A 72089-nucleotide genomic window follows, 5' to 3' on the forward strand; every position below is an offset into this window, starting at 1 on the left:
GTCTGACCTTGGACGTTAAAAAGCGTCGTTTGTAGAGGACCCCCTTAAAGATGCAACCAGTCGCAACACGTTAGTCGCTCACCGTGATTATTTATTTTATTTATTTTTTATATCTGCTTTTTCCTCACGTCGTGTGTACATCTTTTTGGAAATCAATTGATAACCATCATGCGTACCGTAATTCTTAGATTGTCCGGGTGTTTTTTGTTGCATGATATTCATGATAAATGATTTATCTCTAAAATAATTTACTGCTTTTTTCCGCCTGCACGGGAAATTTTCTCCTGCGTAAACGGTTCCTACTCTTGATGGTCAAATGGAGGTCCAATCGCAATCGGCCTCCAAGCCAACGATACTCAATTCTCAATTGGTCGATTGGTGGTCCAAGACTAAATCGCTGAATCTTTTGCAAACATCTAAAGACCTAGCAGAATGCTTCTCGACTGTGACCGAAATATCAAGAATCCGCTCGGACAAATGTAACCAATTGAAGGCAGGCAAACGATATTACTTGCGGCGAGCACTTTAGATGGGACTATATTGTGTACATACCCGCTCGAATGGTAGAGATTGAAGGTGTAGTCCACGATAATATGCGAGGATGTGCTGGAGTACGGGATTGGCTGTTTTAGAGAACACTTCAACCGGTGAAAATACTGAACTGTAACCATTTGCATTCAGTTAATAGTCGCGGGGTATGGTGCGAATACATGCCCCCAATCAAATTTTTACTGGGTTATTTTCGCTGGAACCACTAGACCGAACTACATCCTCTTGCACAAGGGATGTATGCCTGACTGTCTGTTTGCACCGCGTTTAATACTCTAATGGCATACAATCGCGCCACCCATTGTAGCAACAAGGTTTGCCGTGGACAATGCGACAAGGATCATTCGGATGATTCTTACAGTAAGAATACTGGAAAGGGTCCTTACTGTGCAGAGAGTCTGCATGATATCTCGACATGACCCGGAGGTCGGAGACCGACGTCTTCACTATATCATAGAATCTCTCCTCGCATCGCGACTATTTTTTCGAAGACTAAGGCCGATGGCATGCTTACGCAGTATGCGATGCGAAAGCGGTAAGCGAAGCGAAAGCGTTTGAGCTATTTTTATGGAGTTAAAGGTACTGTTATTTGGCGGGTTGGATAGAATCTAAATCGTGAATCGTGAAATGCATTTTATACCTTTCGAAAGAACAGCTCATAATGGATACAACGGTAATTACGAAAAATTACGGTAACATGAAATTATTGTTTTTACGATAAATTATATAAACGTCACAGTCTACGTAAGAAGGTGTGCAATCAAAACACTGCCTTGAAAATCGATTGGCGGAAAGGATAGGACTAGACAAGAGTCATTTGTTTTTGTGATCTCGAGCCTATAATGTTGCGTACATCAGTTAAGGTACATCAGCGGTCGGCAAAGGAGGGAAATATCAGCGAGTTTTCGCCTTAAATTCGCACAAGTCTGGCGCGTTCCGTAATAGGCACGGATGTAGATGAAGGCAATTACAAAATTTCACTTGCTGTATAAAATTCGAAAAAATATTTGTATCCTTCAGAAAACAAAAGTTATGTCTAGGGGAGAGGGGGTAACAGTGAAACACATTTTTTCTACGATTTAAATTTGATGATAATACATGATATTTGGGTAGCCAAAAGTGGTACATGGTACCGCTCTGTTATTAAGTAATACATATAGTTTTTCCAACTTGTTAAACTTACGGGAAATAACTTTTTGTGGGTAATAAACAGTCGGTGGTAAAATGTACCATTGTGCCCCATGGGTAGGAACTATGAAACACGACGTCGTCTTTAGTGAAATATTCTATTTGTAAATTCTGTTCTTTTGTTTTGACGAAGAATTATCCTAACGCTTCGAATTAAAATTGTATTGAGGCGAAAATCACTTGCTTATGAAAGAAATCACTATATCATCACGTAACATAGGACTATCATATATGCATATTAGCTGCAATCCTGAAAGTAGCGACAATTTTTACAAAACTTGTCCAAATTTACCAATTTTGCACTGCACCCATTCACATTTTGGGACAGACCACAAAAACAAGAAAATTCCACTGTTCCCCATACGTCATCGTTTCACAGTTACCCAATGAGTCTATTTACGAAAATTGTGAAATCACACAGAACCATGACAAGTTACCAAAAACTTTGTTCGCGGCAAATGTTGAGCATAAAATTTGCTATAAATAACAATGGACTAAATATTTATTCAAGGGATGGTAACTCATAAAGATGGAATAATGTTTTTCATTGCAAATTTACTCTGGCTATAACAAAACAAACAAATATTCATTAAATGAGATGCCGTTATCAGATCTATCTCAAAATACAGCAACACGTGTAAAGAATTAGAAATTGTGAAATATGAGGGAATGAGACGATTCTGACCATGCATTATTATTTTATTGCGAATGTTTCATAGTTCCTGCTGATCCACTGTTACCCTCTCTCCCCTACACAAGCTACGCAATTTTTTCTCAAGTCGAAGACTCCTGGAAGCTCTAAAGGATCTTGAGCTTCTCTTCGATTCCCTCTATTAAACATTCGACCAAATGTCTGATCAGCTTCATGTCATGTCCAGTAGACCGAATGTCCATTTGGCGTAATATTCATTCTACCGAACGACCTTCGGCCTAGTGACCTTTGACCAAATGCCCGAGAATCTTTCTGATGCTGTTTCTTTAGACTGCGAATATGCTTGGGAAATTCAGTAATAACATTTTTTTTAAATTAAAGGGACAGCTCATGCTTTAAAGAAGGAAAAATGCACAGACTCATTCAACTCGTGAATCATATGTTACAATAATTCGTAGTTTCCGCTGATGCTGCTAACAACTACGGGTCGCTATCTCACAAGCCTTACGTTTGGCAAAATATTACTGCTCTCAGATTCAAACTAGCTACTGATGTTTAAAATCTCGTGAAACTCCACGACCTATTTAGCCTAATGACAAATTCGGTTTAATGGCCAATTCGGCCTAATGACACAATCGACCAAATGGCTCATTCGATCTAATCACCCATTCGGCCTCTTGGGTTTCGGCCTCGTGACCCTTTCGACTGCATGGCATTCAGTCTAATACTGTTCGGCATAAGAGTATTCGACTGACGAACGGTACTGACGAGATGAATTCGAAACACAAAAAACAAAACTTAATTAAAATTAGGTCTTGTGCCCTTAACGCGCAAAACGGTTTAGTCCAATTTTCCCTTTTGGAATTTTTTTGCATATATATGTCTCAGTTAAAGGATTCCCTTCGGGCCCAAGGTAGACCACCCAACGTTTCAGTTTTGAACATCGTGATCTTCCCTATATGCCCATCATCTACTTTTTTTTAAAAACATGAATATTGAAAAAAAAATCTTGTCCTTAGTAGTTTCCCATACTGCATTTGAGGAGCCGACCCACACCAGAGCGCTACTACGTGATTGTATTCATCCTCACTATTGTTCTTGCATTGCGCTAATTGACCTAAATGTGAGAGCGACCTGAAGGTCTGACTCCTTTTCATAGATGCTCTAAGGATTCGTATGGACCCCTGGACCCGATTCATAATGTTTCGACAGTCACATGCTGTAGTAGTTGATCTTCCATTTGCCATAGATTTTCATGTTTGTGGTGTTCTTTCTCTGTCCTTGTTATTCGTCTTAGCTCCACTGTCCCTGATACGGTTGCTGCCACCCCGATGTTAGAAGTCCCAGTCAATACCTCCCAAGCTTATTCTTTTTTTACAAAAAAATTCTCATTTCAATTCCTCAATTAAATTGTTTATCGTTCGAAATTGCCAAAAAGTATGACTAGTCCTAACAGATATCTTTAAGTAACGCTCAATTATTCTATTTTTTGTATCAAACCGTATTCCTAGTTTTAAGATCGTGCAGCTCAAATATGTCACATACACGTTCACATACAAACGCTTGAGCCTTCGCGATCATTCACGCACAACGAGCGCCCGTGATCTTGCAAACATGATAAAGTGAACGTAAGTTTACAAGCGCGGTCTTAAACCTGACTGCATAAACGTGTTCCAGCGGTCATGAATCGGTTACGTCCTGAAGTCTATACCCCCAGTTCTACCAGCCTAGGCCCATGAATTCAGTGGGATCAATTAACTAATGCTCATGCCCACTAGACAATACTCTAGCGATATGCGTGATCTAACTCTCTTCCAGCATCTGAACCGCACATTAAAAATTATGCATCATATTCACAGTCGGCGCCATCATTCAAGAACACATGCGAATATGCAAATGGCCACACGGTTACAAAATTAAGTTTACACACGCGTTGTCATACACACGCTAGCGCACGCGACATACAAAATCCCACGCGATCGAACACGTTAACATACAAACGCTCAAGCCCCTCGCGATGATACGCGTGATTGTGAAGTACCTACGGCCGCACATCTCAGCCGTACACTGCATATCACATTCAGAATCACGGCCCACTGCAATTGGCCTTAAGGGGTAACACCACTGCCGGACACGAAAAAATAGACATATTTCAAGAATTTTTCTAGACACGATAAAGAGGTGAATGGAGGTCTTGTCAAATGGATTTGTAATACTAGTAATGAAGCCCAAAAAATAATTTTTTCAAGTAATTTTGTCACAAGATGGCCTTTTCCCGTAGACGCCTCTTTTTGGAAAGGATCCACGGCCGCAAACCTATCTCCCATCGTTTTTAACCTAGAGCTTAAAACTAAAGTTTTTTCAATTCCTTAAAATAATAGCAAGCAACGAACGTAGAATATTTGATTTTTTCGCGAAATGGCGCTCTTTTTAGTTAAAAAAAACACTAAAAATGTGATAAAAATCGACACAAAATTGATGGTTAAAAAATTAACCAGTAAAAAACATTACGTACGTCGCTAGAGAAATAAATATTGAATATACTGTAAAAATTTCAAAACGATCAAAAATCCTTGGCTCGAGTTACGTTTCCGGCCAACTCAAAAAATATGGTTTCGAGAAAAACGCGGTTAAAGTTTTCAATGCATTCGTGGTATACATAAGAGGCGTCCCGGCACAATTGAAAATTTAAACATTTAGCAGTTAGGATTGTTTTGTCGCCTGTGGTTCTTTGGTATATCATTTTCAAGACCCTAAAGCATATTTTAGACCAATAAAAAAATTCGATTTTGTTAAAAATTCTACGGTGGTGTAACCCCTTAAGCAGTGTTTTAGTGAATGTTGCCATACGTTAAAACATTAAATTACAACATGATGATGCGGTTTATGTTATCCTGGCCAGTCGTGACGAGCAGTAGCAGATCAGTGTGAAGCAGAGCGCATCGAAGGAATAAAACAGTAAAATGTACAAGTATTTTGGCCGCCCTGTAACAAAGGGTCAGTTGAGAAAATATACTAAACGTGCTCCGTCGCTGATGAAGACGTTAAGGTCTCGCATTACTAATTACAACAATTTAGTATATTTCTCAAACTCTCTTCCTCTCTCTCACTTTTGCCATAATTGAATCGCTTCGTTTGGACCAGTAAGCGTTGTAATTGTGGACGCCATCAATTTGGGGGCAATTAGCGCATCAGGTTTTGCAATTTGCAAACGATTCGACTCGCGGTAAAAGGTAAATTTCTCAGATTTTCTTCCAACAAATTATCAACAGTTTTCATTTGATTCATAAGGTTTATATTTTTTCATCTTAAGAGTGATTGTTCACTCGAGTTTGTTTTATATCTTTCGTTTTAGTACAGATCATCTTTATCATTGTCATCCTAGCGTAACTACGTGACAGTTCAATCGTTTTTCAGTAGCATAATTTTTCCACTTAATTAATGTTGTTTAGTACTTTGCTAGTGTGTTAAGTCATACTTTGCCTGCTGCTATACTCCCATCCAAGGACGGGACGAGGACGTTGTTCTGTATCAAAAAAAAATATTTATATGTACAATTCTCCGGCTGCAACAAGCTTCGATATTAATTCCCGATGCACACCGTCGTCTACCATTGGGTCTGACCCCGCTAAATGCGACTCCCCCCGTACAGCCATTCATCTCACAAAGCATGTTTTTCACAGGCCGCACAGCAGTAATCACGGTTAATTAAACTACACTTTTGCGCGGCTGGCTGCTCTTTTACACTATAGGAAACATTATTTAACATTTCATTTTTCAATTAATACTCTTTTCAGTACCATCTCCGTAGGTATTGGATGGGGGAGGGTGAGTAGTCGCTGCCGGCTAAAGTGGCCCAGAGCTTCTGGTTGCTGCTCCCCCGGCACAGAATTCAGATACATAACCTCAACCGAAAGAGAAGAAGAAGTTTTCGACTGACTGTCTGCGCTGGTGCGGTTCGGGAAGAGGCTAGCGAAGCAGAAAGAAATATTACTCTTGCCTCTATATATCTTTCTCCGTTTCTCACTGAACTCAATTCCGGCGGCGGCGTCGGCAGCGAAGGGTCAAATGGGTAAATCGGGCCTGAGGGACATATTTCGCAAGCTGAGGCCCAACCACCAATTTATTAACGTTTATTTACAACGGGTTTTGTTTTCCCTCGCCGCCAGAGTAGGCCATTTAATTAAATCAAATATTGCCTGTTCTCCTCACCCGCGCCAAGCCTGTCAATCGCTTTGTTATTGTTTGCGCGATGTCATCGCGTTAATTAAAGCTTTGCTTGTGCTGCCATCTTTAGCCTATTGTTGTCGAAATTTTCAAGCGGATTAGCTACATTTTGGGGTTGGGATTGATAAACGTGTTTGCTGCTTGACAAACTACGCGAAAACAGTAAAGATGCTTTTTCGTTCGATTTTCAACGGCCTACTACGGTATTTACAATTGATTCTTAACTAGGTTTAACGCTTCAGTATAGTTAGTCTCTCGATTTGTGTTGTTGTTTAATTATATTTTACATAGATTACAAGGTGCTTACATCGCGAGTGAGAAGGAAATCACATCTACATACAGAGTTCGACCTGGATTGACTTACGTTTTACAAAGGTTGATGAGACCGGAGGAGGAACGCCCTCGAATCGAATAAATTATCTATTTGATAAAACTTCAAAATAACATTAAAACAATAGGAAACACTGATATCACTCCTTTCCGCTCTCTAGTTTGCTCTCGTTCTCACACAGATTATCTATTGGATCACAACACAAATACTCGTTCGCTCTGTGCTCACTCAATCAAATCAAGTCTTATCGGCGGCAATCGTCTGCAGCAATCTGCCGTAGGTGGTGAGATTGATCAGGGTTTTGGTGGCCGCCTGCTGCTCGGCCGGCGTCTTCGGACACGACCCGATCACGGTGCTCAAGCTGTTGTCGGCGAAGGAGCTGACGACGGAGGCACCCGGTGCCCAATATTATTTATGCGGACTGCCACCGTTGTCGTCGTGGGCGATCTTCTTCTTCAGGATGTTCATATCGTTGACGCTCTCCAGGAACGTCTTCTGGGCGGACATGATCTTCACCGTTTCGACATCCTTCTTCAGCTCCTCCATGTCGCGCTTCAGCTTGGCCCGGCGGTTCTGGAACCAGGTGATAACCTGCGGAGTGAGAGAGAGACGGTGGGATCAGTTTTCTATTTGATAGCGAACGGCTCGATAATAAAGTGTAATCAAGAAGGTCACGGAAAGAAAAAGAATTGTCTTTCAGATATAATTATCTGGCTCTATGGAAATGAAAATTGACTTCCTATATCGATTTGATTAAATTTTGAAGTTTGTAGGTTTGGTTAACAGAGAAACAAAATTGGCAATAATTTTGCAGAAACTTCTAGCCGCGACTGAATATGTAAACAGAATATAGCACTGTTTAAGGAATAGAAGAATACCGACAACGCGGCAGCCCCGTGGAGGACGTGACCCAATTCTCAACCCTGCCATGTGTAAGCTAGTATAGAAGAAAAATTCAGTAAGTGTCTTACTTGGTAAGTTCAAATCTCGCGTAGTGACAATTGACTGCCAGTACGAGTGTGTGTGCGCGCGACAGGCGACACTACGAACACTGGTACTTGGTCAGTTCCTCCACGTCGCGCTTCTGCTTCGCCCGGCGGTTCTGGAACCAGGTGATGACCTGGAACGGGCAATGAAGAAAGGTGTTTTGGGTTTGAAATAATGTGCGGAGGGAAATTCATTTTGTTCATGTGAGCCGTGAAGCTTCAATAATTATTTTAAAAAACTTCTCTAACACAGACATCAAAATCATGTAGGATGCAGCGGTACGACGTATTGGGAAGTTTGCAGTTAGGTGTGTTGAGTAAGTAGCAAGAGAAGATTGATTAATTTGTGATTCGTTTCAGAGTAGCCGGAGGCCATTCTCCAGCACGGACATCAACACTGACAACACCATTTTTTTCAATGGAAGCCAAACATCGTAATTGTGTAATATAATTTGAAAGAAAATTCTGACAAGAAAAAACTTCCCGCTAGCTCAGAAATGAAATATAATTTGAAAGAAATGCAACGATAGTTACCTGCGCATTCGACAACCCCAGGGCAGCAGCAATTTCATCACGGTCCGAGGGGGAAAGGTATTTTTGGTACAGGAACCGCTTCTCCAGCTCGAAGATCTGGTGATTGGTGAAGGCTGTCCGCGATTTCCTTTTCTTCTTTGGTTGCGGCCGGTTGGCGAATAAGTTCAAATGCGATTGCTCTGTAAAGCAGAAAATGAAATTTGTTTTGGTTCATTTGTTGAATTATGTTGCTAAATCGCAATACAGTGGGATTTTTTTTCCGGGCTTTTGAACTTCAAGAAAATCACCGCTGCTAGCGGCGGCGGCGGCAGCGACTGACCATTGTCATAAAATCATAAAGTTTTATAGTGACTTAATTCTCTCATTTTAAAAGCCCAAATTGAACACAGAGACGCTCACTACTGTTTGCTGCAGCAAGCGGATTGGTAATGTGGCTACCGCACCCCGAGAAGCCATAAAACGGTCCGCCGCCGGAAAGCGTTGCCCGCCGACGGATAAATTAACACGAAATCATAATTTCCACTGATGAACATGTTTTTTTCCCGAAATCAGCAGCTGTTTTGATGTGCGTTGCTCTAAGTAGACTCTGTTTAGTTGTAGTTTGAAAGCAGCGTTTAAAATGCCAAAACTTTAGTTTCGAGACCGAGTGGTGATAAATTTTCATAAAATTAGACAATTTACGATCGAGCCGTAAATTTTGCTCATTTAATTTAATTTAATATTTTCGGGTCGTAAAGAAAAAGATTCCGCCGTTGGCGAACAACGGTGCAACTATACTTCATAATTGAAACCGCAGTTAAGAAAAATTTGCATTTTAATTCGTGTTGTCCATTTTTTCACGGTTCTGACAGCGACGGACAGCTAAAAAATTGGAACGATAAATGAACGGGCGCCATTGTTCGGGTTTGGAGCGGCCGCGACACCAGCGAATAAAATGTCATGTTCAGGTGTAATCTCATTAGTAACAATCGCGAAATTACCGGTCTCTTGCATCTGCTCCGCTTGTCACACTCGTTAGCACTATCATTAAACTGGCAGGCTGGGTGCGGCTTCTATCAAAAGCCTCGTCGGACCACTCCGGACGACACAGTCGCGACAAAGAAAACTAATTAACTCTCAACAAGCGGCTTGAAAGAAGCCCCCGACCAAGGAAATATTAAATTAAATGATAATATATTTGACTTTTCCTTCTCGGTAAGCCTCCGCTGCGCGCGGCATCCTTTTTTCGGCCTTAGAAGAAGTCATAAAATTATTAAAAATATAAATGAATTCTTCCCGAAACTGAAAGCGGCAACTTGCCGCCGTCACCAAGGGAAGAACCAATTGACAGATCAGAAGCGGCCGTTCGCCGCTGTACCACCACCTCGCCCTGTTTATGCAAATATACAATAAAATGTTTTCAGAGCCGTTTGCGAATTTTTCGTCTGTTTTTGGCCGACCGGCGGAAAGGATTTTTAATCTTTCCTCGGCGCAAATTGGCCGCAGTAGTGCGAGGCGGCTAATTAGCCCAGCAGTCGAAATCGTCACTTCTTGGAAGCAAACCGAACCGACCGAATGGATTCGGATAGAGTACCGACGACCGGCACCAGCGATTGCAGCGGGGGGATTAAATGACGCGAATAACTGCAGCCGCCTGCGATAGCAGCGAGCGCTTTGATCTGTCAAAATGCTTTGATGACAGGCCGGCCCTGGGTTGCCTGCCTGCCAGTCGGGGGTTCAGTTCTCGCCGGTGATGGCTGCACTGGACTCTCGAGATTTGGTTTGGCTTGTTTGTGTGTAATGCTCGATGATCCCTCTAATTAGCTTCTTGAATCGTCTGCCGCCTCGCGGTCGGTTTGATTTCTCGTTTCTGAGGCAGCCGCTTTTTATGAGTGTGATAATTAGTTTTGGAAACTATGGAATTATTAAAATTTTCAACTGGGTGGTGGTGCGGGAACAGTTAACCGAGACGAAGGATGAAACATGTGAAAGTCAGCGAGTATGTGACGATTTTCAAGGAGACAGACTATCAAAAAAGCCGTTTTATCCATCACAGCCATCATAATCGATATAACTGATCTACTATCTATTTCGCAATTGATTACTACAAGTTAAGAAATGAAATAGCATTTGAAAGAAGAAAAACACTGCCACCCCATTTCGTTCCCAGCATTTGAATCAAAACCAGTTGCTGTCAGTTTTAGTCTATTTAACCACTCCGAAATAGATTTCCAGCACCGTCGGTTCCACTTCGCCACCACGCGCAATTACCACTGTGTGTGTGCGTGTGCTAGTGAGTTTACTGAGCTGCCTCTGCAGCGGCAAAACAAAAACACCATAGATAGCACAACCACCAAGTGGATGGCTGTAATAAGCTGTGGGGGACGCCGACACTGCCTTTGATCTGGCCCGATCTCGTCCGCCGTGCGAGTGAGTGTGGATCCGTTGCATGCGCGCGTAGGGTGCGCGAGTATTGCCACGCCCCACGCGAGATGGCGCTTCGGCTTCGCCGATTTTCGTTTGTTCTTTTCCTTTCTATCGCCCGCTCTCGACGGTCGTCAGTAAAGGGTTAAACCAACACCTAACCAGTGGCGAAGCACGTTTCGTGATCGGATCCATTCTCGAGCTAGTGTGAGTGTGGGAGGCAAAATAATTGAGTGGAATTGAATCAGCAATAATTTTTGCATTTTCTGGTTTGTTACGCGCACCAGTTCGTCGAAGCGAATCGAATGATAGCTGTACCTAGTGTTATTTATAACGCCTCGGATCTGGACATGTAATTAGACAGCAGGCACGGGCGGTAATTAGTGTCACGTTGCGTAATTTATACTGAACAAAATGGGTGAGTGCTAGTCATTCATATCAGAATAAATAATTAACCAAACATCATTCCAGTCCTGCAGTTGCTGCAATGATTGATGAAGTTGGCTGGCTCATTAGTAGTGCTGTTCGTGCTGGCAAATAAGGTGTTTGTTTGTGAGAGAACCAACTCCGATTGATTACTAACCGCAAGCAAAATGCCGACACAAGTCGGATAGTCTCCTCGTCTGCTTCACTCGCCAAAGTGTCAGACAATGTAACTGATGTGACAGTTGACGGCTACCACCTAGCCAGACTGCCAATAAAGTGACGGAATCGATTCTCGGTATTGCCCCTTGTTCATTTCGTCGGTGGTATGTTGACTGTTTATTCCAACATATGTCCTGATCATTGCAAACGCCGACGGCGTTTTTTTCCGGTACCAAACCATTCTCGGACATAATTCCAGTAATTAATTAACACATTACGCAGCGATATGTTGCGAAGAAAGAAAATTCCACATGCTCGGATGAGCAAGGACGGTACACGCACTCATCTGCGAACGCGAAACACAATAATCAACACCGCAATTAAAACGGTGTATTCCGTCCCCGGCGGGGATACGAACAGAACAACCGAAACCGGTGTCCAAAAATGAATAATTATTTTTACGACGTATGAAAAATGCCATTTTAGTCATCACCCTCTTATTACTGTTATTGTCTTTATCGTGTCAAACGAAAACCATTTATTTGATCTGGAATAATGTACCGTGTTCAGGTGACGCCTGCTTCTTTTTATTCGATCGCAGCTAAACAGCTTCTTCGCACTGATGTCGATGGTTCCACTTTGACGGCTGGTGCTATAGTATCACCTCCGCGCCAGCTTTCGAAACGTCAGGTTGATCGATTTTAAAAATAACCCGGAAAGGAATTTACTTTTTTTCGTTCGTTCTTTTGGGCATTGGGCTAGCCGGATAGGTCGGGAAGGTACCGCGTACGGGTGTCGTGACTGGTTTGTTTAACGAGCTTCGGTTCTGTTTTGCAACAGTAGCAGCCGAAGCGGGTTAGTTTGCAAGAAGGTGGGTAATTTGCCGCAAATTTTCAATAATAATGGAAAAATAGCGACGACGAAAGTAGCGCTACATGAATGGGTTCAGCACGGAGAAAGACAGCTAAATGGGTATCACGCGAAACGGTGACGATTCTGACAGCTGGCGGGGGGGGGGACTTGAAGGTAGCGGTGTAGTGCCGATTGCGATTATAACAGGACCGAGAAAAGGAGTGGAATGAGCGTAGGATTATAGTAACTATAAATAAATTGTCCTACACGAATGGTTTAAGTTGAATGAAGTACAGTTGAGAGCCGATTTTGAGATTGCCGGAAGAGCTGGCGGAAAGTGCTTTAATAAATCAATATTTTCTTCTAGGATATCAAATGTGCAGTTAGAAGCTTTTCATCGTGGGCTGATTTAAGATTTTCGGTAACATGACAACCAAAATTCTAATATTCTTTTTGCTTCCAGGTAAGTCACGATGTTGAAGACGCGGACTGTTTGCTTTTAGAACATATCAACAATTTCGTAAAGGTGAGAATAACTTTGGTAATACTCTACTTTTTCATATGTCTTCTTCCATTTCTTTGCGTGTAACAACTTAGTGTCAGTGTAAAAGAATGCATTTTCGGCAACTGGGTGATAGCAACATCATATTTCATGAAACTGTGAGTATAGTCAATACCCTCATTAAAAATTATTTCGTAGTGTCAATATCACATCAGAGCAAAAATGCCATTTTTTTCTTGAAAAGACCTACATCTATCGTTTACATCTTTTTCAGCACATCATACCGCAAAGTCCGGTTGCAGTAAAAAAGAGGATCCCCACCAACCTTCTCAAGGCCCATTGAGCAAACGAACGACGTTGCCCACGGCTTTAATTCCTACACAAACGACCTGGTATGAATTAAGACAAAGATGTTTTCTCAATCTTTTCCAACGATGCAATTTCCGCTAAATTAAATGGTGATACGTAGGAGTTGTGAATCTAGGTGGAAAGTTAAACTACAACTTGATAAAGCTCGAGGAAAAAGTATTCCAAACGAAGTATCCAGAACAAAAGGACAGCCAGCTGCAGAAGTTATAGAGCAGGAATTAATCCGTAGTGAGGTAGTATCCTAGATGGGGAACATGCGAAGGTACAGTAGTGCGGCGATGACCAATCGTTGCTCTAGAATCATCACTGACGACTAGATCACAACATGAGCTCGCTGATGGCAAGCGATCATCGGAGTGAGTGCCAAGGTAGGATCTGCGTGAATCGAGAGATGATGCGGAACGACGAGCACGAGTTTCATAGGACGTGATCACAACCTTTGAACTCGTTCGGAGCTTCAACTAGAATCTTCGATCAAAGAACTCCTTCGCGATATCTACTACACGGTCTGTCACTAAACATTCAGGAATTCAATCGGTACCAGTGATTTGATTTTGGCATTTACACATGTGTGAACTATTTTGATTTATCGTCCAACTAGCAACAAGTTGATCTCTTTGAATCTCGAAGAGGGTTACGGCAAGGTGATGGTCTATCGTGCCTGCTGTTCACCGTTGCGTTAGAAGGCGTAATAAGGAGAGCGGGGATAGACACGAGTAGCACGATCTTCAGGAAGCTCGTCCAGCTTCTTGGCTGCGCCGATGACATGGACATAATGGCACGGAACTTTGAGGCGATGTCGGAAACTTACATCAAACTGAAAGCTGAAGCCAGCAGGATTGGACTTGCCATCAACGTTTCGAAGACAAAATGCATGAGAGGAAGATATTCTAGAGGCGGCAATGTGAACCTCCCATCCCGAGTTCGGATTGACGGTGAAGAAATCGAGATGATCGACGAATTCGTGTATTTGGGCTCACTGGTAACCGCCGACAATGATACCAGCAGAGAAATTCAGAGACGGATCTTGGCGGGAAATCGTACGAGGACGCTCCAGTCGAACAAAATTCGCCGCCGCTCGAAGTTGATTATCTACAAGACTGATCTACTGATTAGACTGGTGGTCCTCTACGGCGACGAGACCTGAACTATGCTCGTGGAGGACCAACGCGCCCTTGGAGTTTTCGAACGAAAAGTGTTGCGTACCATCTATGGTGGCGTGCAGATGGAAGACGGAACGTGGCACACGCGAATGAACCATGAGGCATCAGCTGCTGGAAGAACCATCCATCGCGCATACCGTATAAATAGGACGTTTACGGGAGGCTGGACACGTCGTAAGAATGTTGGACGACGACCCGGTGAAGCTGGTTCTTGAGGGCGACCCTACAGGAACAAAATAGAGATAGAGGAAAACCTGCGGAGCCTTCAAAGACTGCGAGGCTGCCGAAAAGCAGCAATGGACCGAGTGGAGTGGAGACGGCTTCTGCATACAGCAAGAGACAACAAGGCTTTAGCCTGAACGGTAAGGTAAGTAAGGCAGCAAGTTAGTGTTACTGACGAGTGGAACATGAAGCATTCAAATCCAACTTGCCTAACCTTTTGAAGTTCAGCTAGTGATTGCGCTTTTCAAAAGGTTTCTGCAGGCAGTGGATGGACCATGAATGATGGATGTTTGACTTTTCATTCAGAAGAGAACTTCCTGTCTACGCGAAAACTGGCGATAGGTAATGTTCGACAAAGAATCATCAGCTGTATGGGAAACTATTCAATTTTAGTATAGCACAAACTGTCTAATGAGTTTAATTTCGACTCCAGGTGGGCGATAATACGAGAAATTGCTTGAGGAAGCACAAAGGCCTATGAAATCCGAGTGAAGATTGCGGTACTGATGCTCATACCAATAACATACTCTTCTACTGTAAAAGAAGACAATCTACACGGGCGTCCTCTAGTTCGGTCACAGTACCCTCGTCATGGAGAGAAAATCAACGTTTCAGTACCATCGGCAACGTCCATCAGGAGCAGTCTGAACTCCCGTACGTCACGGCGCATCGAAGACGTTTGGAACATAGGCCCTTCTAGAAGATTTGTCGGAACTCTCGCTGATGGCGCAATAGACGCGGGTATTGCAAGAACGGAAACTATTCCACCAAGAATTTCGCGCTTTCGAAGTCGGAAACCTACAACTACATCCCCAAACGCTACTAGTTATTGAGAGGCTATTTTGTTATCGCTTACGTTTGCGAAGAAGTAAGTCCGTGATTTCTGCTCAATTTGGATCGTTCTACTCTGGGCAGTATAATGAAATGTCACGAAGTTAGCCCGAGGGAGCCCAAATCAGTCGAGACTAGGCTAGGATGAATGTTGTTACAGAGAGATGAAATACAGCCCGCTAATTCACAATGCTCAGCGCTGTCACCATCAAAATGTAGAGATAATATAGAACGAGGCTCTACACAAGACCATAAAGCAGTACATCAGCTATCCACAAACGATGAAAGGGCAAAAGAGCTATCTGAAGCATTGAGTAAATGAGAGGCTACCCTAACCCAAGGATATTTTCGGAAATTTACTACAGAGGAAGTGAATACATCTCACAACCGAATTTGATACTTTCCGATGCTTCCGGTAATGAATCTTAACCATATCCGCGTAAGTAATTTTCTACAGGATTTCACAAAATCGTACCCTTCAAAGCAACGGATCAGTTGACGCCCTCTATGTCTCCCAATTTGGTTCCGTCGTTGGCTCCGAAGACATCTGAAAAATGTATCTCCAAGCCCAGAAAAGAGTAAACAAGGTCAAGAGAGAACAGATATAACTCAGATGCTGCTCTCCAAGTACCTCTCACCTAGAAAACACCTAGACGACTTGGATATAATCTATCGATGGATGTCAGCAAATCTATGATTCTCGTTTCGAAAACTAGCTGACAAGGCTGAGATTTTTTTCCCGAATGTCTGATATCAAGACATCTCGCTGTTACAGGACCGCTACCTCACCAGATGATTACAGCGAAGTAGAAATGTACACATTCGTAGATGCGAGCGATTCGTGTCTATACTGAAATGAAGGTCTTCGCATTAGTCTTCTCAGACTAGATGTCATATAAGGGCTTCGTTCACAGTATAGTCATTACGTGGGAGTGTGTAGAAGCAAATTCTTCGAAACAAATATTTGTTAGAATGACAATGGGTTCCGGTGAGACTAGGTGTAGCAAACGTTGCTGGAAAGACACTCCTGAACTAAGTAACCCTAACCAATGGGTTGGGTTCGATATTCTCTTGAAATCAAAAGCAAAATTGCTATTAAAATTGCAGTTAGTTACACATAAATCCAACCAAGCCTACAACTTCATCTTAAGACTCTTGAACCGATCATTGCTAACAATAAGTGTAGTATGTGGTCTGTTCTTCTGCGGACAACATGCTATGTTATTATAGCCTTCAGAACAGTTCAATGAAGTCACAGTCGAGGGCCAATCCGATCAGTGTTTTCTTGTAGGACATCAATTTCGAAGGCGAGCGAAGCATTCCATTGTAAGCTGATTCAAGATTTTTCAGTAACACGGGAATCAATCGTCTAAAAGTATAGAAGTTGCGAGGTGGAGGACACAGACTAAACTGTTTGGTTTTGTAAAAACGACTTCGGTAACTTTTTTTTTCTTTTTAGTATGAGCGTATTTTCAACTGCTAGTACCGTTTAATGAAGTTGCAATGATAATTTAAAACCTGTGGCCCAATCAGTTGTTATGTACTGATGAGGAGAATCCGTAACATGAAAAATCCATATTTACGGTTAGTATAATTAACATTAAAAAAATATTTCGTAGTGTCAATATCACAATCAACAGAAAATATTTTCGGTTTAGTTTTCCTCAAAGACCTGTGTATCTAAATTTTTCATCTATTCCAGCACATCGACCACCGGTAATCGTAAAGTCCGACTACCACTGTACCAACCTTACCAGTCAAAAGTCATTATATTTGCATGCACGCAACCTGACTTCGTAGAGGCCCGTCGCAGTCACGGGACCACCATCATGCTTATGGCGGTGTATAGGCAAATTATAAAAAAAACACCACGTACATACGTGTATGGAAGGCGCGCAAGACAACAAAGCGAAATCTCGTTAGCCGTAATTATGAAGTGTAAATAAATAACTACATTCATACCCTGTTCCCCGCATCCTGCATCATCGATATTAAAAAAAACCACCCATGAAATGGTGCGAGCTTCAACAGGCCTACTGAAACCAACTAACTTCATCGATGGATTCCGTGTTCGGTAGTGATTTAGAATGGTCATTTTAGCCTTATCCTTACTGGGTGGTCATCCCACTGGTGGTGGTCGAAGAAATATATCTGCTTGACTCGATCCTTTTCTCCTGCTGTCATGTCATAATATTTTGTCAAACAACGCACAAAATTGTAATCGAACTCCTTCGCTGGTGTCCCATAGAACACGCTACAATTGCCAACCACCGTGATGGCAACGCATATGGCAACAATTTTCACATACAGAACCCAGGACACTTGAGATGCCATGCGGAAAGCCATTAACATAATTTGGGAAAAGAAAACGAGAGCAATAAATTATCAACCAACATCGACCCGACCGTGCCGGATTGTTTTGGGTCCGTGTGTCTTTTCAAACAGTCAGAGTAATCGAAGCGGCACTTTTACTGTGTTTGTTTTCCAAGCGAGATAGTCTTATCGTGAACTGAAGTGCTACTATTCGGTCTAATTGATTATGGCATTTCGAGTCGCAAATCGGGAGCAGATGGCGCCGTCAATCACCTGTCCGAATCTAGGATCCCCGTCATTCCATAAAGAAACTGCAGAATGACTGACAAGTTGCGACCTTTTCGGCGAGGCCCAATAATAGCAAAACGAATCGCCTGAACGGCGGCAAAATTTGGGATTGTTGTGCCCCTATTCTCAACAGCCACCACACGGCTCGTTGTCGGCAGACTTCAAAGCGTTTCGTTCATCCTTAAAATTGAAAGTTAATACATCCCACCGTTATAAGAGACCTGCTCGAAAACCGAAAGGCTGGTGCGTCATTATCATCGTATAATCATAATAACAATAATGAACGAGCAGCTCATCTATAAAAGCTTGATCATCATCATCATTTCCCCCAGGAGAGTAGCGAAGAGCTTCGAACGATCCACGCAAACTCGAGATCTGCAAACACCATGACAACCGTAGTGTCTGTGTGTATGTCAGAGACAGAGAAAGAGTGAGAGACAGCGGTAAAGAGCAACACTTTTGTTAAAAGTAAATGATTTTTAAATTAATAAACCTCTTTTTTCCCCTTTTTAGTGAGGCGAACCCGTGTAATAATGACGAACAAAAATGATTGTTATTTGTCGAAAAGTGCTGCAGCAGCGGTACACTGTCGAGAGAGAGAGGGAAAAAAAGAAAATTAATCACATTTTCCTGTATTTGCCGCCTGGCTTGGACTTGGACACGCACCGCCACCTGGAAAGTCTAACGGCGGCTACCCACCGCGTGTATTCTGCCAGTCAGTGACTCGCTCGTTCGTTCGTTCCTTCGTTCATTCGTCAGGCCAAACCCAAACCAAGTCAAGAGCATGGCACTTGAAGCCCCCGAAGCAGGATTGCATACCGATGAAAAACTAAGCCAATGTTTATGCGTTGGAAATATCATAATTACAGCTGCTTATCGGTGGTGTGGTATCTTAAACATAGCGGGCGTTACTTAAGCTGGGTGCGTCGGAGTGCGCTTGCAGTTTTTTTTTTGGAAAAGTTTTGTAATGCCCCTTTGTAAAAGAGATTCATGGTTGAGTGAGTGAGGTAAAGTCAGCTATCAAATAGACTGCTAAGTGGATACGTTCCAAAGGCGCCGCTTCTGTCGGAAATGATTTTCCTAAATTCGGAACCACAGCAGTTACGAGCTCGAAAAAAAATGCTCAAAATAAATAAACATATTTCACATACCAATTCAGTCGATAACGCTGCTGCCATCAGTCGGCAGTCAGTCAGATCAAGGAACTCGAGCCAAGAAGGTTAGATAAATCCTCGCTGAGCGGCAGGCGAACCACTTATGAGTAATTACCTCTTTCTCTGGCGAAGCCGGTTTCAACTTCGAGTGAACGATATTTTTTATTAATTTTATGGCTTTTAAACGATAGCAAATTGATGTTTAATACACCGCTTCAGTACGAAAGCTGGCATTTTCCGTTCGAAATGGTCCCATCCATTTACACAGAGCCTAGAAGCATCTCTGCGCGCGCCCGTTCGGAAAAGAACAGTGGAAAGATGAATTGTACCGGCCCGTGTTGTGTGATGACAGTGAGCGGAACGAAACCGCACCGGTCGAATTGAATAGCGCAGACGGCGTAGCAAAAGGAGCAAAACGCACCCGGCAACCCTGACATGGTCGAGTAAAGTGCGGGATACAAGCAGATGTGGGAAAAAGAAATGCAAATCGACATTTGCGTAGTTTTAGCAGTATGCGCGATTGTCGATTAAGTTGTCGGTTTTTCGACATGGTTGTCATTATCAGATATCAGATCGGATATTTACAGACCTGAAAATGTGTTACATAATAATTTTTGATGCAGACTTTGCTGATGATCCAGATACCAGGCTGTCTTAAGACCACTCGGTGCCCTTAGGCACTATTGAACGAAGTTGATAGTTCAACAAATTTCTGCATATTTCATGATGCGTTTAAGGCTAACGGGTGTTCAATAAAAAATGAGAATGATTTCAAATCCTTTCTGTAATTAAAGTAGAGAGGTTAATTTTTTTTCTCCAAGAGAATTACTCTCTGGACTCCCCAGAAATGGGTGGCATGTTTCTTTTCGCTCGGATGCTGTCAGTTCAATCGAAAATGGCGTCGAAACAGCACGTACTTCGCGAACGTGTTGTACGGTTTTACGAAACGAATGGTCATGTTGGAAAAAAAGTTTACGGTAGACCACTTTCGAGACGAAAAGTGCCCGTGAGTACAGTTTACCGGAGCGTGAAGCGGATGGCCGGTAGCGGCCCTCAGGCGAAGATAATGACCAAGAAGAAGAAGGAAGCGTTGATAAAGCTGTTCGACAACAAGTACGGAACGAGTTTGCGTGACGCCAGCCGAAAATATCACTGCTCCCATACATTGATTCACCGAACCCTCAAGATGGGAGGACATCTTCTGTCGGAGCCTCGATCCCCTGAGAACGCGGACTAGCAGTTAGCAATCGCGAAATCACAGTGCCGGTGGATAACGAAGAAATGAGGATTTTTTTAGCTCCCTCAGTTCCCTCGTGTACAAAAATAATTTGTGGGCCAAGGATACGAAGCAATTGACCACAAGGATCCGGAATCGTATCCGGACGTCAGTGCCATCCAGCGCTCTTGCAAGAGCATCACGACTAAGCTGCGTCGTACGGCTGACCAGGGCCGTTTCCTCAATATTCATTGACGATTTTTTGAAGAATAAACATATTCTTGATAAAAAAATACTGCATTCGTTGAAACAAAAATTTTAAGTTTACTACATGAAAAAATTCTCATAGAACACCCGTTATTTTCGTAAACAACGCGCTCGGCTATTTACAACTGCGTAAATATTGCAAAATCTATTATATATGTCAATACATGTCAATCTTCATTGATAGATGGCCGGACATTGCATGTTTAGATATCTACCGCTGAAGTATAAGTCTTTTGGTACATTAAATACGGACAAAATACAGGAACAATTCATAATTCTCTGTTGATTTTGTTGGTTCATACTATTATCGGATTTTCCACTCTTAATGCTATCCTCGAAAATATTGCACCACGCATAATAAATATATTTACTTCAAATACAGTTTAACGTTTATTGCTCATATTCTGTAAATTAGGTGATTTTTTGCAATAAATGTTTTTTTTTGTTGAAAAATGCAAACGTACAATAATTCCAAATCGGTCAGGATGCTTTTTGGTCCTGCAAGCAATATGCAGTTGCGGCAAATGAGGTCAGATTTATGTCACAACCGGGATTATGAACCAGGACAAAGAACTTACAACAAAGCGTGCCTTAACAAACGTCGACTAACTCTTATTTACAAGACAGTGGTTCTCCGGTCTTTTGGTGTGCATCAACTTGGTGCCGTTATGCAAAATAGGTCATCAAAATAAATTTGGGCGCAAAATTTATTTTGATGACTATTAAAATAAATTTTGTGCCTAAAGACTGCAGTACGCCGCGAACCTAGCTCTACAGTTCCAGTAGGATTACTCTCGAAAAAACTACCGCAATACGCCAAACTACCCGGAACTTCAGTAAATTAAAAGATACCGGACAATTATGAAGCAGCAGATAAAAAAATACGCTTGCTTGATTTTGCTAATAATTAAATTTAATGAAAGTAGAAAATAGCTGGAAGAGAAGATACTGACACTACTGTGCAAAAGTTTATGAGTACCATTCAAAAATGTTTTTAAATATTACATATTACAAACTGAATCTTTTTCTTAATTTGGATAACGAATTAATTTTTGGTCACGGTTTCTACGTAGTGCAATAATTTCGTGGACAACCTTTGGTTGTAAAACTACAACAAATCTAATATACTAGCAGTACATCAATACCACTCAGTTTGACGTGTTTTGCTTCGGATTGAGCTAACTGAAATCAGAAGTGAAGGATTCGTTTGGTTTTTCGTTTGACCATGCATTATACTAAGGCTGATATAACACTATGTCAATCTACGAAAACCAAGAAACAATATGCCAATAAAACTCAACTATTAAAATTATGCATTGGTTACGATTTCAACGCGAAGTTGTCTTTAGACGAATCAATTTTTATAGGTATATTTTTATATATATTTTTAAACCACGGGACTTACAAAAGAGGTATTGTTAACTTATTGAACGAGAGCAGTACCACGTTCCTGATGTGATGAAACTGGATATCATGTGACTTCAGAAAAGCCCAATTTTGTCTGTCAATAAACATTCCACTTCGCGAATAGAAGGCTTTAAAGTCTATCAATACTGTCGTGGTGAATCCTTTTCAGATGATTCAGAATCAGGAGCCGCACGTTTCTTTCTGCGGAATAAGAAATAACGGTTCTTTGGTTGGTCGAGTTTGTATCGCTGTACCCCATAGTTTATCTTTGCGTTTGACATTAATCTGGTTTAGCCGAAGCTAAAATTAGCAGCAGCAGCAGTTTTTATTGCGCCAGTAGTGAGGTCAGGATAATTTTATACGCCTATTCAGTATCTAGTCTGACCATAAAGTACGCTATCATGCTCGTATTTTTCCCGATTCCCGTTTTTGTTTGTGTTTATTTTTATTACTGGCCATACAAATCGGAAAAAGAAAGCTGAATTCGAGCTACCGTAGTTAGTGTTTCTTATGCAAAAAAAGTCCAAAAGATTCTATTGAACATAGTAGGGTTGTCTCTATAAAATGTTTTAATTCATTTTACCCCAATTCGTCCCAAATTTTCGGTTTTTAGTTTACTTTACTCAATATCTTGGAGGTATGCCAAATTCGGCTGATCAAAAGTAGTGTTTCTTATGCGAGAAACTCCAAGAAATCGTTTGTAGATAGAGATAAAGACCGCGCGAAACGTGTAAACCCGTTTTACCCCGATTCTTCCTAAAATTCAAAAGGGAACTCAAACATGGTAATATATTTTGGAATTTTGGCTTAATGTTGTTGATTAATATTGCTATTGTAAAACGGTCTAGAGGATCGATTGCAAATAGTCCAAATTTCCGCACGAAATGTGTGAACCCTTATTCTTTCTATAATTCAAATTTGAAGTTAAACTCGTTTTTTTTTTCATTTTGAGAGGCTTAATACGGCTGCACCAAAGTAGTAATTCTTATGCTAAAAAGTCCGAGGAATCAATTGAAGATAGCTAGAACGACAGCACAAAACGTGTGTACCTGTTTTACCCAAATTCTTCCCATAAATCAAGTTTGAAGTTAATCCTTGCTCAACGTATTAGAAAAAGGCTATGTAAAAAGTACAGGTAATCCATTGAATATAGTTAGAGCGACAACATTAAACGTGTGTATCCGTTTTACCCCAATTCTTTTGAATTCGTCACGTGTTACCCCAAGTCTTCTCATTACTCCAAGTGTAAGGTTCAATCTGGCTCCACACAAAAAATATGATTTAGTGAAATGATAAGTAAGGTATAACTCCACACTGGGAGGAATAAGGGTAAAACGGGCACATACGTATCATGCGGTCATTCTCACTATCTTCAATCGATTCCCCGAAAATTTTGACATAATAATTACTGCTTTTGATCATTCGCATTCAGCCTCTTTCCGAAAAAAACCAGCCAGGCTTAACTTCACACTTAAGTTATTGGAGGAATTGGGGTAAAATGTTTCGTGCGGTCATTGTAACTATCTTCAATCGATTTTCTAGTATATTTCACGTACAAAAATTACTTTTGATCAGCCACTTTCAGCCCTTTTTTTCTGAAATGTTGAGTAATGTATGACTCTACACTTGCAATGTGGGAAGATCGGGGTAAAATGGCTGCACGTGCTTCCTGCGATCATTTTAAATATGTTCAATCGATACTCTGGACTACTTCACTTAACTGCTTTTGATCGGCCGTTTTCAGCCTCTCTTACAATATTGGGTCTGGACAACTTCATGGCTTTATTATGGGAAGAATTGGAGTTAAACGGGTATACCCGTTTCGTACAGACATTCTAACTATATTTGATCGAATCCCTGGCATTTTTTATTTCAGAATTACTGCTTTTGATCAGCCTCTTTCTGAAATGTGGAACCATGTCTTGCTTTATATTTTAGTTACGGAAGGAATTGGGGTAAAACGGATACAGACGTTCCGTGTGGCCATTCTGACTACTTTCAAACGATAACCGGGACTTTTTAGATAAGAATTAACGCTATTGATCGGCCGCATTTAGATTTCTACCGAAATACACAGCCAGGATCAACTTCAAACTTAAGTGTTGCGAAGAACCGGGACAGAATGGACATACAGGTTTCACTAGATTTTTATAACTATACTCCATCACTTCTCTGAACTTTTTTACGTAAGAACTACTAATTCTGGTCAGCCGCATTCAACTCTCTTCCGAGTTGTATATTCAGTCTTCAATATAAATTAAAACAAAAAGGGGAATTGGGGAAAAACGAGCATGGTAGCGTACCGTGCGATCATTGTGAAAGCTAACAATAAATTTTTTTGATCTTTTTAAAAAAAAAGCAAAATTTTTGGGTAAACTTTATACAGCCTATTCAAGCCCGTTTTTACTACATTTTTTCCCACCGTGCATTGTTAGAGAAGATTGCACGAAGACCATTTGCCATCGAAGCAGAAACAGGGGACTTCCCTGACAGAACGACAACGTAGACCAACATCCCTATAGAGAAGCTAAACCACTCAAAATCCTTAAAAGCAACTCTCGGAAACATTAAAAAATCTCCGACGTACCAGCACTCATTTATTTCCCAGAAGAGCAACCACAAAATTCCAAACATTTCGAAACAAGATTACAATGAGCGATGTCGAAAGACATTCGGGCGCTCACATCAACACTAAAGAACAGAAAAATAAACCTAAACGAACAGATAACAACACTAGCTTATAACCCACATCCATCAACAGGTTCATCGAAGCATCTTGATCGCTCTGAAAAACAAAATCTTGTACGGTGCGCACCGTACATGCTCCGCCCGCCATCGTAGTTGAGTAATCGTTTAACACTCACTTAATCTGTCATCGGACACTCATTCGACCTAGTCGCATCTCCCTCCCTCACTCACGTTTCACGTTTCCCCGCCATTCAACGTTCGCTGGCAATCGTTTTTCGAATTACTGCGTGTAATTTCCCAAGAGAGTCACTTTACTGTTTACACGACCGAACTGTCAAACACTCAAAATGAAACATAAACTCGAAAACACCACGCTCGCATGTTGAATGGTCGGGAAGCTGTCGGACCTAACCCAACCGTCGATCGCCATCAAACCAAATAGCTTTTACGCTTCTCCTCTGTTCTGACGCTGCTGCGTGCGGAAGTAGTAGGCTGTGCGCTTACCTTTGAAAGCCGTCCGAATCCGGATTTGTGCTTTTTTCGACGTTTGTTTACCGGTGTTTAGCCGTTGTGCTCGCGGCTACCGTTTGTAGTGACTTATCCGCGCGAAATGTCTATTAAGCGGCGCACTGTTGTGTGTGTGTACATTTGCTGAGCTTATTTACATAACAATGCTAATGGTAAGTGCTCATAAATAAACATAATTACGGTTCGGGTTCTTTCTTCTCCTCAATCCATTCACAAAAGCCGATGCGAGAAGCAACAACGAAAAGAAGCAAACCTCAAACGGAACAAGTCGGAAGAAAGCGCAAAGGCGTTCAATTGTTGATTTCCGACCGAGTTTGAAGGAAATGCAAACTTTTCGGGCTTCGCAAATTGCTCTAATTTGCCCCGAAAAAAAAAACAGAACGACCCGAGTCGGCACGTCGTGGGCTTCAATTATCGTCATAAACGTCAACACGGGTAGGTTTTGCCTTATGTGCATCATCACATAAGAGCCGGCTCCAGGTGGGGTAGCTGACAAGATATACACTCCACATACACAGGAAGACCGCATTCCCATTCAATAGCCAGCCAACTGGCATAATTAGCGTGTTATTTAATTTGGAGAGAATCTACTCTGTCCAAGGTGTGCAGCACTTGGTGTTAGAATATAACCCGCGGTCGGCCCCCTTAATAATTATAGGCCGCCAGCGAGCCGCTATCGTATTAAATGGATTTATAACAATCTTTGCAACACCCGAAAAAAATGATGAAGAAGGAAACACCGAAACAGCGAGGTGCGAGAGCCCGGGAAGCGCCGCTCATATTTTACAACGCGGAGAGATTCGAAATTTTTAAAGAGGAATCATAAACGCATATCATTACACAATCCGTGGTGGGCTCTCACGCAGCAGCACTGTGGTCAATCTCGGTTCGCGAGGAAGATCAAAGAAGGCCGCGCGTTCCCTATTTCTCTCTCTCTCTCTCTCTCTCTCTCTCTCTCTCGTTCGAACACAGAATAGTTCCTCCAAGCGGACCCGGGAGTGATAATAATGATACTTTAGGTCAAGTTCCTCAGCTATTCCCGTTTGTTGTTCTTTTACTTAAAATCAATTCTATAACAAAAACGGGAAAGAGGCTCTTAGCTCTTGATCAGGGCTGCCAATTGTGTGTTGGTATGTGCGAAGAAAGAAATCAATTAACAAATCAATAATTGATGTTCATTCATGAGTGCAACGGTCATCGGCGGTCGGTGGAATCACGTGTGAGAAACAACAGCCTTCGGAACATATACCTTCGAGGATGGACGATCCGAGCCGATCGCGGTACGGATAACTGATTTCGATAAGATTAATATACGCACGGGCGCGGGGACGAGACGGGACGCGACGTGACGTGGTACGGCGGAGATTACAAGGTTATAAGCCGCGCACTCTTCCCTAATGAGAGGTTGATGTGTGCGGAGGTGGTGAGAAAAAAAAACACTCTCCTTTAGGTGCTGACCGCGCCGCCACAACCCGGTGGGTGCCGTTGGCGGGGAAAGAGGATTACGAACTGACAACTGCCAACGACTGCGCGGATGACAGGTGAGTGGTGTATCGTAATCTTGTTAAAGTGTGAATACCTGGTTGGGTCTCGCTCGTAAGATCTGTTTCTCTCTCTCTCTCTCTCTCTCTCTCTCTCTCTCTCTCTCTCTTTCTCGACACAGCGTGCGGTGACTGAAGTGAACTGTTGTGACTGGATACTGTCAGTCGGAGTGGACAGACAAACAAGGGAACGTTGTTTCGGGTATTGACTTGAACAGATTGAGAATGTTTGGAAAGTAGTTATGATATGAAGAGATGATCAAGAGCTTTGTGGCACTGCAGGAAAGTCAGCAGTAAGTGCTCTGAGTGGCATAACTCACCAATAGTCTCGAGTTGATATGTTTTAATTTTCCGAACGCGTCTCCGCTGTCAGACCATTCCAAACAATTAGCAAATTCGCAATAGCATCTCCTTAGTAAACTCATGATATTTCTATAATCAATATTTTGTTGTTTCAATTGAAGATGAATAGATTCTGAGTACTCGTTCGATTCCGAATCTTCCTAGGAAAAAAATAATTATGGAACATGTCAAACAACAAAGGCTGTAAATTACTTTCTTGTAGACGTTAACAATTCACGATTTGATAGCTACTGAGGAAAATTCGAAACGAGAAAAATCAGCCTCTAATTATGTTAAGCACTGGTGCGTCCAAGGAGAAGCAGCCCCTTTATTCCGGATGAAAGCTGTTTTGCTAAAAAATGCATTTTCCTACTTCAATATGATGATATTTTAGAAATTATCAACGAGGTGATCAGTTTTTTTTTTCCTTTATTTAACGAAGCAAAAGTTAATTAATTAAATTTAATGACGAAATCACTTTTTGAATTTGCAAAATATTGTTTCTATTAGGTTTGTGCTACCGGTATCGAAAAACCGGGCAATACCGACCCATTTTTGGTTCTGAAATACCGGTATTGGAAAAAAATAAGATGTGAATGCTTCAACTGGTCGTTGCGGAATCTACGGTAAGTTTGGGCAATGCAGCCACAAAAATATTGCGTCGATTGTTTGTTATCTTTGCCAACGTTCCGACCCCTGGTTTGAGTCTTCTTCAGGGCTCGACAAAATCAACAGAGTCACAGAACGTTTGGTGTACGGTTACCTGTCCTGAAAAAGACCCAACTCTTGGGTCGAAACGTTGGCGAAGATAACAAACAATCGACGCAATTCGTTTTTGACTGTACTGCCGAATCTTACCCTAGAAAAAACTAAGTACTGGTAGTTTCGGTACCATGCAAAATCATAAGCAAAAGAGGTTGCCCGCGGTTACTACTCCGTTATTGACCAGAACCAATTGAGATTGCAATATGTTCGTTAGAACAACATGCTTAGGAAGGACATGATGAGCCACATTGTGCAATCCATATTGATCCTTGCTTGCTGATCAATACCGACGCCGGCCACGTCCGAATGCAGATCTTCTGGGAAAAGAAGGAATGTTAATCCGATACATGTCGCTGCTAGAGACCGAGGAATCCTCTGCATCTCCACATGTATCACGGAAAGGGGAGAGTTGTTAGCAAGTGTGCGAATGGCGTTATCATGTAATAATTGCTCTGGGCAGCCGGCTGCCGAGAATTCGGGGAATTTATCATTTGCCGTAATACGATTGGACAAATAAACAACTTGAACTCCAGATAGCTGACTATGAGGAGCATTACTTATATTTTAATAAATCGGTAACGTCCATTTTGCTATCACGCGACGAATTTTTAGTGGTTTCTATCGTGTCGGTGCTGTGCGTGTTTGTGCGCGTCTCATTTTTTTTTGTAGCATGTACTATTCTTGTAGATAGTTCAAATTGCACATGTATAATGGTTTCTAGGTACTAGGTAGTAGGCATTTATTGATATTAATATATGATATTAAAATGTGAAATTATGTGAAAAACTGAGTTATTTCCGTAGCAATAGTATAACAGAATGCCGATTCTAAGCAAATAACAGAATGCCAATTCTAAGAAAATCATTTCTGCGCGCGATTTATTTATTGTTATGAGAACTACTGGTTATGCTAAGTGAACTAGTTGGCAGTACTACAGTTCTGAGTGAAGATATAGAATACAGTTAATTCAAACATTATTCGTTTTCATACAGAAGACAAACCAGAAAAGGAAAAGCAACAAAAAGTCTCGAATAGAAAAAAACAAGAGTGGAACCTGGGGCCACAACATGCAATATCAACCGTTTTCACGGCAGGGATAGGAAAGAATTTCTTTGCGCTGGTATGACTGCGGAAAAACGATAACAGGCCTTCGATCTATATCGCGAATGGTCAATTCTCAATCCTCATCCATAACTGAATTAATCACTCCACTCAGACAAGACCATGCGTCCTCCCCACGCACAATTAATGCCCCGTGGAATAATTGTCTAGTTGGTCAAACAAGCACCAAATAGTCATAGAAATTAGTCTGCTCAGTCCAAAGCAATGTCAGCGCGACAGTCATCTCCAGACGGATGCCGTCAAAACAACGAACATTTAAAATTACATACGATAAAATTTGTGCAACTTTGAAAATAATAAAATGAAGATTACAACACATTTGCAACACAATAAGAGTGGAAAAAACTGGTTCCATAACCAACTTTTAGGTTCGCCAAATTCTGAAAGAAGTCGATAAAATAACCCCTTGAAAACTATCAAAAAGTTGGTGTAGTTTGATGCGATTGAAAAAAATATCCTCGAAAAATGGGATGAACCTGATTAATGTGGGATACAGTGAATAATAAATACAGCAATGACCCGTTTTTATCAGACCCATGGTATATTGTAGGCTGATGAAATGGGGATTTTTTTTCATAAATAATGTTCTGATTGGTTTCCATTATTTGCTGTGTGCCGACAGAACTAGTTTGTGCCGTCACATCTGGTTTCGGTTTGCTGTTTATTATTTATCTGTAAAAGAACGTACACCGATTTAGTACTTAATTGTTTATAGTGACTGTGCACGAATCGCTTCGAAAGTTGAGGCGGACAATAGGGTATCCTGCAGCTTCGAATTCGCAGAAAGTAGATCCGCTAAATAGTAATTGAATCAAAAAGTGCACCAAAGCGTGAAATCGAAGAAGATGCCGCCTAATAAATAAAAGTCTGGGAAAATGTGAGGTACCGTTCCAAAGTAAGTGACATTAAACAAGCTTTGTTGATCAGAATACTGGCTAAGCATAGAAAATCTGATCAATAAAATCATGATTCTGAACGTTCAAAGGTTCTAAGCCATTTCTGAGCTATGATATTCTAGAAAGAGCACATGATTATCATATTAATGATCTGTCGATCTATTTTAACTTCACTCTCAACAGTGCGCAGTTCTTTCTTGAGCAATAACAAGGGCTTATAATTTGATTTCACCAGATCTAGTAATAAGTTATTGGTCGGGCTTGTCGTTTACTTATCACTCGAAACACTTTTAAGATCATCTGGCAAAAAGTTCTTTCAAATCCAAATCACCTCTATTTAGTGCGACATCTTTGTCACCGTCCTTATACCTACGAATAGACGCATGGGTTCGTCAATACTTAACATCAATCGCCACGGTGTAATTTCACATAGCAGGAATATGACAAATTATTCTTTGTCTTCGCACATTGTACAAGGAATCAAAAATCTGAAATCTATTGCTTTGCGTGTTTTTGGTATTCTTATCTAGTCGAGCTAAAGCAGACTGGACCACTGATTATAAAGATAGAGTTATGTCACGATACATGAGTCGTAGACAACGGCATGACAAAACTACCAGTTATAGTACTCATTTTAGGGAAAACGTCTAGACAATTATCAAGGACTTATTCAATTCCATCAAGGAGACAATTTTCAGGACCTGTGACCTGGTTGGTGGATTGTGGATTACGGTCCACATTGTTAGCATGGAAACACCAGTCCAAATTCGGTCACCACATTCTTTCGCAATGAGTAAAGCAACAATTATATTATCTGCTGCGGTTAAAAATTCTTACGCATTTTTTGCCATTTGCTATCGGTAGCACCCAGCCATACATCGAGAAAAGATAGGTGACCACATTTTTGCTTCAGTATCCTCTAACTCGACTTTTATTTTCTGTCTCTTCCTTCGTACTCTACAAAGTTTTCACTGCGCCGGGCTGTAAGACCCTGCAAAAATGAACTCTCCTTAAAAAAGACCTAGCTGAAGGTAAAATGAATTCGAACAAGATTCATCATCGGAAACACCGATGTCCTATTGAAAATCATACACAATAAGCCATATCCGATCAAAGATAAAACCGGACACAGAAATATTTAACCGCGACAGATATTTCAAAAGTTCGCCCAGATAAGCTTAGCGTTGTGATATCTAATGCTAGGAAATGACATTACTGGTGACAAGCATTTTGTAAAGGATTACCGCGTCTATATGCCCGCCCACAAGGTGGAAATGAACGGCGTGGTCACCGATTCGAGATTGTCGTAGATCTACTGAAACACAGGCTTTGCTGTTTCAAGAACCCCTTGCTCCGGTGAGCGTGGAATTTTAATGACAAAACCTCGATGTAGCAATTGCGCAGAGAATCTTTGGGATGACTCTTGCATTGGAAATGCTGACAAGCGTGCCGATGGTGGAGAGAGTCCACATAATATATTACCATATATTCCGCGTATAAAACTACCGAAAGAATCTGAAGCGTACTGTTGAAAGATGCTCTAAGCACTTGTTAACAAAAAACTGAAAAGAGTTACACCATTCATGATGACAACATATTATGCTTCCATAGCTCAGGAAGAGCGTGGTTCTGATATCCACTTATGGGGTATCTGTTACTGCACCTAAAAACTATAGGCAGATGAAATTCCTTACAATGGTTACAAAAATTCCCTTGGAAAACCTCCAAATATGACAACTCTAAGCAAACAACTTCTGATCTTAGAAGTTTGAGATCAAAAGAGGCGTTTCCAGCGCTTCCAGGAATGCCAAAAATCTCAACCTTTCAACCAGAGATTTGTATGAATGTGGAAATTAACGTATACCGACACACAAAACTCCCGGCAGTGGATTAGAGATTAATTTTCAACTGATATGGACCTCATATTGAGTTATCAAATTTTGCTCACCTTCCGAGTAAAAGAATTTTTGGGTGCAATGAGGCGCAAAAGGTATACATTAGACTGCCCAGAAAAATAATGAATTTTTGAAAACTCAATCGGCCCACCCCTGAGTCGATTCCTAGTCCCACCAGAAGTGTCTGCTTCAAATTTGAGCCAAATCGAACAAGTCTAGCTACCGGACCAACGTGCTTGAAGTTTGTATGGGATTTTTCGACAATTTACATGGAGAAAACCCTCTTGCTCACATTTTCGCCACTAGGTGGCACTGTATACACCAGATTATCACCAAAAGTGAAACTTAAGAAGATAATTCTATTGTCTACAACTTTGTTGAAGACTGCAAAGCGATTCGACTCCAATAGGAAAAGTTATTAAACTTTTAACGAAGTGATGTCTGAGTCTGTTTTGCATGGGGCCTAGCAGTGCATGATAGTGTATCAGTACTAGGTTTTAACAAACTAAACATTTTTGTGGATTAATGATTGGATTTAGCTGAATAGTATGTTCGGAAGAATTGCAGTACATAATACGAGTTATGTTTTGGTTAGAAAATTTTAGTTCAATCTCTCTTCGTTGAAAAGTTAGTGTTGGCGCCATCTATGCGGTCAGATGTGGAACTACAATTTTCTAACCAAAACATAACTCGTATTATGTACTACAATTCATCCGAACATACTATTCAGCTAAATCTAACCATTATTCCATAAAAATGTTTAGTTTGTTAGAACCTAGTACTGATACACTATCATGCACTGCTAGGCCCCATGCAAAACTGACTCAGACATCACTTCGTTAAAAGTTTAATAACTTTTCCTATTGGAGTCGGATCGCTTTGCAGTCTTCGACAAAGTTGTAGATAATAAAATTATCTTCTTAAGTTTCACTTTTGGTGATAATCTGATGTATACAGTGCCACCTAGCGGCGAAAATGTGAGCAAGTGGGTTTTCTCCATGTAAATTGTCGAAAAATCCCATACAAACTTCAAGCACGTTGGTCCGGTAGCTAGACTTGTTGGATTTGGCTCAAATTTGGAGCAGACACTCCTGGTGGGACTAGGAATCGACTCAGGGGTGGGCCGATGGGGGTCATTTTTTTCTGTCACTCTAATACATGTAAGCCACTGGATAGCTACTTCCAGGCCCCATTCGTTGATTCTCTGTACAATTTTGCTTGTTCAGGTTGAGTCACGGAGTAGCAACTACGAATTGGAAAGGAAGCAGCTAATTAAAATGCGAATTGAAATGTTTTCTTCTCTCGAAATAAATTTAATCTGAAAATTTTTAAATTTGTCAAATTGTCAAACCTGTCTAAATTAAAGTTACTCATTTCAAGACATTTTAAAGTTCGATCAGGAATACTTAAAAATACCTGACATCCCTGGTCAATAGTAGTAACAACTCGGAAGTTGCAAGCCGAACATTTTAAGACGTTAGAGCCTATTCAAAGCCCACCCAAAATACCGCAAAGCTAGTTCCTGTCCAAGACCCTCAATTCGGATCCAGAATTCAGAAGACCTACCGCACCGAACGAACGGGGTCCGGCAATTCTTTCTACTTTAACTCAATTACCGCTTGCCTACCCGCAATTAATTACGAAGCTGGCAATTTTAATCAATCCACTCAACGGGCACCTACCTAACGGGGTTTCACTGTAGCGCTAATTTTCCGCTCAATCGATCCCGTCCGTCCGACCGTGCGTGTGTGGTCTGGTCTCTACAGTGGAAAGATTTTCCAATCCATCGGCCGGCGATCTGTGTGCCCGGGAAGCTTTTGGCTTCGTTCTCGTCATGCTTGGGCAGCGTTCCAGCACTCCATTGGCCGCCATCTTGGCTGCTTGTATACCGGCCGTCATGACGGTGAAGAGCCGGTCTTATCGCAACCGCGGTATCTTACTTTCGTTAATTTTATTAATGGCATTTGTTTGTTTTTCTCCTCCCGTTCTTTTTTCTTTCATTTCGTTCGCCCAGCGTTCGACGCGGAATGATGGCTACCATCGGTCGCACTGTCACTGGTTTGTCGTCGCAGGTAAAAAAGAAGAAGCGCAAAGTAAACGAAAAATAGTCTCGTCTTCCGCTTGTTGTGCTGACGAATCGTCTTCGCCATTGTTAACCGGTTTCGGTCGGAGGGATTTAATTTCCTTTCCCAGTATGCTGTTGATGCTGGTAGTTTTCTCGATGACAGCGATAGGACCCCCCGGTTTGACAGTTATCACACCGCGCGAAAAGTGCGATATATTTTCATTTATCACCTACCACGAAAAGTCAATAAATTAATGGCCGTTCGATTATGGGCCAATTAATTTCGTGTCCCCAACGGCTTCGTTTCCTAATACCACCACCAGCAGTAATAGTAGGACAGTAATCGATCCCGATTTCCCTTCGGTTGCGCCATCAACCCGAATGGGAACCATAAATCAATGTTTCTACCTCCCCTTACCAAAACTCACTCAATTGTCAGTAAGTCGGGCGGAAAAGCTGTTTGACACTGTCTGGCTGTGTGTGTGTCTATATTGTCGCGTATTTGTTTCCATTTAATAAATCCCCAATGTAAACATGACACAGCGTGTAAGAGCACGGGAAAACAACTAGAAGCAATCAATTTCAAGCCTCACCGAGCATGGTTTGCTTCTGCCCCTCTTCGTCTGTTATGATTGGGACAGTGTCGGTGTGTGTGTATGTACGTTAGCTGCCATCCGGGAAAGCAGAAGCGCGCCCGCACCCGGGTGGTGATTTATGTCCGTGGTGATTATTCTTCATTCGCTCGCAGCTCGTTGACACTCGGTTGTTTCTGTTGCGGGGCCAATAAAATGTTGTAGCTGTAATTGTTTGCCGTTGGGTTTACGAACTGTGAAAACTGCGGTTGAATTCCCCGTGGAGCTGAACAAACTGTCACACTATTGCAGCTTCTTCTTCCGTAACAACCGCTGCAATAGTCCGCTTCACCTTGGTGGTGAATAGAAGGTTCATTCTTTATGAAGGATGATGATACTAGTAGAATTGTTGGGTAGCTAAAGGCTGCCGTATTTAAGCCGGCACTAATTAACCAATATTGACTAGGCTACCGATCGCGGTTCAGCACAACATGTTGGCCACATTCGGTACCCTTTGGCGGTGCGCACTCGTTTTCAATTACGGATCTGCGGATGTTCGAATGCGCGCGCGAAACCATTGAAGTAGTGCATAAATAACCGCCTGACCGGTTTTCCGAAATTGATGAATGAGCTTAAGCTCGTAAAAGACACACGAGAGCATGTTTATTAATAGCTGTGAGGCTTGAGTGTTTCAAGAAGAGCACAAGTTTTTGTTCTTTCGTTCGAACCGGCCGCGCTAATTTTACGTGACGTACCGTCGCTACCGACCGCGCGGGGAATCAGAGGCCACCTCCCGTCAGAGTCCGCGAACGGGATGGACAGAACCTTACTTGACCGCCGCGTCGTAAACGAGAAACAGACCCTGCTGACCGAGAATTACGATTTTAAGGAACGGCACCGTTTTTTTTCCTCGTGAAATCGTTTGGTTGCCGAGGCGGGAACGAAGTGATAAAATTCATGTTTATGATTGTTGTGGGTACAGGGTGCGGCTTCTTTTTGACGTCAGAATCACGAGGGTATATTGAAACTGAGCGAGTTAACTTCCCGGTCATCAACCACCTGGTTCGAATGGCGGTAGAAATATTAAGACAGTTAGGCATTTTAAAGTAGCATAATACATTATTTGCTTTGAGCACGAAAGTAGTAGGTATTCAATCGAGATAAATTAAAAACACACCCAAATTCACACTAGGATAAATGGTTATTGTTGGATAAAAGCTAAAAAATCATTTTTCACTCAAATTTGAAAATCGAAAGCCGCAAATTTTCAATAACAATGGGAAAGTGGAGACGAGGAAAGTAGCTGAATAAATGGGCTTAGCGGAGAAAGACAGCAAAATGGTTATCACGTGAAGTGTAAATAAATTGTCATGCACGAACAGTTTAAGGTAAATGAGGTACAGGGGTAAACCGATTATGTTGGTAGAATTGGTGGAAACCGGTGATCTGCCTCAATAGATCACTATTTTCATCTAGGACATCAATTGCAAAGTTGGAAGCATTCCATCATTGGCTAATTCACAATTTTCGACAGCATTATAACCCAAATTATGTTTTTTTTCTCTTTTTCCATCTAGGTAAATCACGAGTTTAAGAAGACGGATCAGACTGTTTGCTTTCGGGTCATATATTAACATTTCCATAAAGGTAGGAATAGCTTTGATATTTTTTCTCATGACATCTCTCATTTCTTCACGTGTAGCAGCTTAGTGTGAGTGTAAAAAAATGCACTTTCGATCGCTGGATGATGATGGATGCATTGTGAGTATAGTCTATTTCTATTAAAAATTATTCCGTAGTGTCAATATCACATCAAACCAAATATGATAATTTTTTTCTTGATATAATCTATATTTATATAAATTTTCTCTTCCAGAATAGCGACAAATCTGCAGTGAGCTTATATTTCTAATTTAATAAAACATGCTGTCCTGTTTGTGTTCTACATTGATGATTTTGCTCGGAACAGGGTGCGAAAGGCCCGTAGCATGCAGTTGACCGGCTTGACAACCGCCAAGGACACGTAGAAGCGCGCTGAAGTCCTGGTCTGCTTAAGAAACTAAGTGAGAATAAGTCAAAATAAAGGTGCCATTTCCATCTACACACTAAACTTTTCTTCGAATGTTCAACCAAAGCGGCGCAAAACAGATTTCGACAAGGACGCCAGAAGACTATACTAGGGCCCTGATTACTACTGCACTGTTAACTTTTAATTGTGCAGTTGTCTGCAAGCTAAATCGGACAACCTAGATTTACGTAAATCTGTTGCAAACCTGTTTGGTCTTCAAGTGTGACAAACCAATCTCGCGTGCAAGTTTTTTCAATAGATTAAGGGATTGCCATGCGTGGTGATACTTGCGGAGTGCGCAGTAGTATATAAGGTCTCTAGCAATAGCAAGTGTTGGATTAACATTCCTTCCCTCCCCTGTGGCGATTTACGTCCGCGCATGGTCGGCGCCCGTATTGGTCAATAAATAACTTGGGATTACCCGTACTTGTACAATGAAAAAAAGATTTTGCACTCCCAACCATTATCATCTATTGAAAATCTGTGCATTTCGGTTACAAAAATTCGCAACCAGGAGTGTTCTGGAGCTCAGGCTAATCTATTTATAACGCATATTAAATGAAATTGGATAAATCGGGTTGCTTTTAGTTCACCTGAAAAAAATTATATCAAACCTCAGCAGTGATGCCGCAAACCACTACAATCGCAAACCCGCACCTTTTGAGACCCAGCAGCCGACAACTTTCACACCCAACAGGTCCCCATTAGCGGTGCTGTGTAATGGAAAACGTAAACAAGCAGTCCAATTTCGCTGGACGGTCGGTCGGTCGGCCTTCAATCTCGTTCACTCTCGATATAATGAGAATCTCGTCCAGGCCGGTGTCGGTAGCAGTGCAAAATACCTATCCTATTTCAACACGTTGGCCGTCCCTACCGAGTCCCCGTTGTTCGGGGCAACCGAAACGCAGAAAACCAGAAGCGAAATCACGTACCAACAAGAATCATCATTATCGAAGAAGCTTCCCATAGCCGTTTTGCCGCCGACGCCACCGCCGTTACCACCACAATCTTTTAATCGAGATTAAATTTCCACCTCCGGACGCCGATGGAAAATTTGCGTTTTTGCAACCCTTCTGGGAAAAACTTACTGCCAGTGGCGGCGGCAACGACGGCATCAGTAGTAGCACACACAGCGAGGGGTAATAAATCAAAATCCAATTACCGAAAATATGATGCTTCTCAGCGAACTGGGCAAGGTCGAACGGAGTGATTTTTGATCAGGGCAAAAAGCTAACCACATGATTGCAAATTGGTGGCGTCTCACAGAAGTGAATGCGGTTTTCAGCGCGTGAGAAATGCAACCCGGAGAACGAACGCATAAATTTGCGATTGCTGCCAACCGGTGCGTCTGTAGACAGCCGCCGCAGCGGCTTAGCCCATAAGTTATAGACCGGTGCATAAATCTAACTCGACGAATTCCTCTAAGCGGTTCTCTCTGCCGTGCGGGCCAGGAACAAGCAAACACAAAGAGAACGGGAAAATAACACGTTATAGCCGATTTGATACACCCGATTTAGATTGATCCAACAATTATGGTATTGTCGGTTTCGGTCGGTTTGTTCCCGGTCTCACCTTCAGCGCTGACACTTGCTCAGCAACGCGTTTCGGCTTATTGATTCGCTTTCAACCAGGAGGTTCCCGGGATCGGAATACGGTCTGTGACGAATGCAGCGTCCGCATTCGATGCACTTTCTTCGTGCAGGCTACGAACATCAACTTGCACCTTGCCGTGGCGAATCGGGAACGCACCGGGCTATGCTGGGAGCACTGCTGTCAGTGCAAGTCACTCTTAAAGGCCAGCATACCTTCAAATTAGCATGTTACGCACGTCACCGCAGCCGACCGGTACCTTTCAAGCTGCTCGTTCTAATGAGTGCATCACTGACACTAATGTCGGGTCAGGCTTTTCTGCGGCCCTCCAGAGATTGTTTCAATTGTTTTCCGTTTGTGCAGCCAAAAGCGAGAACCGATACCCCGCTCGTGGAGTTAAAATTTGCAACGCTTCAACACAGCGATAGCCTGCTGTGCCGTGATCGGCAGCTGCTGGAGAGCAGCAAAAACATGGCGACGTGACGCTTTGAACCGGGCTAATTAGCCACAGCTAGGCTGCTAAGTGGATTCGTTTAGTGCTATTAACGATGCAAGATCATTAGATCATTGTCGTCGATACTAGCGGTATCTTGTCAAGCTGCGATCACATTTGCCGACAGCTTCCTCTCGAAGACAGGTCGTTTTTGAAATGAGTCACGAAATGACACTGTCATCTGTCAAAACATCAACACAGGTGCGGTATTTTTTTTACCGCGGCGACGACGACGACGACCGGATCGATTCTGCCTCGCATACAGCTTACGACACGGTAGGGCATAACCGGCTCGCGATATAATCAACCGGTACTAAAGTGGTTAAGTTAATCAATGAAAAATTGATGATCTGTCGGTAAGGCTCTTTGAAGTTCTCCCCGTTGCTCCTGCATTCCCGGTCTTCGTTTGCTAATAAGCCTTGATAGGGTTGTAAATCCCCCCTTCCCCCTCCATCGCACCACGTCGAATCGAGATCGGGTAAATTATGACGATATATAATACTTTTTCGTCTAACACCTCTCTTCATCGGCCGCCCGGTGGCGGCATCCGAAAAGAATCCAATTTTATCATTTTCAATATCCTCCGAGAACTGTTCGTTTCCAATTGCAAGTTTGCTGGCTGCACCGAGACCATTTGCGTCAGCGAAAATGAGCCCCTAATTGGTTTCAATTGAAAGGCGCGTTGCAATTTTCTCCGGTTTCACGCCTTAGCCAACGTTTGACGGCTGTAAATCGCCGCGCTTTGAGCGTAGCCACGTCAAACGACTTCGTTCCGAGCCACTTTTGTGCCGCTATGTAAACAAAGCAAGCTGCTACGTTGTTGCTTTGCGGCGGTCTTCGAATCGCAGTAGCTGGTTCTATTAACCGGGATGCTTCCGGTTGGATCCGGCGCGATTTTCATTCAGAAACCCCAAGCTGCAGCCTTTCATCATCATCACCTCCGGACGATTAATCATCATTCGCACAGAATCATCGTCGTCGAATTCATCTTGGATCATAGGCAGCGGTTCTTCAAAAAAAAACTAATTAGCGCTAGCAACAAATTAGATTTGAAAGCGCCTACTACGCGCGGAGAGCAGCCATGCCCACCGAACTCAAATGGGTTTATAATTTGCCCGCACAGTGGGACCACCCCGTAGTCGGACGACCGGGTTCGCAAGACACCCCACCTCTTCCCCACCCCATACGATCTCTCCTCGCTAGAGCAGTCTCCGGAAGCCGCCCTCCAAGTGCTTGCGTCCTCTTCAAATCGGAAATTAATTGATATCGGACGGGGCGAGAGGTGACCGAAAATATGCCAGATCACAACCGCACCCCGACTCCGGCTGGAACTCACTGTGTACCGTTTGGCCTCCCATGCGGCCGAAGAAACCGGTGCGATAGAGTTATTACACTCCTGCATTGATCTTCAACCCGAGCCGCGCCGCGCTGATGATGAAAAGGCAGAAAGAGAGGCTCACACTTCGAAACCTGCTCGGTACAGAAGACGAACTCGATTCGCCCTGCCACAAAACCAGTCAGTCTGAGAGTAAGCCGAAGAGGAACAAGAGAAGATGAAGCCCGGAATGAGGCTCGTTTTGCGTTATATGGTGTGGCGGTCTCTTTTGATCTGCTTCCAATTAGCTCAGCCGACACCTTAGGCTCGGGCGGCATTGGCCTTTGATCACCTCTTGGCTGAGCGCGAGTATAGAGAGGGCTCCACGAACACATACGCACGCCCGGTTTGGACCACACTCGGAGGCTGCTCATTTCTGGAGCCCATTCGAGACGCTTTTGCACCTCCGCTTTGTGCCTTCAATCATAATACACTCACTCTTTGCGATGCTGCCCGGTTTTCTTCCCGAAGCTTGTGACCGAGGTTTGGCTATAGGTGTAACCAGCAGCAACCACCGCCGCCGCGCAGGTCGATAATCATCAAACCGAGCCGAAATCCTTTTTTTCTGCGCTCGCGCTTTGCTTTCAAGGGCCTCCCCAGTGGAGCCTACTTCGAGCGGCTCTTTGTAATGCTATTATGACGTTTATTGTTGGTGTCTAATAGCTGAATGAGTTATTGGAAAAGGGGGGCTCTGCGGGTTGCCTAGACGATGCGGCCTTCTCTGATGAACGCTTGGTTTGTCTGGTCACACGGGGTTCAGGGGGGGTTCGGCGTTTGTCCACCTACCACCGAAAAAAAAACAGGCAACGAGTCCCATCTATGATGGAAGCGAATCGCGCTCTCTTCAGATCAGGTCGCGCAAGAAAAGAGGCGATGATTTAGATTTCAATGGAATTATCAATGGGCTAATAGCTATTAACAGGTTTCTCGTCTGGCTCCGCGTGCGGGGCCGCCCCTGTACAGGCTTCGTTAGATCGTTTCTTTATTCGATATCCCGATGGAAGTTTGGAAGTCTTTTGTGGTTCGATTTTTCTCTCGTCCGAGCTTAAATTAGTTAATGTGAATGTAAATTCGTTAATTGTGGTGCTAAAAGAGCGTTGAATTGGCGGCGGCCTTTTGAGGATTTTTTTTCTGGGAAGACGGTGTTCATGGTTGATACGGTTGACACAGGTGAGGAAGGTTTCAGCAGGGTAGTAAGCGATTTCCGCCGGAGATGGTTGCGACCCGGGTGAGGATCGTGTTTGACGAATTGCGTAACTGTAGATTTTTACTGGACGTTAAACGAGAGAGATCACGGAAAAATGCAGCAATTGGTTTCAATCACAGATGTACTCAGGGAGCAACCGATTGGAGAACTCATGAAAAAACATCGTAGGAAGCACGAGTGAGGTCGGATTTGGTCTTTGCCCAGAGTTTCCAAGCGGAGCCGAAGAATGTCCCTCGCATTAAAGGCGTTATCAGCAGTTATTAAGGGAGCGTATGGGTTATCAGAAAGAATCGACGAGTTCTTTTAAGAATTTCTGCATAAGAGTGTGGAGTCATTTTTGGCGGATTGCTTCGTTTGACATTGAGTGCAATTACTCTTCAATATATTAACTGATTGAAGGACAGAGTTGTTCAGGCGGCCAACGTCGTCCTTCATCAGAACATCGATAGTCGCATCCGCTTCGCTAACCACACCATTGATCTCCACATTGCGAGAAGGAATCTAGACACGATATTAAATCACAATGAATTTACTGCTAGCGATATCATTGGCTGATTTCCAGTCAATTAAAGCTACGCGCAGCTTATCTGACTGATTTTTTTGTAATCTCAATCATGGTCGAGTACCATTTTGTCAGTTCCTATGCAAAAATAACTGCCGAAAATATAGCATCTGCGAGATATTCAGAGAAAGCTGGTCGGTTCAGGGGAAGTATTTTTTTCTCTGATCTCAAATTTTCCTATCTCATATTCAATGGTGTCATATTCGTAGGTTGCGGAGGAAAGATTTAAAAAAATCAAAGCAGGAACCAAAAAAATTTAATAGTAATGAAATAATTGAAAAGATACTTATCCAAATACTCAGCGAGTAAGTATGAACTGCGTGGACTTTACAAGGTTTGACCGCGGTACAAACGTTATTCCGTTTCTCTGTTACCTGCTGCTTTTGTGTTAGCGAAACAACGGGTTGGGATTTTTGGTACCAATGCTTTACTACAAGTTACCTTTTGTCATAAGTACAAGATTTTTTCCGGCGAATTCCCACATGGATGAATGTACAAAAACATTCGATTTGCTGAGATATTATATTCACGAATCAGCTACAAATAGGTTTCGCACAACAAACTTTCTTGAATAAATAAAATTTTATTAAGTATTTTTGTTTATATAGTGAGTTGATTGTAAACAACGAAAATTGACTTTTGTGGATCTAATACAAATATATTTCGTAAATCATACGAAGTGAAATTCACAAAAAACTATAAGTCGTAATATATAAGCGTTATGCTCGTAAATATAGCGACTTTTTCGTGTATTTTATCAAACAAATAGTACGATTAACGAAATAGATTCGAATAACCTCATGAAATTTGTGTTGTGCGGCGATTTGTTTCTCTTGAAGAATCAAACTTTTCATCCGATCCTTGCTGGTTCGATGTTTGACAACATCGATTTTTTCCAGCACAGTGGGAACACTTTTCAGCATCTTCCCACTGCAATAATCAACCCCATTTCGAAGATTACGCCATCAATCTCTACTTTCCATGTGGGTACGCAGGCACGATACGATTCGTAAACAAACTTGCAGCAAACAATCTTATCTGTCTGTTCCGGGTTGCTCACAGCTACCACGAATAGTTTATTTAGCCGCCCTTGGTCGAGTAATGTTTAGTTAGATCACGTGATACACCGATGATGGTTAATTGAATGTTTTTAATCCCACAGTAGACCACCCAGGGGTCGGTTGAATTAGATGGATATAATTTGTATCGAAAGGAGGGCTTATTGGACTTAATTTTGCCAGCAAGTTGAGTTGAGAGGATGTCGGTCGTAGGAGATGTCTTCCCATCAATCGACATTATCAAGCGGAAAGTAGTGCAAGATCTAATACGACCATGACACATTCTACTTTTGTCGACTGGGGCTCGATCATTTTTGTGGATATCGAATAGTGAATCCCTGTTCTGGTATATTTGGTAGTTTTCAGCCAAGGAAGAGGATACTCTCTCTCTTCTCGTTATGTTGACAGATTCTGACTACCTCTCATCTCGTACAAAGTAAAAACAAAAAAAATCGCTGCGCTATAGCCATAAATGAAGAGGGCACGCGCTTTGTTCGTTATCCAATACATAAACAGTACTGTATCGTTGGCCCCGGCTACGCGGTGAAATAAGTCAGTCAAATGAAATAAAAGTACCCGTACTACGGATTAACACAATTTCAGTTAACTTGAAGAAAAATCATGTTAGTCCCAAAGTTCAGTACCACCTCACAACTAGTAAAATTGAGTTTTGAGCTTAATTTTGTGAAAGTGAGCTACTTTCAGCTAAACTATGTAAAAAATTGTGTTTTGAGTATGTTTAGAAGTTTAGCTTAAGCCGAAAACTTCATTGCGAAGAACAGCAACAAGCGCTTCTAAAGCAACCGCCAGTATCCGCAATAAGGAACCACATGCCGATGAAGACGGATTCACAACAGCGACCCGTAAGAACAAGGAACCTTTAAGAGCATCTGACCGTGAACAAGAAAGCACATACGTGAACGATAACGCGAGAGAAGACAGACTGCGGCGAATAATGCAACTAATGTTTCACCACCAAGGAGGAGGAGCCCACCACGCAGCAACAAGCTACGTCACCATGATTCGACGGACAAGCATATTTTTCATCCTAATCTATAATCTGTTGAAAAAAAAATTCGCCCATTAAGGGAGAACGCAATCGCGATTGACTTTATGCAGATCGTGACGAATGAAACTTTATTTAAAGTTACCTAAATAAAAACAAACAGACAAAAACGCAGATTCACCGTAGACCTACAGTGCGCGAGGCTGAACAGTTGATGAAGGTGGAAATGGAACTGCTTACAGAATTATCAAACATATAGCTACATCATAGGAGGCAAGTAGTAGTAATAACTTCTTAGCCGAGGCAGAAAGCTTCCTAGCGAAGAACAACATGCAAGACGACTCGTGTATATGGACAATGATCTTACGGAAATAAGCCTCCACGATTTGGCACCGCGCACTAGTACGAATGATATTAAAAGATTCGTGTCGAAATATGGAGATATAGAATCGGTTACAAATGATGCTTGGAGAAACTTTTTCCCTCACATTCTCTGCGGTATTTAGGTGGCTCGATTGCGGTTGAACCAACCTATGCCTTCTTACTTGACCTTCGAGGGAAAAGGGTTTAAAAAGACTATGCACATACCTTGGGCACACGCCCACATGCCAGTTCTGTAACCAGACGGTACACCACGGTAAGCCATGCGCCGAAACAACCAAGGAAAATTCATCTAATACAACTGATACTAGCAAACAACCTGCGATATGTGCTGATACGCCACCGACAGCAAGAAATAAAATAAAAACCCCTGACGATATTCCACGGTATCTCCACATTAATTGCTAACATACCTAGAGAAGTAATAAACAAAAAAGAAGCTGGTTATACCAGAGTCACTTGAAACAGAAAACATCTAACAGCGAAAATCAAAGCTCTAGTGACTACGACATAGACGCAAATACGAGCGATAGAGAAGGCAGACGGAATGATCATCCAGCACCATAAAGTGAAGCTGACCATTGCTCACTACTGAGAAAGAAATTTAACACAAGGAGTGGAAGCAGCGAGCCCAGTACAGACGAAAACAGTATCATTTGATTATTTTGTTTTTTTGTAAATTATGTGAATTAAATATTTGAAATGCATATTATTTCCCAAAAAAGGCGAAACGTGCCTGTATAGCACATCAATACTGTCCGTATTGATGTGCAATCTGTACCTACACGCAGCGGAATGATTTTTAATAAAAACCAATTATTTTTATTATTTATTAATTGCACTTTCAACGGAATTATTTTCCACACTAGAGGTGCACATTTGCAACCATATAGTGCACATATCTAGTTGTTTCATTCAGTACAACAGAAGTGATTAGCGTTCAAAAACTGCATCTGCTGATATTTTGAATTGGGTCTAAAGGTATTCGACATAAAAATCATTTTTATAGGGAAAATAATTTCGATCACTTTTTTCCCGCTTCGTAAGCACTGTTCAGTGCGGAGTTGAACAGTTTGTATTAGCGCCATCTTACCGGTGAGATTTGAAATTAACATTTTCCTATCAAAAGATGACACATCAAATTCTACAAATCTTTCGGATTCATCTAAAAAAATCCGAAACAGCAAACATTAGACCTAGCTTTAAGTTGGTTTGAGCTCCTTAGGGAGTATAAGCATATCGCCATATTGGCGTGTGCTAGCCATAAAAGTTTCTATTCCTTTTAGCCCTCATAAGTAAAAATCAGAACTCCTGTACCACCGGCACATCAGTCCCAACAGTTGTAATAATCTTACATGGAAGTTGCGTGTCATTTTTGGTTTTAGTGTCTAGTTAGCGGTCCAGTAGCTACTAATGAGGAGAATCCGAAACACAAAACATCAGGCTTAGCTTAAAGTTGGTTGGAGCAGTAATTGCATAAATTCAGGAGTTTACTTCAATTTAGCTCCCTAGGAAGTATAAGCACAAACGAATGAGTTTGTGAGAATCAACTACAGACAGACCACCAGGCGTAGTTCGTTCCTGTACAAAACTAATTCAGACATCGCTTCATTATAGGACATATATTTCCCTTGAAAAAGGACAACATCAAAAGACCGAAACGTCTGCCATTAAATAACTATCGTTTGGCTCCAGGAGGATGGGACAGTTTTCAAGTAATTAAACATTTCGTTCAAACTTTTCGTAACTTTTTCAACTGAAGCTGGATCGTTTTACAGTTTTCGATGCAACTTCAGGAATCTCATTTTTAATGACTATCGGATTTATACAGTGCCATCTAGCGGCGAAAATCTGCGCTAGTGAACTGTTGCAAAATCAAATTCAAATTTCAGCACGTTAGTTCTGAAGCTATAATTGTTCAATTTATTTTAAATTCGGAGCAGACACTCCTACTAGGGTTATGAATTTACTCGGGGGTGTGTCAAGGGGGGGCACTCGGCAAGATTCTTATAATTTAATCCCATAGAACGCCTTGAAATCGCATTGTAGAGACCCCAAACACTGTTCCAACGTTCGATGACTCACACACCACGATCCGCAGGCTCCCCGTCATCACGGGTACAAGCCACCGAACTGACTAAGCCGAGAGTGCTGCTGCTAATACGCCACGAACGAAGCCGGCAGCCGCGCTTCCAGTTGAGGATTATTAGTCAGAAATTATGATGATTTATTGCACCTCACCGTGGCAAGCCAATTAGGGCCACTGTGTTTCGTACGTTTGTCCGTCCGTCCACACTCTCTTGGGACGTTCGGCCGCCCTCTCGGTGGTGAGGCTGTACGGCTTAACTCTATGAATTTTTAGCACTCAAAGTAGCGGAATCATTGGGTACTTTTTATTGCCATACCAATAAGTGACAGTAGGAGGATTGTGTGCAAGATCGTTTATGACAGGTGATAATAAGTTTGACCTTGCCGTTGTTCTGCTGGTCCGGTTCAAGGGTGCATGTTCCTATCGGAATAGCCTTAGAGGGGATCACCTACGAGCGCGCTATATCGTTCAACCGAAACAGTAACAACAAGCAGGCAGGCAGGCAACAAACACCAGCAACAGCCGCTTCACGCCTGTCATATTTATCGCTTGTTTTCGGTGTGTGCACTTTTTTGTTTTCGAAACGACGGCGGCGGTTCGCAAAAAGCGCAAAAGATCAAAAGGATTCGGCTTGCCGAAATGGGGAAAAAAAGGGAACACACTTGGACTTGGTGTTAATATTCATGTAAGCTCAGGCTTGAGCCTCGGTTTGAAGTTTGACGCGTACCCAGGGTACGTGTAGGGCTCAGGGGGCGGAAAACGGCGAGTATGGAAACGATCTCGCCCGGTAATTACCTTATTAAAGCAGTCATATTTATGCACGCCATACAAACGAACTCAAAGGAAGCCGCACGGGGTGAAAGAGAGGTGATCAAACACGCTTCCTTTATCTCATATACGAGCTAATGTGGAACCCCTCGGTTTTCGCTGTTTTTGTTGTGCGTCTGCATCCGCTCTTTCGGGGACTCCGGCCAACAGGGGGTACAATTATGACTCTTGTTGTTCGTATGCAAAAACAAAAGGCAAATGAAGAGAAAGATATTTTATCACCTTATACTGTACTGCCACTAGCCGCCGCCGCTGCCAGTTTGTCGATTACAAGTGGAGAAATGTCACTCTTTGTTTACATGGTCAGAGTGCGTGCTAATTAAGACAGTTAAGCGGCAGCTGGATTTCCCCGGAATATAGACTTTGTGTTATAGGGTTGTCCCAAGCGAGGTTTACTCGACGAAACGATGTATGATTGAATCATTGTCAACAAAATGCTGTCGACGGGTGTCGAGCTGCTTCTGTTGATTTGAGACGGAGTGGTTATCTACTCTACCAAATCCAGAGTCACCAATTCTCTCAACGCAGTCCAACAAACATATTATTATTATTTTTCGTGGAATTCTGTTTTTATCGCACAGCTCCACCTCCAAAAGATCTTGACACCCGGTACGGAATTGACTCTAACTAGAACCTTGTTATGGCACCGCTAGACCACCAGTCGTGTCTCGAGATGGAAATCAGCGCACGTCGCCGCCGCCGTAGCAGAACGAACACGGCGGCATTTTGCGCACCCTGTGCCGCACATTTGTTCTCTGCAATGAGATCTTAATATCTGACAGGTTCAGGCTGCTCACGCATACAAAACACCACCCCGTCAGCTTAAATGAGTTAACGTTTTTAATTACCATTTCAGAACCAGAACCGCGGCGTGGTGGTGGCTGACGGGGGGGGGGGTCTTTCGTGTTTCTCCGACAAAAAGAAAAAGAAACACTATGATAATCATATCTCATTTGTAAATCACTAATCCAATTTAAATTCAGTCGGGCGCAGGCAAGCGTTCGTTATCGCGCTTAAAATTGCATGAGTGTACGCCATAAATTTTGCGCAAGAAGGAGGTTCCACCTTCTTCAGACTGACATGACTAGATAGATAGGCTAGAGATAGAAAGGGGGCGATAGAGAGAGAAATAGGTACCCGTACGTAACTAGCTAACAACAGCCGAGCTGCCAAACTTACCAGACACGCCATTTGGCCATCACCGTGGAGTACCCCGAACAGTGCACGTAGTAGGCTTTTAACGGATCGTATGGCATGTGTGTGTATGTGTGTGTGTGGTTTGCGCTACGATCAAAGTGACGTTATGGTTTGGTTGATTTGTAAGGTGTGTAACTTCATGTTGTAGAGGTGATTAGCGAAACGGCTCAGTGACCAGCGAGGTGTAATGAAATGGCAACAACAACAACGTGCAAGCTGTTGAGTTCACCAGATGACAATGTTTGAAGTTGTTGGAACGTTGGATAATGGGCATTAGCTATGGTTTATGGTTTTTTTTGTGTGCTCGAACAGTGTGGCAACATTAGTCAAATGGATGGATAGTGAGTGATTGTGGTCTCGAATTGACAGCTAGTAGGATTGGCTGGCAAGCGTGTTTCAAGAAGACATATACCTGATAAGGTTTGAGGAATCTTCAGGAGACCACAGTAAAACGGAGATGACATGATGAAACTTGAACAGGCTTGAGATTCTGGAGAAAACTACACTAGAAGTTATGGAATTTGCGTTTCGACTTCGTCTCATCGGAATCCGACACTAACTTAGTGATGGGACTAACCTAGCAACGGATTGAGGTTAGCTTCACAATCGAATCCTGCGATAATAAAACGGATTCCTTTGTTACGAACCGTTTTCGGGTAACTACCCAAACGCCACGTAAGAGGGTCAATGGAAACATTCAAAAAAGCTGAATACCACAGCAACTGCACCAATATACGAAGATGTGCTTAACTCGAACACGATGCGATAACACGATGACAAACTTAATTACTTGAAAAAAGGTGCAATACATACCGTCGAAACGTCGGAAGAAAAGTGAATATTTCGTTTGTTAAATATTTACAGTGCAAGCACCCCTGGAAAAATGGTTGTCATAGTAAATGTATTGGTGAATTGATTGTTCTTAATTTAGGTTTAAGTTTGTTTATTGGGGCTTTAACCTCCTTAATTCTTAATTCACATTTATCCGTTCTGCCTGGATATAGTTATAAAGACCGCACAGACGTCATTTTGTTGTGTAAAAATCACTAAGATTTTTTTATCCGGTTTTTTCACTGTTTTATATGGCATTTTACGCGGTTTTCGAAATTGACACGGATTTTGCATTTATTCTAAGTCCTTTTGAATGTACAGAACATAGAAGATTTTTGGAAAAGGCTAAAGACGGATCTAGAAGATTCCTTTTTGAACGTAATTCATCAATATTGATGTTTTCGTAGCAGAATTAACGAGTAGACGCCAGCTATCTATATCTGAGGCCATGTTGAAAACCAAAATGGCGCCTTCCGTTTTATTGTACTTTAAAAAAAAACCAATCACCATGGGCTTGACATAATATGGGCTTGATGATCTGATGCCAAATATCGATGTCTGACGCTATTTTGAAAATGTGTAACGCGTCAGGGTAACAATTTAGAAATATACCACTCTCTCTCTCTCTCTCTCTCTCTCTCTCTCTCTCTCTCTCTGGGTTTTAGCTAGTTTCTGTATAAATATCATAGGGATTAGTTAGGTTACCGCTCTCCTCTTGCTGTGAAATGAGTGTCGATTATGCTGCGCATCGGCAATGACAGCTATGCGGGGATGCGGTTGGTGTTTTTGTTTTGATCGAGTGCGGAAGGCGACCATCGAATACGAGCTTAGATATAGTGTCGGACCACGGTAGTAGAAAGACGCCGAGAATAAACAATCCTTTTTTTCGGGACAGTTTTCCGCCACAGTGACCGAGTCTGAAGTGCGCGTGAGAGACGGTCAATAAAGCCCGTCGAAAGTGCCGGCCCGTGGTCCGGTTAAAAGTGTGGTGCAGAATCGCCGTATTGGAACGCTGGGAGGACGCGGCCGTTGGGAATTCCGGCCGGTTGGAAGCGGTAAGAAACTGCAACCCATTCCCGCCACCAGCAGCATCATCTAAGTGTGCACGACAGAGGGAGTAGAAGAATATAAAAGTCGGTAAATTTATTTGTTTTCCCCTTTTATTATTGTTACGAAAATCCGGAATTCTGCAGAGGCACCTAGGCCGCCCTGACAAGAAGGGTCCGCCGGGCAAACAGAACCCGAGTAGTGGGCAAACCCCTACTTACAAATGAAGACGACGACTACTGGTTTATCGGAATTCTGTAAAATTCAATCAAAATTAGTATTTTTGGCACGTTCTTGACGAGTAGACGTAAAATATCGATGTCTGAGGCTATCTTGAAAACAAGATTGCAACTTACAGTTTAGTAAAATTTTCTATAACCACAACATTATTTTGGTGGTGAATTGAAGTCTGATGTCAATCCCGGAAGCCATTTTATAATCCAGGATGGCAACTTCTGGTTTAGCGAAAATCTCGTTAACCTTAATAATACAGTAAATACCTGCTTTTAACACCATTTCGTGCCCACTATACCGGAAGTCACCAACTTGGTTTTGAAAATGGCGTCAGGCGTCGCAGTTTGGTATCTACTTGTCTAGCCCGTTTTAAAACTACCCATATTGACTGACTGGCTTTAAGAGAATTTCGCTAAACCGGAATTCACCAACTTGATTTTCAAAATGGCGTCAGGCATCGATAATTGGAATCTACTCGTCCACCCTGTTCCAAAAATACGCATATTGTACGGGCAAACAGGTTTCTTCACGATCTGTCTTTGCATTCTAAAGGATTTAAAACAATTAATGTTCATTGCGAAATTCGCGCAAAAAACGTGTTCAAAAATTGTCGTTTGCATTCAACAAGACTTAGAATGTTTTTGGTAAAACCGTGTTAATTGCAAAATTTAAAATCATCACTTTTCTTAAAATCGGGAAATCTTTTGTATTCAATGTAACGCGGTTTTTTGCCTCAGTTTCCGAATTACCACGGTTTTGTTACACGGATTTCGCAATTGACGCGTTTTTTCCAGCTTATCTCCATGGCTTCTAAAATTAAACATGTTATGTAACAATTGGAAAGAAAAAACATTTAAAGGCTAAACATATCATTGCGTTGCGATTTTCTTAACTGCATCCGCGTAATATAATAAAAATATATTGTCAAAATGAACACGCAGCAATCTGACCTTCACAGTTGCATGACGTTGGATGGATTACACAGTACTTTGGCCGAGGGCAAGAGTTAGGAAGAAGTTGATCATATTCGCAATCCCAATTTTTTTATTTATACCATTTTTAACCATTTTTTTTTCTAAAGGACCTATTGAGTCAATTTGTCAACTGTTATTACGGCATTTAATTAGCAAGGGACTGGAAAGTGAAGTATATTTTTCAATATTAGGAGCCATACTCAAGGGAGAGCAAGGAGTTAAAGGGAGAAAGTTTAGAAAAGCGTGGAAAGGGTCATATGAGCAAGCTTTGAGTTTACCGGCGACTTAACCCTTTGTCTGCTACCGTAGGAGTCAGGATCGTTTGGCATTAGAAATTCGAATCACCTGAGTCTACGGCATGTCCGAACAAGCGTAAAGTAACTTGTTACTTCATGCTGTCGGAACCGACTAATCCCAACTCCTTTAAGGTTGTTTTCGTAAACGAACCGCCGTTTTTAATTTCTTGGAGATTTCAAGTTGTACGATTGTTGCATGTTAAATCTGCATTTCTTCGCATCGGTGTAGTTTACGTCAGTAAACATTGGCAATTATGTTTGCTTTAGAAGTATATCTACTTTTAATTCACACAATGCGAAGTACAATCGTGTCAATTTTCTCTGTGGTTCATTTTAATCATAGAGAACAAATATGTTTACAATACTGAATTCCGTCTGATCGAAACCTATTGGGCCATGGTGAAGTACGAGCTTCGGAAGACCGAAGGAGTGACGAATGAAATGATGAGGGATTAAAAAAACTGAGAAACATATCGGAAAAGACTTCAAACACTACTGGAAGAGATTATATAAACGCATCCTAATGTTCAACCTGGTATCTGGAAAACGTTTGATCGAAGCGAAAAGACAACAGCGTCCATAATCAACTCATTTACATTTTGACTAACCGAAAGAAAGAGATTTTTAATTCGCCATACAGTGAAGTTTGTTAAAAACATTTAAATTTCGAATCTATAAATATAGGCGGTACTAATTTAAAAGTCAATTAAATTTTTGAATTTAGTATGGAACTGAGTTCTAATATTAAAATTGTTTTCTTCAACAGCACACACATGCTCTGCCTGTGTTCAGTATGTTTTACTGTGAATTTCTCATAGTGCAAGAATGCTTTCAAAACAATGATGTGGAATTCTTCTGAGGGTTCAATATAAAGGATCCAAAATTTCGAAAAAAAAAACAAGAATATACGATGTTAAACGTCCAAACGGAAATATGTTATGTGTCTCTTGCGACACTAATATCAATAAGAATTACCAATCGAAAAACAACATCCAAAACCAAAAGCTGCTGTTTCTGGACTGTAGACAGAGACCGGTATGCTAAGAAGACAAAATTTGTTTGTCCGAATAGGCGTACCGTAAAAAAAAGATTTTCTAGAAACATTACCAATAGTTTCACGTAAGCCACATCCATATTAGATTCGTTGCTAACAAGGCGTCTACCATTCGATTTTGTAAACACATTTGGTAAGCTCATTTTTCAATCCTACCAGGGTTGCTACATAAAAATTAACTAGATAACATACAACGACTAGAGCATGAGTGTGGCTTACGCAATGATTTGGGCAACACATCCGTAGCTAGTTGTTGGAAAACGAGGGAACTTCTAACGCAGAACTGTACATCAAAACCGGCATTCGGAGAAGACAATTTATAGAGCTCTATTCAGACTAAATTGTTTACTGTTATAGATTTAATACCCTGCTAATCGGCACTGAACATACAGCATTTAGACAATAAAACGAATGCGGCTTTTCTGCGTATTGTGGAGTCAATTCCTAAACAATATCTTAGAACATTTTCCAAAAAAGTGGTTGAACGGTAAAAAGTAAAAAAAGCTGCTGCATTCGTCCCGACGTTTCGGCCACTGGGGTTGGTCTTTCCAAGGTAAACTAACGGGTTTTATTATATACAATTTTGTAATAGGCATCGTATTTTTAACTCACTCTATCTTACGTCGTTCTTCGTCAGAACATCCAACGTGTTCCAACGATGTGTGGATCTATATGATTTTTTTTCAAAAGCTTCGGCTCTAAGTAGATGGAATAATGGGGTGAAATTGTGAAGTTCAGAGAATTTTTAAATCTGGTTTCTAAACTTACTGTTGAGTAAAAACTGGTTGAAAATTTTGAGCCACTGTTCACTACACTACTCAGATGCACATATGTTGACCACTAGTGTGCAGATCAGATCTAAGATGGTAACAGGTAACTTTAGAATACTATAAGTACACTAAAAGACCTATAATCTTGACAAAATTTGAGAAATTATTAGGTGATTGATTTTGCGACGATTCGAGAATACTTGGATCAAAATGAATCGGACTAATCAACGGATTCTTTCCCCTTTCCCGAAAAGAAACGCGAAAATTGTGGAGGAATGTAATGCTAATTCAGCTTATCCCTTCACAGCGAGAGTGGCTAGTGTTATTGGATTCTTCGCGACTAGCTGTGCAATTGAATTGCACTACTAAACTCAGTTAACAAAACCGTTCACAAATGCGAAAACAGGCTAGATTTGCAGCCCATTGTGCACGAAAAAGAACCGTGGCGAGCCTTAGGTTTGTTCCAGTACCAGGAGAAACGGGAAGTGCTCGGGAGTATGGAACGTGAAAACTGTTACTGTATTCTCTTCTCTTTTTCTTCAGGTAACTGGAGTAAAAAGGAGACAGTTTTTTTGTTCCTGTTTGCTCCTGAGTAACTACAAGTAAGAAGGGTTTACTGGAACAAACCTAGTATGCTTCATCACAACATTGCACTGTACGGTGAAGGTGTGTGAAATTAGGTAATTCCAGTGTTAAATTTGAGAGGCAAGTACGAAGTTTTCGTTACGACGCAGGGTCAAAAATCATATTTAAATAGTTTCTTTTAGCACCATTAAGTATATGAAATACCATCATTATTTAAAAAGTACTCAACAAATTACCAGTAATTTAGGTACAGAAGATTGCATATTTCTCTTGAAGTCTACCTCCTGTTGAGGAAAAAACCCCCGGGTCAAAGTTTCATCAGTGCCAACCCTATGGCTCAGGATGTGCCGGTACTCGGGAAAACAATCACAGTTCTAAAAACCAAGTAGAGATTCAAAGTACAACAGAAGTCTGTACCCTTTGACGCACTTCGATGTGGTGTTGGCAAGAGATCATGTATCCGCATTGTCCTCGATGAGTACGAAATTCGTATAATCCGATTGCGTGACTTGACGGATAGCATTCGGAATTACAAAGGCACGATATTGCTCAATATATTGATATTAACGGTGCTATTTTTTTAATCAACAATAGTTCAATGTCACAATTTGTTGACCGGATACGGATGTTTCTGAAATCGATCTCTACAGTATAGAAGTGAAATCCACTTGGCTGTCATTCTCCCATTTTGGTATCGACAAACTATTACCTAGAAGAAGGAGACACAGAAAACAGTTGCTACTGATTGTGATTTGTTTCCTTTCAAGCAAAAGGCGAAGGCAGACAGATATTACATGTTTAACCATTTGTCACATATTCTACTGTAAAATTTTGATTTCATCATTGTTTTTATATCTTAAAATATCGTATTGTGATTTTCAAATCGCTTGTATTGTAAGTTTTGATTTTTATCGGTATTATCAGTCTGTTAACAATACGAAAATCGTATTTTAAGATTTGCTTGACGTTTCGGCGCAATTTGAAACCATTCTCAGGGGATTCTTTAAAAGTATTAAATGCTAACAAAGTCGTTAAAGCAAAACAAAACTTAAAAAAAAATCCCCTCAGCCGAGCTCTACACATAAAAATCATCTCTAGTGTTAATTGATTTTTGATTGGATTGGATACCCAATGGCACATCGTTGTCGGTGGTGCTAAAGGAACGGACATGGGACCACATTATACAACTAAGACTAAAAGACTTTTTCATGCAAGCTTATCTACAATAAAGCTTCCGTTTGGAGATGCGCAACGTCACCCTTGATATATTGGGAACATGCGGGAAAAAATACGAATTGTTATGCTTGAGTGTATCATTGTTGTGACGGTGATTTAAGTAACAGCAAATTTTAATTGCTGGCGTCGGATCAGTTACGTTGAAGATTTTTTCAGATTCTCGAAAAACATCAAAATGTTCAGCAATCAATTTATAATAACTCCATCCTAAGTTTATCCTTATTGCTGTTCGAAAGTAATGGAAAACAGTGTATTTGCTCGAGCACAGCTCCAATTCAACTGTTTTAACATTAGTGATTTCACCGTACTTGCATCGCCCTTCAAATACATTCAAAAGCCACTGCACGATTCGAACCCCATTAAAAATCAACCCAAAACTCACCTCCGTCCTCATTCGCCTCGTCAAAGTTCTTGTTGGTCATCTGGAACAGCGCATCCAGCGGGGTCCCGTTCGGCCCGGTCTTCTGGCCCGGCAGCTTCCCGCTTCCACCAACACCGCCACCATTGTTGTTATTGTTCGATCCGGAGGACGACGACTGCGAGGACTGATGGTGGTCGGAACTTCGACCGATCTCGGGCGAACAGCAGTCTCCGCTGGCCGCCGAACTGGACCGTTCCGAGCCACTTTCCGAAGGAATGATGTCCATGCTCATGTGCCTCAGCAGCTGGGCCTGTGCCCGGAAGTGCTCCTGCAGCTGCTGGTGATAGTCCAGCGCTAACCGGTGCTCGTAGTGCAGCAGGGCAGGTGGCAGGAACGGTCGTACCGGTATTGGACCCCGCAGGTGATCCCAGGGGCGCACGATTTTGGTCGCGGCCGCCTGAAGCGTACTGTGGTGGTGATGCAGGGCTAGTGCACTATCACGATTGCTGTTTTCCGTGTCCCGGCCGAGAATGTCCGCTATCGAGAAGGATTTGACGGTCGCGGCAGATGAGGCGGCGGATGTCGGCGGGCTTGGCCGTTCCCGTGGTGGACTCACCGGTTCATCCTTGGGCGGGCTTATGCTGCTGTGATGTTCCACTCCTCGCAATCGCTTCAATGGGCTGAAGTAGTCATCGCCTCGACTGTGGTGGGACTGCAACCGAAGATGGTGGTGATCCACTACAGGCGGTGGACTTGGCGATCCGACGGAGATCTCCGACACGGCCGGACTCGCTGGCGGGGGACTCCTGCACAACATTTTATCTAATCAACTCGAACTTGCTACTAAATCACAGATTCAGCGTTTCGTACGCCAGGTTTCGGTTTTTTTATTCACTTCTGTTTTAAGTACACACTTGTCACTAGTCAATGCGGAAAAGGGAACGTTTTCTTCAGTTTTCACCGTTCAGCACACTACACTGCTACTAATAATCCTTTGCCGGAAACGAGTTTGTTCCATCATTTCGGAATCAAACACACACGGGTTGTCTGCACTTGTGTCAAAAAAAACGCAACGCGATACGCACCGACAAACGCAAACGTCGTGACTGAAGTGCTCTGACACCTTCTCCCTCGAATGCAAACCCAGACGACGGCGGCGGCGGCAACTTCGGCTGTGTATGTATTCGAATCAATCAATCAATCAAGCCGCTAATGGCAAGTCAGCCACCTCTTCCTCACCTCGTCCATACACGCACTCACGACTCTGACTCTGTCCCGTTGTTGGCATCGATGGATCGTTCTGACTTGACTGTCAGGTCGTCGGCAGGTTCAAAACCGGGCTCAAATGCTATTTTCTCTTGTACCACGTCTGCAAGGCTGCGCTCGGAAAAACACGCACACGGCACACGAAGAGACGGCGGGCACTGACAAACTGACAGCGGCTCGAAAACTCTCCTACTCTCCAACCTTTCTGTTTGCGCTGGCTTCATGCATCGGCCTCGCGTGTGTGGATGTGAGTGCGAGTGTGAGTAAAGCATAGCAGAAATCACGTTAGCTTGGCCTAACTACTGTTGTGCATCGCAGTGGCGGAAGATGGGCGCAAAAGCGACCAGGCGAAATGGGGAGGAGCCAAAGCTGGTTTTCAGCCAATCCTCGCCTGGTTACTACTACTGACGGTGGTGGCGGCGGCGGCGGCTTCAAAGGGCACGGGCAAAAAATGTCGGCACTGTGTGTCAAGAGCTATGGAGAAGCCAGGGGCCACTAATACCACCAGAAGCCAACACGACGGTGGTGAGGCGGTGTGCGAGCGTTCCTGTTCGCTCGCTTCACCGAGAAGGCTAATTTGTTAGGTTAGTTAATTGACTTTTGAGCGCATATAGTTAGGCTAAGTGTAAAAGTATTTAGAGTTAAATGTATTATTTATTGCCGGCGGAGCCGTCGTTTCTTGTTTCTCCATTAACACATCTCGCTGCCGCAGCCGGGACCGGGGTGCTGTCAGCCCGCACTAGTCATATATATATTTTTTCGTCTTCCTTCTTCAAAGTAGTGTGCGTTTTTCCTGTAGACCTGTGGACCGTTCGCTCCTTCTTGAACCGATCCTGAGGGCGGCGCGGTTGGATGGTTGGTAGTGGCTTTGCCATTAATATAAATCAAGGTGGGTGTCACTCACTTTTAAAACACGAACACGAATTAGCAATGGTTGAGCGAGCCGTCGTCGGATGCTCGCTTTTTTTTGCTTTCCTCTAGCCGCTCCGTCGCACCCGACCGTTTGCCACGTTCAGATCCAGTGTATCAGCATATTGAAATTAAATTTAAAACCATCCCCGCGTACCTCAGCCCTCGGGTCGGAGCGTATGAAAAGGAATCCCGCGACGAGGAAGGTATTAATTAATTATCGTGTAATTTAGATCGATTGAACTGAAGCCGCGTCGAGCGTCTTAGCGCCTGGAGAAGACGAGTGTGCGGCGGCGGCATTTTTCAGTAAGTAACAGCATCTCTTTCGCATATCAATGGGGTATGTGACAGCAAAAACAAATATATTCGATTAGTAGGCTGGGACATTTCTATGCTTGGAAACACGGACGCAGTTCTCTATGCCAACCCGTGGGAGGTCTTCGAACGTTGAATTGGCGTGGTTCCGCGGGTAAATTTGCGTGCTGTGAGTTTGTTTCCAAATTGTTTTTTTTTTTCTTGTGCCGGCGGCTATTCCTCTCTGTGTTGCTAGTTGCTGCGAGCTTGGTTATCATGTGTTAACGGATGCAAATTGATGCGGGGAACCTTTGAAGCCGCAAAAAAAAAACACTATAATTAAGGGACTTAGCATAAAAATGGCCAAAATGCTTGTTTCAAGATGTACCGTCATCAGGGGTAACTTTACGTCAAGATTTTTTTGATTAGCACTGAAAACTTAAATTGATTCTGGCCCAAATTCGAAAGGGTTCCAGGATTTTTGGATGGTAGAGGAGTACTTTACGCCAATCAAAGACTGTCCCAGAAAGTACAGTGAGGATATCATGTTTTAAGGTAAACCAAAAAAGGGTAGAAAAGGTGCTGCTACCCCTCGTTTAAATCAACGTATACTGAAAGTGCCAACAAAAAAAAAGAAAAAAGGTTTCAGTGTGAGATGTGGATCAAAACGATGGGTGGGTAATGTCGGAGACAATACCCTACAGGCTGTTAATACGAGTGGCCGGTAAAAAGCATAGTGACTGTGAGCACCGTAGCAAAGAGCCATGGCTTTTTGGTGGTATCCAACGAGGAAAACAGATCGAAATAGCATCATGTGAAAAAATCTCCCAGACACAGGATTCGAACCTACAACCCTTGGGACTCCGGCCCAATCCACAAATCCTTATGCTATTTCTGGGATTTGAGTACGTCCCAGAAAGAACACATGATTATCGCATTGGCGACAGTGATCGTAGTGCCTGTTAAGCGAGATCGCACACAACAACAGGCGAGGAGCTAAAATTGGACACTACACGGTAATAAAAATCCGAGCTCGGGGGTCTAGCGCGGAAATTAAATAGATCAAATGTGTTGGGCGGCAGCTGCGGTTGTGTGTGATCTTGCTTTAGAAGCATGGTACGATCACTGTCGCCAATGTGATAATCATGTGTTCTTTCTGGGACGTCATCAAATCCCAGGGCTAGCATAAGGGTTTGTGCATTGGGCCGGAGTCTCAAAGGTTGCAGGTTCGAATCCTGTCTCTAATGGGATTTTTTTTCCATATGATTGCTTTCGCTTAGCTCACCATTTTTATCTGTTTTCCCCGTTGGATGCTACCAAAAAGTCTCAAATAATGGTTAAAGGGAAACTACCTTTAACCTGATGTTGATACAATCTTTCAGCGAAGCGTTAAAATTAATGCATTCCATTTAACAGTCTAGAATGTATTGTACTTCTCTCCGGTAATGTCTCTGACATTACCCACCCGCAGGCATTGCATTTATCGCTCATATGAGTAAATGCGCCCGGATAGTTTGCTAATGCGACAATAAAAACTCACATTTTCACATGAAAAGTTATTGGCACTCACACAACTTCTCCGGATAAATACAACGTGTTATTTCTCCGGATAAATAAAACAGCCGGAGAATGAGTTTATCGCGGTATCCTTTTTGCGTTTCCTGCTTTGCTGTCGTTATTCCAAAACACGATAAAACAAGTCTATCATACTTCTTTGCCGCTTTTCTTTGTAATTAAGTGTATTTTTTGAAGTTTTTATTGATTTACACGAAATTAAAATTTTATCACCTTCTCCGGTGAGAAGGAAAAAGTCAAATAAATTTTATCCGGAAAATCATTCTCACGCTATTTGTGGAGACAGAGAATTTTGCGACTCATCTCGGAAAAGTTGGACATCGGATAAGCTACTTCTCGCGTGAGTGAGAGAGAATTACAATCCCTGCCCACCCGTCATATTTTCCATGTGTATGCTACTTTTTTAAATTTATTTCTTTTGACTGATTTGATAGCGCTGGTAAGCGTCAATTTGTTTGTCAAAGAACATATTCTCCGAGGGGGGTTGTTTGTTGCAATTGGCGCCGGTTGTCAGCTATACAAACCATTTAATACGGTCAGGTCAGAGGCGGCCGCATTCTAATAATCGCCTTTCGTTTTCGCTATTGATATGCAGCCTCCGGACATCGGACAACGCTGACTAGCAACATTCGAATATAATCACAATTTTTTATGTTCAAGACTTGCGGCTTGATGCACGGAGCTGGCGGGAACCAATCACGAACGGACGGTCGGATGTTGTAAAATCGTTTATTTTCGTGTGTATATTATGTTCCACCTATCGGATATAAAAATAATAGTAAACGAAAAGATTTTCAAATTAAATTTTTGACTGGTTTGATAGCTGATAAAAGCTAATTTGTGGCATTAAAGAAAAATCTGTGAATGTGGTAACTCTGGTGCGAGCAAGTGCCAATACTTCCATAGCTTCTACTGCGTATTGTACCGTCAGAACATTATAATAAACATATTGCTCGTTTGGCATGCGAGCAACGAATGCTATAAAACAGACTAGCGTGACCTTTATATATTGCTCCCGGTATTCGATTACTTAGTCACTTAGGTGCTTCTTGTTGACGGCTCTGCTTGAAATATGTTCTGGTCGCGATGTCTCGTCGTTCATGATCACAACCACGTTGCGCTTCGCAGGGAAGATTTCCTTAAGCACTTTTAGCCGCTTTCACTTCCGACACGGTCAGTCTCGACTTCCGCTTCCTCATGACGATGTCCATGTTGACCAAATACTTGTTGACCATCAATATTTTACCACCTTGCCTTCCGTTTTCCGCTTCAGCACTTGCTGTGGCCGGAACTCGGAGTGCTATTAGTCGGTATCTTTAATGATGGAATAGTGGATAATTGTGGTTACAGCTTACTGTTGTAAACGCTCGGTCAAAAAGTTCTCAAATTCTCATTTGTAATGGATTTTACTGTTTTTTCGTAGGAATATTATAATTAAATATAATTCAATATATGATGGAAAAGCGTGAAAAGAACAGTAATTTCGATCAAACCTATGATGATCTTCTCAGACCAGAGGCTTACTCTCTGTACCACCACACCAAGTGTAGAATCAAACACATCTGGATTTGAATATCTTCTGGTTCAGTGTAGTGTCTCAAGTTGTTCCAGCGAACGCTGATTTCTACGATAATCAGCTTTCATATTGAGATCGGTCCCATATTCATTACATGGTGAAACTGGAACAGTTGCCCTGAAGATGCCCTGAAGACTGTCGAAGCGTTGGCTTTAGACGAAATATAGTCTGTCGTAAGAAATCCGTGACCAAAACACCATCTCTTCATATTAAAAACAAAGTGGTCCTCCTTCAATCGAATAAGTTCATATTTGACTATTTCATTCATTTTACCTGCATCTTGGGAATGACGAGTCGCTTTCTCAGATCGATTCGATTTGAATGCCAGTTCATATGGACATTCAATTCAAGCAGATTGTGTTTATTCGGAGGCTTCGCCGTCTTCGAGGAAAGAGGCAAGAGCACGACCTGACACTTAGTGATAAATTGCGATGGAAACAGTGTCCGAGTAATTTACCGTCAGTGGCCAGTACATTGAATTACCACTTGATGCGAAAAAATCACCCCATAGGCAGGTTTCGAACCAGCAACCCTTGGGTCTCCGGCCCAATGCACCAAACATTATACTGTCCCGGATCTGCCCGCAAAGAACAAAACACGCGTTGGAGTGAAACTGTTTATCGTCAACTGCGGTTGAACGTCATTAGAAAATGAAGGCTGATTTCAACATTTCGGATTATAGGATGGTGTAAAAACTGTCGCTGTACTCAGTAACAAATGTTACCGAGCAAGTAAACAACCCCTAACCGAAATCTCAAACAACAAACAGTGGCCACAATCCTGGTCCGCGAGGTGCTGATCGACGATGAAACCCATGCGAAAGCCTGAGACTTAAATACTGCTCGCGACAAGATTCTTAGCAGATCCAAGTTTATTTTCGCGGATAAATTCACGGAAGAAATTATGGTTTGGCAAGGGATCTGTTGTTGTGGCAATAAAATCGCCGTTTTTGTGTCGGAAAGACTGAAAATTTTAAAGTATGCTAAAATGGAGATCCTCAACAAACGGTTTTAAGCATCCATCAGTTCCATGATGGTTCAGTTGCGTTTTTGGTTAGATCGAGCCAGCTGCGATTGCTATACAGATGCGCCATAATGGAACAACGGCAATGCAGTTCAGTACAACCAGAAGAGCAGAATTTACCGCATTGTTTCCAGTTTCGTCAAATGGAGAAGTATTTGGCGAAACTGTAAATGAAGGGAGCAGTAGTAGTCAACAGTCACATTTGTTGGATGAATAATTGCTGAAATCAACTACTCGGATGTTCGACGCAGAACTGTCTTAGTAGAAAAACCTTCATATTACATTCAATTTTACTATCCAGCGAAAAAATTACACATCTACTTTTTGTTGTTCGACTGTGATGATTTCTGCTTAATGATTGGCTTTCTATATAAATAATGATTCTATTGTCTATATAAATCAAACGACTTGGTTTTGAATTATTCGACGTTTCGATCGTTTTTGGCGGCCGATATTTTCCTTGACAACAGGCCGCCAAAAAAAAAAAGTCGGATAATTCAAAAACAAGTCGTTTGATTTATATATACAAGACTTACACACCTATTGTTTCCGGGAAAATGCATAGGAAAAATTCGATTTTTTGAAGTTAAGACCCATATTCACCCTTTCTTACTATAAAAGTCGATTTTATTTTTTTTTCCCTTTTGTTTATTTGACCCAACTCAATGCGTTATCGTAACTGCCTTTTTTGATTTTTCAAATATGCAAAAATAATAAAAAGCTTTCAAAATACCTGTCCATCGGGTCATGCTGACGCAGCTTATTGCTGCGTGTTGAGGTTCTCTTCATTGGCGGTGAAACATTAGCTGCATTGACTGCCGCAACTTGGGGGTCATTCGGTTCGCCTTCTTTCGCGTTTTCGTTCTTTATCGATGGTGTTCGTTGTTGAATTAGTGTTATATACAGCGCGGTCCACGATCGTTGGTTTAAGAACCGATTGGGATTTGAAGCATTTCTGGAAATATTTGCATTACCCGAACCACTGTTATAAAAGTCCATGAACACCAAACTACCTATTAGTTTGGCTTTAATACAATCCATTTCCACCTCAATACCCCCCGTTAATTTCTATCGTGCGTAGATGTATACCGACGTGACGGACGCGGCAGCGGATCCAATTGCAACCGATGCCGACGACTCCAGACTCCGCTGCTAGGAACCACCTCATTACCATCGCCCATCTCAATTTCTTTGTTTATCCATGAAAAATAGGTCAAAATTAACACCTTAACTCGAAATAAATTAAGTCATTAGGCATGCTAAAAAAACACAGAATGGAAATGCGTATAGAGCTCTCGGAAAAGTTGTTCAATTAGGGGTACACTTTACGGTCGGTCTCAAATTGCTACCGAAATAGTACGCGCGGCTTGAAACAAGAGAGAGAGGCGCGCTGTTGGGAACACGGTAGCCCAGTAGCCTCTTAATTTGGACCGAGAACCGAGAAACATCAAACAAACAGCTACCGACTACAACTACTGCTGTTCTGATCTGATGCCTGGCGGAGCACTTTTTATTACCGTCGCTCCCTCTCCCTTTTCTATTCTGGTCTCTAATCCGAACTCGAAACAGGTACCACAGGTTGCGTCGGATGTTTGGAATTAGCGGCTTTCTTTGAACTTTCGGCGAAGGATCTATGACTTAAAACAACACTCGGATGGGAAAAATCGGAGGGCCGCACACATTGCCGCCGCACACCGGTCGATCGATCGGGCGTTTGTCGAAGCAATTTGCAGCTCATTGCTACCGTTGAGATTTTTTTTTGTTCGACTTTGGGTGTGCGCTGCTTTTGTTCGAAAATCCGATTAAAATCATGTTCCAGTGCAAAACTAACGCGCTGTTCGCTGAATCGTCACCGAAGTGTCAGCTATGCGGTGAGGTTTGGCCCTAATCGGCGCGATCGTCTATATCTAATCGCAGCTGAAAATCTGAAAAGCATATCCGAATGCTTCAACAGCTTCATCGCTCACAAAACTTTGCAAAGCGCCGTAGGGAAAGGAGACCCATCAGGGTCAAATTAGCCATGCAGTTGGCAAACCTACAGATAGGGGCTCGAAAACTGAGCGTGACAAATCGGGCTTCGAGTTTGGGCCTTAATTAAGACGACATTCAATTCATATCACCGAACTTCGAACAATGGGTGTGACAACAAAAGCTGGAATAAATTCACGCATACTCGTCGTCGTCATCATTATTAGCTGCAAATCGAGAGGTCTGCTCTGTCAAATGCTGTCGATGCTGGCTGTATTCCCGAGAAGTTAACCTAATGATGGATGATGAGCCTATTTCATGACACAATAAATACAAAATCATTACCTAAGGCCCGTTGTCGCGAGGGCAATTAATTTACAATCACCCTTCGAAAGTTTTTTTTCTTCTTCTATAACCGTAGTTTGTCTCTTTTTCATTTCCCCTTGTAATAGTAATTGCTAGTTTTCGGGCATTTAAGGTTCAACTGAGAACGCCTCAATAAGCGGCCATCTTGGAAAACGAAAAAAGCAGTTTTTTCTCACATCGTTGGGAACATCTTTATGAAAATGAATAAATTTATTCCGGGCATTGGTAGAGTATTACTGATTTTCATGAAGATTTTTCCAATGGTGTGAGAAAAAACTGCTTTTTTCGTTTTCCAAGATGGCCGCTTTTCCAAGCTTCCTCAGTAGAACCTTAAGCAGCATATTGGTAATACAGAGCGGGAACACGTACTACTGAGGCGAAGTGATTTATGACTTGACGGCTTTGCGGTTGCAGCCATCTTGGAAGCGGGCTTCGGTTTTTAGTTGAAGATTTTTTTTCTATGCGATCATTCACAATGACAGATTGACTTACGACGCGACGTGGCTATAGTGCCGAATGGTGGCTTGATTGACGCTGACGAGTTGTCGACTGACTAACTGACTGGGTGACTCGGGTGATAGTTTGCTTTCTAGGGTTGGGTGTACAAATAACAATTGTTTGTTGGATGTTAATTTATTACATCGTATTTGAGATCTGCCTAGTCAATTTAGAATGGATTAGTTAATAATTTAAAATTCGCAAAGATAGCATGTTAAGGCGAAATTAGTTATAGAGTTTGCGGTTCGATATCGTTTCATCAGAAACCGACACTCATTTAGTGACAGGGCAAGCTAGTGCCGAATTGACGCTAGTCTAAAAAACGAAAATAATATATGTGTGTCTGAGCAAACCCTTAGTTCTGTGTGAATTCCTGGGAGAAAAAGAGTTCTTATTAGGGTGATCAGAATTAATGAAACAAAAACACCAAACGTCACTACGTTAGGGTCGGATTCTGATGAAACAAAGTCGAAACACAAAACTCCTTAACTAACGTTGTTATGGGTTTTGTGCCCTTAACACGCAAATGCGATTTAGAATAATTTTCTCCTTAGGGAAGAAAAAATAATTTTTAGCCTATTTGTCCACTAAGAAGAATTATAGCATTTAGCTGCGCTTCGTGATTGTCCGAAAAAGTGAATACGAACGATGAGCAAACCAAACGTTAAGTTGAGTTCAACGTTTCCATTACATCTCATCAGTATATGGCTACTGACTTGACCACCATATAGACGATAAATCGAAAATGAAAACACTACTAGTACAACTGGTTACGAGTGAACAGAACAGAAGCTCTGATTCTGAAAGACAATTTTTAGGGAGAGATATGACAAATAACCAAATGTTGTTTGGGAAAAGAAAATCGTTCTAACTGTACATGTTTCTCTTACTCAATACCAGGACATTGCTTTTAATGGCGCTTTTCGCCTGTTAAGCCGCGATATTCGAAAATAAAATGAGTAAAATTCGGATTGCGTCATTTAGTCGGACACAAAATAAGCCGCTCTTAATGTGAATATAAAAATTCCTTCATACATCAACCTGTTATACAATTAATCTGGTTTTACGGGTCGTTATTACAGCAAGATAATACGTAAAACTTTCTCCCAGTTTGCCCCGAGGGCCCAGTTTTTTATGTTTCACCGGGTAGTGTAAAAATGCTCTATAAACTTGTAAATAAGCTTTACGAAGTAACTCATATCAAATCATCAACGGAAAAACATAATTATCTAATTTATCTGAACGCGCATCTGACGCCACCTACATTTTAAAGAGCAAGAGAGCGCGGTTCCAGTGTATCATTAGAATGAAATGCCATTAGCGCCTGGCAGCAGTCATGGAATTTATTACCTACCACCGAAGAATGCGAGCTGATATGAAACACAGCAGGTGCTACGCTTACAACGTCAGAACACAAACTAACGAATTTTTCCTATGTTCTCTTTTTATATGTGTCGAGGTTCACTGGATGACAAAGGGATAGTCCTAGCGACGCGCGCTGCTTGGTCGAATTGTACCGACTCAACATAGCTGAAGTTAATGCTGTGCAACTCCACCATCTGCGTAATGCTGTTCTGATTATGTTCAAAAACATTACCCAAACAAAAGCATTTGCTACTCTGAACAACTTGAAATACGTTATTGAATGTAATATCAATTTTATGCAGCATCCCGGCATATGTAGACAATGGCACTATTAAAGTAAAACTACACGACTTGGAACCGCGTACTAATGCTACCATTATTAAACAACACATGTTAAAATACGAAGAAATGCATACCGTTAAGGAACATACTTGGAGGAACTTCTAACCAGGGGCGACATTATGGAACCATTTCGAATCGACTTTTTCATACAAGCTTGCATACAATAAACCTTTCGTTTCGAGATGCGCAATACCTCCCCAGGTCTTCGCAATGGTGTTCGTGTGGTGAGAATGCGCTCGACAAAGCCTATTCGGTTTCGAGAAAAACCCTATTAAAGGGTGGCCCACATCGTATTGCATCACGGAAGAAAACGCTGTATAAAATTACCCATTAGGTATTTTCTATTCAAAATTTGGGTAGAAGTGGTTTAAAGTGTATTGTTTACACTGTATTTTTATCGCTGTCAGTTTTTCAAAGTTTGTTGCCGTTAGTTTGAAATCTGCGCGTGTTAAAACAAATATGCGCGAGGAATGCATGGCTGTTTAAAACAAAAAATGTTCAGAGTGGCAACAGCGATTGCGGGAGACTATTCTACAGTTCCAATATTAAAAATTAAACGGAAAAAGAGAAATCGATTTGTTTTTCACACTACACCAGGCACCCCTCTTAACCCTCTGCTCTTCTAAGTTACGTATTGACGTTGCGGAATATTCGAAACACGATTGTATGTTGTCACTATAACGGAAATCTGTTTGCAGCATTCTTACCAAAAACCTGCTAAAATCATTATGCTGAAAGTTGAAGAATTTGAAGAAAATGAGAAGAAAACTTATTTGTACGGCAGTGAAATTTAATTAAAGAAATATCACACCTTTTGAGGAAATTAACTAGAAGTGGGTAATGTCAGGAATGTTGACGTAGGACTATTTATTGGAGTACCATAGCGTTGGTTTCGTGCAATAGAGGCACAATACAAAATGTGTACAAGTTCATTATTAGTGTTTGAAAATATATTTTATCAAGACAGTAAAACTGTTTCAAAGTTCAAATCATTTATACATGGTGTTTCTTACACTACGATTGCAGATCACTATTAAAAATTAATGCTTATGTATTCTTGGGGCAGGTTTGTGATAATGTTTATCAGATACAGGAAGCTGATATTTTAACAATGAATTTGCCTACCAAAACATAACGAATTAATTTCTAAATAGTTTCAAAAATCAATTGAACTTGTGAATACCGTCACCTGTGAAAGACTAAATAGGTTAATAATTGATTTTCATCGCTAAACGAAAATAGTCGAATCTATAAATATGGGCCCACTTATTTTCTTTTAGCGTCAGTTGTTGCAAAATCAGATGATCAGAATCAGTCATAAAAAATTCAACCTATTAGTATCAGACGGGTTTTCATGGCTTATAAATGTTTATATTGATTGAAGAATTCGACTGTAACGTACTCAAACAGATCTTGATTTCGGCTAAGCAGTCTCTTATGGATTAAAACGAATTATGTTATGATTACTCCGACGTTTCGATGCACACATCATCTTCAGGGGACAAATGTACTCAAGGCGCGAATGAGTAGATTTGTCCCCTGAAGATGATGCGAACTCTGCATCGAAACGTCGGAGTAATCATAACATGATTCTGTTTAATTCATAAGAGACTGCTTAGCCGAAATTAATATCTGTTCGAATGTTTACAATTTGCCGCATTTTAAGAATAATTATTTTATTGTCATTCCCTCGAAAAGTATTACAGTGAAGACCCGTTTTTATCAGCCCTTTGGTGAATTTTAGGCTGATAAAACCGGGACATTGATAAAATCGGGACATATATTTTTCTTTCTTTTTAAGAAACCGAATTTCTTAAAATATTCTTCTTTAGTTCCTAGATATAGCTTCATACCCTTTCCTGATTATTTAGCTTAAACTTCCCTTAAGGGGGTCTGACAGCGCTAATTTTTTTTTTGCGTATTTCGGATCTTTAAGATAAAAAAAAATATGCTCAAGAAAGGATTCACTCGAATTCAATTTGGTTCGTCTGCTAGAGCCCATCAAACTACCAACTATCAATCTTCATATGAAGCTGATAAAATCTGGTCAAAAAACTGATAAAATCGGGTCTTCACTGTATTTATAAACTGATGAACTGCTATATGGAGAATCCAATATAAAAAAGGCAAGCTGCAAGCACTTAATCCGCGTTCCTGATCACCTACTTTATTGGGTGATTCATCAACAATGCCATCTTTGAAAATGCACCACCTTGGTTATGCAACCAATTTTTTCCAGTCTTATTTTATTGCCTTACATTTCTTTGGATTGAGCAAACCAACTTCTTTATTTGTGTAGTGTTAATTTGATCAACTAGGGAACTAGTCGAACTGAGTATTTAATGTGCTTGAGGAATACGCATGGTTTTGTCTGAGTGGAATTATGATTGTTGAATTATGTATGAGGGTTGGAAATTGGCAGTTCGCTAAATCGAAAACGGCAGTCATATCAGCACGAAGAATAATAATGGTTTAGTGTCATATTCATAGGTTTACTATTAGTTCATTAAATCATCTGTCAATGATATTATTTGGTCTCGTTGTGTTGAGCTTTTCTATATACTTAGAAGTAGTATTATTGTCACTATATTATTGTCATGTTAACCATATTTTTTCTTGAGCTTGACTATTGATGAAGAAGATGACAACTAGGAATCCCTTCTTTATTTCTAACATCTGCTGCATTTTTGGGTACATTGCTGTTTGAAGTTAAATAAAAATTTTTCGTTTTTATTGTCTTCAATCTTGTTCTTGAATTGGTTGTCATTTTCCGCAATGGATTTGCAACGATTTTTTATGTTTCCTTTTCAGCATGATGAACAAACTGGAAAAATAATAAAATACTGTTTAGAACTGTAATTGACTCCCTTTTAATGTTGTATAATGAAAAATCTTATCGAAACTTCGTTGTCTCACGATATGAATAATGTTGCATAAAAATTAATTTGAGTAATTCTCGATCAAAGGAACCTTGTCTCGTCCTTCATGACAAGAACGCTGCTTTTGCTGCATAGGCTATATAGCAGCATTACGATAGCATTATATCGGCTTTATATTTGCTCTGTAATGGCTTTATATTTGCTCTGTAAAGCAAATACGTATACAGAGTAGAATAAAATGCTATATTTCGGCTATGCTGTATGCATTTATGATGCTAATGTAGAGCTGGATTGCATTGTAAATGCTACAATAGAGTTTCAATGCAACATTAGTGCAAATGTATGACCAATATTATGCAATGGCTTAATGCTTACAGATAATTGGGTTATTCATTCATTCGCAAGCACAGAAGTTCATCTCGCTGACATGACAATCCAATGCGTGTCACTTTGCTATATTACTACCTAATGTTGTTTTTGCTTGAAACGAAACTGAGTAAGGTTCAAACCCCAGATATTGTCAAAATGTATTACCTGACTGCGGTTGCGGTTAGTACCCGACTCAGTTTCGGCGTCAAGCCAAACAGCCATAACAAGAAAATTGGTTTAAAACTGTAGTTTTAAGAACGCAAAAATTTTGAGTATTTAAAGAATATTTCGAAAAGTAGTTTGACAATATCTTCAACTTTGAAAAATAAACTCATGTTTATTGAATGGCAGCGAAAGACAACATAATAAGATTTTTCGAATCTATCCTTAATTGAATGAAAAAATATACGGAAAAGACAAAAAACCTTTCCGTTATCTTTCAGAATCAAATCAATTTTAATGAAATTGTATTATTGCTGGAAAACTGGCCAACAAATTCCAATCCCACAAAGTGCCCGGCTGCATTCTCTAACTTCCTACCGCGCCGCAACTATCTATGCGGCAGATTAATTATATTAAGAGTCGATTTGTTCGCAGCAAATTAAACCATTTTCATTCCTGCGCTCAAGGCATTATATGCCGGTACAAAAGAAAATTGCTACACAATTTTATCGATAATTTTGATCTTGATGTGCAGTCCCATGTTTCTCTCCGATCGCCGTATATACCTGATGCCTTTGTTCGATAATACAAATTGACAGCTGTCAAAATGGCTACCGCCATTAGCTAGCAAACCAGATCCATTCCCCTTCCCAGACCAATATGGGGCGGGGTTGGTATTGGCTGACTAAAGCAAATTAATTCGATTATAATTGCTTCTCTGACGTGGATCATTCCCATACTGTCGATTTACTGAGCCCCGAAACGGGTCACATTTTGTTTACGAAACCCATAATAATGACATCTGTCAAAATATCACGTGAAACGATCAGCTCCGTAAATGCTCCGGTGGTGGCCTATAATCGTAAACAAACACAGACACTGTCTGACACCTTCGGCCGAGGAAGTGTTTTTCCGAGTATCGTCGGATAATTTTAACGACAAACCATTAAACGAACCATCAAGAAGAACGGTATAGGAACCCATGTGGCGGTGAATTCGAAAACAAATATACAAATCCATCGAAATATTTAAACCATCCATCGACGAAAGTCGGCAATCAAAATAAATATGTTTATAAAGTTATTATAAAGTAATTTCCTCTCCCTTTTCCCTGGAACCCGTTCCGGTTCCCTAGTATTTCGGCTCCATTCAAATAGCTATATAAATTATTGTACATTCTCACCTCGAGCCCAGGTTTCCCATCGTGTGTGCCACATTAGCTAAGCCTACTCTGATGGGAACCTTTTTCGGGGGAACTCATTCGAATCGAACGTACTAATTTCACAACCAAATAGGTATATATGGATTCGAGTATTGATTGAAAACATGAAAGTCATTCCATAGAGACTGTGCGGGGAAAATCAGTCCCATCGAGTTGCGATTTCCCCGTTTCTTATCGATTTGGTTTTGGTAACATATTTGCCAACAAACTGTGTCTGTAAAATGATGGCAGTTGATGTTGAGCACTTCGTGTCCATGCTGTTCATAAACAATTATGTTTATAAACAGCTATAACTTTTGGTTTGTGCAAGTTCATTTGAGATTATTGCCTTTTATTTAATGAGTAAAAGTGTTTAAAATTATCCGCAAAACTGAAGTTATTGTGTTTTGGTTGAGTGGTCTTCGTTAAAACAGTGCTGCCAGGAAAGTTTCAGCTAACGGCAAAAAAAAAATAATTTTCATATAACTGTATTGTAAAAAATCAACAATTTAACGATTCAACAGTGCCCAGAATGGATCAAGATTCGAGAATGTACTTACACCGCAGTGATACTATATTATTTAATGTTTGATATTGAAGC

General features: G+C 41.6%; 1 protein-coding gene across 2 annotated transcripts; it reads right to left on the reverse strand.

The window, feature by feature from the left end:
* Nucleotides 1–5698: 5698 nt before the first annotated feature.
* LOC131676922 (homeobox protein B-H1-like) lies at nucleotides 5699–57108 on the reverse strand. Of its 2 annotated transcripts, XR_009303259.1 has the most exons (4): nucleotides 55717–57108; nucleotides 8468–8646; nucleotides 7919–8067; nucleotides 7408–7538 (listed from the first exon to the last, which is right to left on the reverse strand). XR_009303259.1 is itself a non-coding variant. In XM_058956326.1 (3 exons), the coding sequence occupies exons 1-3, from the start codon at nucleotides 56510–56512 to the stop codon at nucleotides 7356–7358; spliced, it is 1158 nt and encodes a 385-aa protein (XP_058812309.1). In that variant the 5' UTR covers nucleotides 56513–57108; the 3' UTR covers nucleotides 5699–7355. The 2 variants fall into 2 exon arrangements, 1 of the variants encoding a protein (XP_058812309.1); XM_058956326.1 differs by lacking the exon at nucleotides 7919–8067 and having other exon boundaries at nucleotides 5699–7538.
* Between the last annotated feature and the right edge of the window lie 14981 nt (nucleotides 57109–72089).

Source organism: Topomyia yanbarensis, chromosome 1, assembly GCF_030247195.1.
Source record: "Topomyia yanbarensis strain Yona2022 chromosome 1, ASM3024719v1, whole genome shotgun sequence".
In the NCBI taxonomy this organism is placed as follows: Eukaryota; Metazoa; Arthropoda; class Insecta; order Diptera; family Culicidae; genus Topomyia; species Topomyia yanbarensis.

Bases quoted from the DNA above. Each gene is read 5' to 3' on its own strand.
- LOC131676922 (XM_058956326.1), bottom strand. From the start codon at position 56,512: ATGTTGTGCAGGAGTCCCCCGCCAGCGAGTCCGGCCGTGTCGGAGATC. The intron at 8,647-55,716 runs GTGAGTTTTGGG...TCTGCTTTACAG, and splicing joins CGAGGCGAATGAGGACGGAG to AGCAATCGCATTTGAACTTA. The intron at 7,539-8,467 runs GTAACTATCGTT...CTCACTCCGCAG, and splicing joins TGGGGTTGTCGAATGCGCAG to GTTATCACCTGGTTCCAGAA.